The sequence below is a fragment of the Spea bombifrons genome, chromosome 10 (genome assembly GCF_027358695.1).
Source record: "Spea bombifrons isolate aSpeBom1 chromosome 10, aSpeBom1.2.pri, whole genome shotgun sequence".
Lineage (NCBI taxonomy): Eukaryota > Metazoa > Chordata > Amphibia > Anura > Pelobatidae > Spea > Spea bombifrons.
The window spans coordinates 18385421-18457509 of record NC_071096.1 but is presented as its reverse complement, the minus strand read 5'-3'; the positions used below and the strand labels follow the sequence as shown (position 1 = coordinate 18457509).

Here is a 72089-nt window from a genome sequence, read left to right as displayed (position 1 = left end):
GTGGCATCTCTGACATATAGGAGGGTATAAGGCATATATAGGGGCAGAGTAGCATATAGGGGGTATAAGGCATTTCCGGGACAGAGAGGCAAGCTGGGGGTGAGATGTGCATAACTGGGAAAAAATAGTTTACATGAATATTTACTAGTAAAGCTTTTTTTGGTATTTTTGGGGTTCTTTTTAAAATATAGCTTTAATTATTATGTCAGTAAAATAAGAAGGCAAATCGTGAAATGCCATTGTAAATTATAAGTTTTTATTTTAAATCAATGGAAAATTAGCATATTGTTTTTTTTTACCTGATTAATCGATTAATCGAAAAAATAATCGGCCAACTAATCGATTCCCATCTTAGACCCAATTCCCATAGGTAGGGATGTGAGACAGGTATGTCCCTCTACCACCTACTCTTTATTATGGTCCTAGACCCCCTACTACATCTTCTAGCAGCCCTACCAACTACACAGGCCATTGGTTTAAACACACATTCAATTAGTAGTTAGCAGACGATAAACTACTATACACGACACCCCCCTCAATCGGACTGGCCAGCTATAAAAAAAACAAACAAACAAAAAAAACCTTATAGACTTTTACGTGGATTCAAAATCAACTATGACAAGTCCACAGCCCTCTATCTAAACAGATTGAAACCACATGACATGCCTCCCACACAACTACACTGGGCAGCCTCCTATATACAATATTTGGGTATTAGCTTACCCCCCCCCCATCAGTAACAATATATACTAACTGTAACAAAATTCCAACATCTAGTTTTACTCAACACTATCACTATCAGGACCCCAGCTCTACCCCTTATGCTATCCCTGAATGTTTTTGGGCCCCAATTTTCTGTATGAAACCAAGTTGCAGACCTCAAAGTGCCAACAGTACATATTAAACATGGAAAGGAAGTTTTTTGGCACAAAGTTACTATACACAACAATATAAATTAGGTTTGTTTGTTTTTTAAGCATAGAAACATAGAATGTGTCCGCAGATAATAACTACTTGGTCGTCTAGCTGCCCAAGCAGAAAAACACATGAAAAGAGGGTCTATTTGTGAAAAGGATTTTATTAAATATTAGCATTTGCACTGAAATGATATCAGTTTAAAAAAATAAATAAATAAATGGAGCCTAACAAATCACAGTACTTGTCCTGTATAGTCTGACAACTCTTCTACATGAGGATCAAGAACTTTACATTACTGAACGTTTTAGTAACATTACTAAAAGTAAAGAGAGACATATGAAGAAAATCTGAAATCTAAACTTTCCTCAGAAAACAGCTATGATTGACATCACAGCCAGTGATCAGAAGCATAGATGATGATCCCTCGGTCCACTATAAAATCATTTCATGGGATAATACAAGTTAAGGCAATTTCCATAACTATCACATTGTCAGGAGACGGGCAAGCAGGTCGGGTAGGAGCCCAGTTGAAGGGGATACTAGGGGTTCTGTCTGTACCCCTCGATGCAATCTGATGGGTAGGTAGGTACAGACAGGCACACAACAGATAGATAAGCAGGACTGGAAACAAAGAATAAAGGGAGCTGTAGTGAGGACAAGGGAGTTGTAGCAATGACACACGGCTTGGAAGTCCTCAAGCAGGGCAGGTGGCAGGAAGCCCACTGGCAGGGCTGAACTGGTGGGGGCCTGCTCTGTGTAGCTGTGCTTAGAAATGCCAGTAACAGTAGGCAGAAGAGAGGTCCATATATCTAGCAAGGTCAGGAGCCGAAGGTCAGGGACAGGGTACAAGGAACAATCCGGGACCAGGTGCAGAGATTTTTATTAGCTATATGCTATAGTACAATAAATAAATACTTTAAAACAGCGATTCGTGTAGACAACTTCCGCTGCAGCCGGAAAGAGGTGCGGTCAGCAGCAGGGGTTGTCTGCGTCCATCGAGCAGACCTTCCCCGGCTGTCATACAGGAGAGTTCCCCGCACCGTTGAGGGGAATTCTCTCTGACAGCCGGAGGGTTACGCGCGATGGACGCAGACAACCCCCGCTGCTAACGGCACCTCCTTCCAGAAAAACAAACACTCAAAGGTTTCTTTGTGTACAAGTCAGAAGGGGGGGGAATACCACTCCTAAATACATTGGCAAAAGTATTGTCTTGATGATTAAAAGTCTCCCTTCCATTGTTAGCTTTCGCGTTTGCCATAATTCTATTTTGCAGTTTAATTTTTCTAAAACTAGATCCGATGATCTCTCGCCATTATTTGCATTATCAAAAACCACTCCCAGAATTTTAATACTGTCACCTTGGGTCTGGACAGCAGGTGTCTGACTGCCATCCCAATCACCAATAGTAAAACAGTAACATTTGCTAAGATTCAGCTTAAAACCAGAGGCACCTTATAAAATACTCAATCATTCTAATAGCTCTTTTCAAGGACTCTGTAGCCCATAGCCTTCACCTGAAGCCCCCCCCTCGGGATGGAGACACCCCGGATAAATGTATCCTTTCGTAGAAAGGCTAAAAGGGGTTCAATGGCACAGACAAAAAGAAGGGGTAAAAGCGTACATCCCTGCTTCACCCCAGATTTGAGAGACTTTCTGAGTTAAAAAGCTATTGATTAAAATATTGCTAAAAGACAACTTATATAAAAAATTAATGTACTGAATAAAAACATCTGGGAATGCCATTTTCTTTAAAACCATAAAGAGATATTCATGGGATACATGATCAAAAGCTTTTTTTAAATCCAGAGATAAAAATAGCCAGTTCTCTTACCGTTCCAAATACCCATCTAATTCTGTATCTTCTGTGGGCTGGATACTTTATTGCAATAGCGATACAACCAGGCTATTATGGCTTCGTCAGACACGTATGGATTATACATATGAACAGTAATAGGGATTTCCTAACCGCCATACAACGTAAAGTGAAGTCCATCCACTCGAGGGTCATCTTTCTTTCCTCTGAGGCTCGTGTAGACGTTATGACAGGCACCGATGTTCAGTAGTGTTACTACATATGTCTTTAAGGTCCAATCCGAGTGTTTTTATTAGCACCTCCTCTACAACATACTTTGTTCCTTTTTCCTCCTTCTCTCTCTCAGGAACTTTAATCTTGATTGAATGCCTTAGTCTCCCATCCTTAACAGAGGCAAAGTTGATAGTTGCAGGCATTTTCATTTCACTAGAGCAATAAATTACTCCGGCTTAAGGTAGGCGCCCTGCTGCCTTAAATGACTGTAGGCTCTCCCTACAGTTTCCTTGTTTTCAGAGACTGACAGACTATGGGGCGGAAAACCTCCTAAGATGCCTGTTCCAGAGAAGTACGGTGGGCATCCTTGTGAATGTAGGGGATTTCTGAACCAATGCCAACTACAGAACCCCACCAGAGACTTTCTCCTCTCATGTGTGGCTTTCATTATTAACTTACCCCGGGGTGAGGCCCTTGCTTGGGCTTCTCCCCTTATGGAGCATAATTCTCCACTGCTGGACGACGCTGACGCCTTCCTCGCCACTTTTCGTGCCGTATGATGCTCCTGAAAGGGTTGAATCTGCTGAGGCTAGTATTATGGAACTGCAGCAGGGCGAAAGGTCTGTGGCCCGATATGCGATTGAGTTCCATACTCTCACCTATGAGATTGACTGGAACACTCAAGCTCCAAAAGCAGCATTCCGCAGGGGGTTAAACGACTCTATCAAAGACACCTTTTGTGATCTTCACGAGAATCTGGGGGACTTTATTGCCTTATGTCTCAAGACGTCTAGAGAAAGAAAGCGAGAGGAAATATTGCCCGTATCGCCCGATTCCACGACCCCATACCGCACCCATCATGGAAGAATCACCTACTTCGGCTCATGAACCCATGGAAATTGGTCCTCTTCTCCGTTTATAGGATGCTGAAAAACAACAAAGGTGTAATTTGGGACTCTGTTTGTATTGTGGGCAGAATGGTCATATGGCCCTCTATTGTCCTAAGAAGTCAGGAAACACCCAAGATTAGTGGACAACAGAACCATTCCACAATGTTAAAGCCTCGTCTTCACCATCTGACACCCGATTTCTTGTTCCCATCATGCTGCAGTGGAAAGGTCACCAAGTGGCCACACAAGCTTTCATTGACTCTGGTGCCGCAGGGATCTTCTTAGACCAGACCTGGGCTCTTCTCCAGGGTATTCTGCTGGTTTCCAAATCCCACAGCAGTACCGTGGCAGCAGTAGATGGTACGCCTCTCAGGATTACCATGGCTAAGGAAACATAATCCTACGATCAACTGGAGCGAGGGTCGAGTTACAGCTTGGGGCCCTGTTTTTGTTTTTGCTATTTACGTCCCATCAAGGTGACCCCTATCCTTGAAAACCCCTCTCTGGATCCTAGAGAAATTGTTCCTGCACGATATTAGGACTTTCTGGACGTATTTTTGAAGCAGTAGGTGGATATTTGGCCTCCTCATTGCATTCATTATTGTGTCATTGACCTTTATCCGGGGACGTCTCCCCCTTCGGGCCGGACATATCCACTTTCTTGGCCTGAGAATCAGGCCTTATGGATATATATATATAAAAGACTGTCTGAAAAAGGGGTTCATACACCCTTCCTCCTCCCCTGTAGGAGCAGGGTTCTTCTTTGTTAAAAAGAAGGATGGATCACTCAGGCCTTCCATAGACTATAGGGGGCTAAATAAAGTAACCTTGAAGAACAAATACCCATTACCTCTCATGACGGAATTTTATGATCTTCTGAAGGACGCTAAAATCTTCACCAAATTAGATCTTTGTGGTGCATTTAATTTAATCAGGATCAGAGAGGGAGGGAAAACAGCTTTTAACACTCGATTTGGACACTATGAGTATTTAGTGATGCCATTTGGTCTTTGTATTTGGAATTCCAAAATTTCGTCAACGACATCTTTCGTGATATACTTCTGTCTCATGTCATGATTTATTTAGACGACATCCTGGTTTTCTCTGCCAATCTCGAAGACCTTAGGAAATATGTTCGTCAAGTGTTACAACGATTAAGAGAGAATTTCCTGTACGCCAAGGGTGAGAAATGCGAGTTTGTTGTATCAGGTTCCTGGGATATATAATATCTGATTAAGGATGGATCCTGAGAAGGTCACAGCCATCGAGGAATGGAAAAGGCCCACAGATCTCAAAGGCATACAGGTTTTGCTAATTACTATCGTCGCTTTATTCGTAATTTCTCTCACATCGTGTCTCCCATTTCTGCCTTAACACTTAAGGGAGCCTCTCCCACCAATTGGCCTTCCGAGGCTATATCAGCCTTTGAAAAACTTAAGAGGGTCTTCCTATCTGCTCCAGTTCTTCACAGACCGGACCCTTCTTTGCCCTTTATTCTTGAAATGGATGCTTCTGAGACAGGTGCCGGTGCTATCCTGTCTCAAAGAGACTGCAAGATCAACAGGATTATGTGTTCGTTTTTTTCTAAAAGATTTACTTCCGCTGAGATGAATTATGACGTGGGAAATAGAGGATTGATGGCCATCAAGATGGCTCTTGAGGAGTGGAGACATCTCCTGGAGGGGACTGAGACCCTGATCACTATAATCACAGATCATAAAATTTACCATATCTGGAAAAGGCTAAAAGACTCAATCCTCGCCAAGCACACTGGGCCTTATTTTTTACACGCTTCAATTTTTTTTATCAGCTATCGCCCTGGGTCAAAAAATATTAAAGCAGATGCATTATCCAGACAGTTCGAGGGTCCTCATACAGTCGAGAAGAGTGAGACCATCATTCTGTCAGGGGCTGGGTCCAAAGATTGTGTTCAGGAGTTGCGGTGCAGTAGCGGAGTTGGACAGGGCCTGATGCAGGGCGACAGCACTCTCCCGGTGGGCATTTAGGGTTGTGCAGCCACATACCAGCTCCCTGACATAGCAGCGGATGATGACAGAACACAGCAGACACCCTGGAGCAGGCATGAGACATAGCACTGGAATCATGTGCAGGATGCTGCAGACTGGAAGTAGGGAAGCTAAGCAGAGTATACAGCAGAAACAGAACAAGCAAGGGACAGGGAGACCAAGCAAGAAACATACAAGATATACCAGACAACATATACATAATACAGGGCACAACAGGGAACAAGACAAGGAATAGTCAAGATCCAACATGAACAGGACAGGACATCCCTCTACCGGGGGTTCAAGACAGGACACCCCCCTACCGGGGGTTCAAGACAGGACACCCCTCTACCGGGGATACAGGACAGGACAACAAAGCACAGAGCTGACAAGACTGACCAGGCAACACATGACAAGAATACACAGAAACCATAGGACCAAACAGGACTAGCCTAGGACTACAATAACAATTGGAGATTCCGTCACATCATATGGCCATAGTATGCTTAGCCCACCACTACGCCAAAGTACTCCAATATTCGGTGGGTCCTAACGCTAAACCCTGCTTACAAGGGTACTAAACAAACCAAACATGAAATCCAAACACATATCAGAGAGACATACCTGTAGACTGCAGACTGAGACAAACATAACGGCTGGGGCACACCTTATAAAGGAAACAGCGCTAAAGCAAAGAGCAGAACAAGAAGCAAGGAATGGAAGATCAGAACAGAGCATAAGGAAATCCATGAATGGATTGAAGCAAAACAGAGAAACTGAAGCAAGATCATATTGTTGCCACCATGTCGACTGCTGTTCTCCAAAGTATCTTTCGTCTTCAACGCTACCGTCCCAGAGATCTGGCAGTTCCTCCTGGACGACTGTATGTACCACCTCAATATTGCAACAAAGTTCTGTCTTGGGCCCACAATTCCCCTATACATGACATGGTGGAATCCGTAACATACGTTTTCACCTACAACCACATTTTTGGTGGCCCACCATGCTCACTGACATTGCCGAATTTGTACATGCCTGCAATATTTGTGCTAGATTCAAAGTACCCAGAAAGAGGCCTGCTGGTCTTCTCCAACCGCTACCCATTCCAAAGCGGCCTTGGACACAACTAGCCATGGACTTTATTACTGATTTACTATCTTCTGAAGGAAAGACTATGATCCTAGTGGTTTTTGATCTATTCTCTACACGAGCCCATTTTATCGCGTTAGCCAAGTTGCCCTCTGCTGTGGAATTAGCAACGATAACATTAAAGGGGTTTTTCGGCTTCATGGGATTCCTCTCATGTATCAGTCCAATTGGGTATCATTTTTCCACCTGGCAGAACCGTCCTACAATTCCTCATATGATGAAGCTATCAAGACCTCTCCTTTTTGCACAGCCATGAGATTTGAACCTAACTTATGGCCACCCAACTGTTTCTCTTCTGAAGTGCACGCCGCTGACTCCCACGTCGCTCGGTAGGTTGGTTCTCTACACAGCATTTACATCTCAGACAAAGTAGAAGAACCTTAGAGCCCAAATACATTGGTCCATTCAAAATCCTGGTAAAAATTAATGAGGTCTCTTACTCCCTGGAACACATGGACAACGTCTTCCATATATCACTACTGAAACCAGTTGTCTATAACCAGGGTCCTGACGGATATGAGCTTGAGGCTATCATCGACTCCAGAATATTCAGACGCAGATTACAATATCTTGTCCGCTGGTTGGGATACGGACATAGGCGTAGGAACCCCTAAAAATCTGGGGGAGGACAGCATTTTTCCCCATCAGATCCCCACTTTCTCCCCATCTCTCACACTATCTACCCCCTCTCTACCTTCTCACACTATCTACCCCCTCTCCCCCTCTCACACTTTCTTACTATCTACCCCCTCCCTACCCTCCCTTCTCACACTATCTACCCCCTCCCTTCTCACACTATCTACCCTCTCCCTACCCTCCCTTCTCACTAGCTACCCTCTCCCTACCCTCCCTTCTCACTAGCTACCCTCTCCCTATCACCCCCTTCTCACTAGCTACCCTCTCCCTACCGCCCCCTTCACAATAGCTACACTCTCCCTACCCCCCTTCTCACCAGCTACCCTCTCCCTACCCCCCTACTCACTAGCTACCCTTTCCCTACCCCCCTTCTCACTAGCTACCCTCTCCCTGCCCCCCCTTCTCACTGTCTACCCCAGGGGTGTCCAAGTTTTTTCTGCAGTGGGCCACTTCATCAGAATTGTATACGTGCGCGGGCCGCACTCATTTTTCACTGTGAGAAAATATGGCCTTTAATAAAATATGCAGATTAAACTAAAGTAAATGACGCAAAACCTTTACTTTTCCTCTCACTGATTCCTGGGCCTAGAAAGTTTTGTGACTACAAATTCAGGACTCAGGATAATTAAAAATGAAATAGTTCTACCGTATTGGCTCGAATATAGGCCGCACTTCCCCCCCCCACTTTAAGTCTTTAAAGTGGGGTTGCGGCCTATATTCGAGGTAAGGATGCAGGGTTAGGATGCAGATCCCCCGCAGCGGTGCAGGGGACCTGCATCCTACTCTCTGATACGCTCAGACAGCCTCCCCTGCCAGCACTTCCCACGGGGGAAGTACCGGCACGGGAGGTTGTCTAAGCGCATCGCGCAGAGGTTCACCGGCAGCGGCGATGCGTGCGTAAACAGCCTCCGCTGCCGGCACCTCTGCACGATGTGCTTTAACAATCTCCCTTGCCGGGAATTCCCACGGGGGAGTCCTGGCAAGGGAGATTGTTAAAGCACATCATGCAGACGTGCCGGCAGCGGAGGTTGTTAACGCTTGCATCGCCGCAGCCGGTGAAGGTCTGCGCGATGTACGCTAACAATCTTCCTTGCCGGCACTTCCCACGGCGGAAGTGCCAGTACCGGAAGTTAAGTACGCGTACTGCGTAGCTGTCCCCCGCAAGACCCCGGGGAGTCTGCACCGGTAAGTCTAGGGGGGGGACCTCTTGGGGCAGAGTGGCAGCATATCTCAGGGGGGTAGAGTAGCAGCATTTCCCGGGGGGGCACATCTCAGGGGCAGAGTGCATATCTCAGGGGGGGATAGAGAAGCAGCATATCTCGCGGGGGCAGAGTGGCAGCATATGTAAGTGTTTTTTTTTTTTTACTAAGATATTTTTTTCTTTAAAAAAGCACCTAACTTTTAGGGTGCAGCCTATATTCGGATGCGGCCTATATCCGAACCAATACCGTATTTATTCTAGGGATGCACCAAAATAAAAATTCTGGACCAGAACATTCACGGTTCACTTAGCCAAAACCGAAAATGACCCCCCACCTTTAAAAATAATAATAAAAACTCACATTTTTAATAAAAGCAACACACCACAATTGGAAAAAAAAATTGCAATATGACTTGGCATGATAGGAGTGTGATTGCTAACAGCAATCACACTCCTATCATACCCAGGCAGCCAGTACATGCTGGTACAGGGTGGCTGTAAGTGATGTGCAGACCCCATATTGCTGGCAACATCAATACACAAGGGGGGCAGCTAGCTAGGTTTCAGCATGTACTGGCTGACTTGGCATGATAGGAGCGTGATTGATAACAGCAATCACAGTCCCATCATCCCTAGGTTCCAGCACTTACACATCCAACCAGTAAATGCTGGAACCTAGGCATGATGGCAGTACAGAAGACCCTCCCACAGATAAGTAGCAGGGCTCGAATCCCACACATAAGTGGTATTTATGTGCTCAACATAAGTGGGAGAATAATCTTTTGACTTTTCCTTCTTGTTCCAGATAGACCACCATGCAGCATCCATCCCAAAACTTGCCTGACACGTGAAGATGAGAGGCGGAGATTGCTGGTTGTGTTTGCAACTTAGAAAGGCGGAGTATCGAAAAAAAATAAGGGGTGGGGTTTTAGGGTATATAGTCTTTGAGGGTAGCATAGGGAAAAAAAAAACCCTCTGTGACGGAACCCTCCATCACTGGGGCCACTGGAGAGGCCTGAGAGCCAGCCTCCTCCCTACCGACTATGGGCCCTGGCTATGGATAGACTTCTGTATCTACCCCTAGAAGTATACTACAGACATTTACCCCAGCCAAACCTTTTAACTGATTAGGGACAGTCATAGTGGAGGTTGGGACCCTATTGTATTATTAATCCCTTTACTGACCCTGTCAGGGTCCGCGGCAAGAGAATCCTCGCCGCAGCAACTCACCTGAGTACCCGCCGATAGCGGGTACTGTCTCCCACGCCGCAACCTCCATCTTCCACCTTCAAATGCAACTTAACGCTTCTACTCACCAAGCTCCTTCTGTCACGCCTGCTGTCGTCCCACCTGTTATGGAAGGCGCTTCAGCTTTAGAACCTCAAGTTCCTTTACCTGAACGTTTCGCTGGGGATCGGAGCAAGTATCGTACGTTTGTAACCTCCTGCGAGATCCTGTTTCGCCTGAGACCTTGTACCTATGCAACGGACTATATTAAAGTGCACACAGTTATCGCCTTGCTCTCGAGAGAACCCCAACTCTGGGCACACCATCTACTGCATAGCAACAACAGTGTATTAGACTCTTGAAGATCCTTTCGGGAGGCATTAGACTCTCTCTATGAAGATCCCTACAGGGTCTCCTCTGCAGCAACCACCCTTCCTACTCTAAAACAAGGTCGGCGCCCCGTGGAGGAATATGTCACGGAATTCAGACGCCTGGCTCTGGAGTCTAATTGAAATGAGCCAGCCCTTCATGATCAATTTCGCTGGGGTCTGTCTGAGGCCGTCAAAGATGAACTTTCACAAACTTCTATTCCTTCACCTTTAGAGTAATTCATACGTCTAGTAACGCAAATTGATCGGAGACTACGTGAAAGACGGTGTGTACGCCAGACCTCCAGTCCCAGCTGGACTCCAGCAAGTGAACCTCAAAGAACCCCAGCTCCTTCTCCCAATGAAGAACCTATGCAAATAGGTATTGTACGAGGCCCTCTCTCAACTGAAGAGAAACAGCGTCGTAGAACTTTAAATCTATGCATGTACTGTGGCAAGGCATTATTATTAATCCCTTTACTGACCCTGTTGTCTAAGGGTGTCAGGGTCCGCGGCAAGAGAATCCTCGCCGCAGCAACTCACCTGAGTACCCGCCGATAGCGGGTACTGTCTCCCACGCCGCAACCTCCATCTTCCACCTGCAAATGCAACTTAACGCTTCTACTCACCAAGCTCCTGCTGTCACGCCTGCTACCGTCCCACCTGTTATGGAAGGCGCTTCAGCTTTAGAACCTCAAGTTCCTTTACCTGAACGTTTCGCTGGGGATCGGAGCAAGTATCGTACGTTTGTAACCTCCTGCGAGATCCTGTTTCGCCTGAGACCTTGTACCTATGCAACGGACTATATTAAAGTGCACACAGTTATCGCCTTGCTCTCGAGAGAACCCCAACTCTGGGCACACCATCTACTGCATAGCAACAACAGTGTATTAGACTCTTGGAGATCCTTTCGGGAGGCATTAGACTCTCTCTATGAAGATCCCTACAGGGTCTCCTCTGCAGCAACCACCCTTCCTACTCTAAAACAAGGTCGGCGCCCCGTGGAGGAATATGTCACGGAATTCAGACGCCTGGCTCTGGAGTCTAATTGAAATGAGCCAGCCCTTCATGATCAATTTCGCTGGGGTCTGTCTGAGGCCGTCAAAGATGAACTTTCACAAACTTCTATTCCTTCACCTTTAGAGTAATTCATACGTCTAGTAACGCAAATTGATCGGAGACTACGTGAAAGACGGTGTGAACGCCAGCCCTCCAGTCCCAGCTGGACTCCAGCAAGTGAACCTCAAAGAACCCCAGCTCCTTCTCCCAATGAAGAACCTATGCAAATAGGTATTGTACGAGGCCCTCTCTCAACTGAAGAGAAACAGCGTTGTAGAACTTTAAATCTATGCATGTACTGTGGCAAGGCAGGCCACCGCTACCAGGATTGTAGAGCCCGTGGCCGCTATAACCAGGGTAAGGATCCTACTCCTCTACTATATACACATCCTGGAAGACGCCCCTGCTTATCTCCTTATCTATCTGTTTCTGTCTCTTTACAGTGGACTAAAGATTCCGCACACCTTTCAGCCATGGTAGACTCCGGAGCAAGCGTGAATTTCATCAATTTTGACACTCTGCACTCCCTGAGGATCCCCTCATGTCTTAAAAAGAACCCGGTGGCTATTCAACTGGTGGACGGAAGCCCCCTTAAGACTGGTCCTATTTCAAGGGAGACCGTTCCACTAACTCTCAAAATAGGAGATGGCCATATCGAAACCCTTCCCTTTTCCGGTATCACCTCTCATCCTAGGCCTACCATGGCTCAGAAAACATAATCCTCTCATCAACTGGGAGACAGGAGTACTTCAGTTTTCGTCTTCTTTCTGTACTATAAACTGCCTCAAGCTTGAATCCCTCTGTCTCGCTCAGGCCGTCTCGCCACAGGGGATTCCTCCTCCTTACCGTCAATTCAGAGACGTTTTCGAAAAGAAAAGTGCCGACAAATTACCCCCTTCCAGACCTTACGATTGTCCTATTGACCTCCTACCTGGTGCCGCCATTCCCTTTGGTCGCATTTATCCGCTCTCCGAACCTGAACTCACCACCCTCAAAGATTATATTGAAGAGAATCTGACGAAAGGATTCATTTGGCCTTCAACTTCTCTTGCTGGGGTTTCTTCTTTCATAAAAAAGATGGGGGGCTGAGGCCTTGTATTGATTACCATGAATTGAATAATATTACAATAAAGAACCGTTACCCGTTACCACTTATCCCTGAGTTACTTGAACATGTTCAATCCGCCAAGATATTTACCAAACTTGACCTACGTGGCGCTTATAATCTGGCTCGGATCCGTAGTGGCGACGAGTGGAAAACAGCTTTTCGATGTCGGTGTGGACATTTTGAATACCTCGTCATGCCATTTGGCTTATGTAATGCTCCAGCCACTTTCCAGCATTTTGTTAATGAGGTGTTTCATGATATCTTAGACCACTTCATCATCCTATACCTGGATAATATTCTAATTTTTTCCCCAACCTTAGAAGAACATTGCGTGCATGTATGTCAAGTGCTAGAACGTCTAAGAAAAAACAATCTGTACGTCAAGCTTGAAAAATGTTTATTCGAAGTACAAAGAGTAGAATTTCTGGGATATATCCTATCCCCAACCAGCATTGAAATGGATCCTAGGAAAGTGACAGCTATCCTCAACTGGCCCACACCTGTAGATCATAAAGCAGTACAGCGATTCGTCGGTTTAGCAAATTTTTACCGTAAATTCATACGTAATTTCTCCAAAATAATTCAACCCATTACTAATCTCACCTCCAAGAAACAAATCCTTATCCGGGTCAGTACCCTAATCCTCCAGCTCCCGTCGTAGTTAATGATGTCGAAGAATATGAAGTTGAAAACGTACTGGATTCCCGGCGTCACAGGGGCCGTTTACAATACCTCATTCGCTGGAAAGGTTACGGTCCGGTGGAGGATTCATGGGAACCTGCCAGTGGCATATCAGACTTTAACCAACGCCATCCTGGTCACCCCGGTCTCGCTAGAGACGGAAAGGCTCCCCTCGGGGGGGGTACTGTCTGGGTCCGCGGCAAGAGAATCCTCGCCGCAGCAACTCACCTGAGTACCCGCGATAGCGGGTACTGTCTCCCACGCCGCAACCTCCATCTTCCCAGAACCAGCTCCTTCAGACTGTGTTTAGGCGCGCGCACGCGCCCCCTCCTGCCTCTTCTAGTTTCCTGCACGACGTAGCCTGGGGAATGCACGTCAACGGGACCACGCAAGGAGGAGGGGCAACATCTAGTGGAGGATTTATAAACTCGCACCGAGTTTCATTCAGTGCTCAGTTATTTTCCCTGACAGAGCTATTTAGTTTGCACTCCCGATATTGTGATTTCTGGTTTTGACCCTTGGCTTTGTACTTCGTTTATCCTAATCTCTCCAACCCCGAATTTTGGCTCGTCTTACGGACTTCGCTGCTCTCTCCCGCCCTGACCTTCGGACCGTCTCTGATTTGGCCTTATCCACTAAACCTTCCCTCATCTTCTGGAAGGTAGCCTGCATACTGGGTTCCTCTCCTCGCTCCTACCAGCCTGACAAAGGGGCAGATTAAGGGGGCGGTTTGTATCCCAATATCTTAATTTATGTTAATGTGTGCTTTGCTGGCTATATCCAGCCCTGCTTTGTGGTTTCTAAGGGCAATCTGTATATTATACCCCAGTGTATACTGTAACTACTACACTTGGAAAGGGGCAGCTGCTCTGACTCTTCATTGGTTGATGTCAGACAAGCCCCCTGCCTGCGACCAATAGAGTCGCTCTTAAAGACGCTCTCTTGGCGTGAAAGCCTGGTTTTCCGCTTAGTGATTTCCCCACCCTGATGAAGCCGAGGTATATCTCTGCAAAAACAGCACCGGGTTATAGTGTTATTTTTCTTACGCTGTTAGTTTTTTAGGGTTAGAGTCCTAGGGATCTATTTTTCTCACGCTATTAGCTTACGATAGTTTAGAGGCAGTGACTTGTATTCGGGGGAGGGACCAGGAACAATAGCTAGTTGACATTTAGGCATTATGTCTTAACTAATAGGCTAGCATAGTATAGCAATAGCTTTTTTAAGGTCCTCCCTTTGAATTTATAATGCGCATTACTTATAGATACACCACTCTGCCCCCAGATATGCCACTCTGTCCTCCAGATATGCGTTATAACCCCTGATATGCCACTCTGCCCCAGCTATGCTTTATAACCCCTGATATGCCACTCTGCTCCCCAGATATGCCACTCTGCCCCTAATATGCTTTATAACCCCTGATATGCCACTCTGCCCCCCTCCCCCAGACTTACCTATGCATCCCAGACTTCATGGTGTCTAGCGGGGGCAGCCGGTGGATGTCTGCGCAATGCGCTTAGACAACCTCTGCTGCTTCTTGCCATTTCTGCCGGGAGTTTCTATGCCGATGCTCTCTCAAAGAAGCCCCGGCAGAAGTGCCGGCAGCAGCGGAGGTTATCTGCGCTTATCGCACAGGCGTTCACCGGCTGCCAGCGCCAGCTGGTGAACGTCTGCGCAATGGGCTCAGACAGCCTCCGCTGATGCTGGCTGGTACTGCCCCCGGGGCTTCTTTGACGGAGTACCGGGAGGTCATGTCACGCTTGGCTGCAGCAGGGCTAAATGATAAAGAAAAGAGAAAAAAAACACCTGCCCGGCAGCCGAAACTGCGCATCCCTGCGCTAAACCCTGATTAAAGGCCGCACCCCCACTTAAAAGACTTAAGTGCGGCCTATAATCGGGCCAATATCGTACTTTACTCCGTGAAAGACCAATCTACAGTTATTAACTACTATTCCTACTATTGCTGGCTCAGCATCATGCAGTCAGGAAAAGTTCATTTTGTGTGGTGTACTGCAGCATTCTGAGGTATTACAAAAAAGGGGGGTAGTTAAAAGGTAGTAAAAAGGTACATAAAGGATTGGAACCAAAATAGGACACTAGGTAGTTTTCCAGTGGTTCTGGTAACACTCTCTGCTGTTATTACATTTGTCGTGTTGTTCAGCCAACTAAAAGGATGGCTGAGAATCATGAGATGCGCATTACAGAGCAGCTGCAGTGCCAATACATAAAAATATAAAAACTATCCTTTGACACTCCGGTTGTACTCACTTTCCCATGATGCTTAACATACCAAAGGAGCTGAAAGTCATAGGAGCTGGAGTATTAACTATAGCTACAATACCTATTTGAAATAAAACTACCTTGTGTTTGGAGCCAGCAAACTGTGTCTCTGCCCAGGTTGAGACTTTGTGTCTATGAGGAAGCAGCTACCAGAGTGAAGGAGAGGAGACCAGCTAGAGGGAAAATAATAATTTAAAAGGTGCAGTACCGGTTGGGGATATCCCTGATGTCCCCCTTACTGGCCCAACTTTAACCCCTTCATGACAATGACTGATTTAATTTTTTGTACCCTTCGTGACAATGGCTGTTTCAACATTTCTGCGGTGCTCACATTTAGTAATTTTCTTCTTTCCCATTTACTTAACCCACACCAGTTATATATTGTTTTTTTCAGGGCAAGAACTTTCTTTAGATATCATTATTTTGATTGTATCATATAATTTACTTTAAAAAAATGACTTTTCATTTCATGGCTTTGTCATTAAGGGGTTAAATCCGTTATTAACCCCTTCAATCCCAGGGGTTTTTGGTATCTCAAAGCCCAGAGCAATTTTGCCATTTTTGCGCTATGTCGGTTCAGCGATTATTCTCTTTTCCTGTGAATAGTGTACCCATGTAAGAATGGTTAATGGGGTGTTTAGGGTTAATTTAGGGGCAGTTATGGTTGATGGGGTGTTAAGGGTTAATTTAAAGCTGATTACTGAGGGTTAATTTAATTAATTTAATAAAGTTAACTGAAGGTGCAGTTAGAGGTAAAGGGAGAATCTAAATCCTGGGGGCAGTGATGATTAATGTATTTATTTATAAAAGTATGGTGATATTCTCTGAATGATTCAAATCCCTGTAAGATCCGGATCCCTAATAAAGATTCAATAATTCAAATCATTTGAATCTTTGAATCATTCGAATCTTTGGATCATTTGAATCTTTGATTGACTCCCTGACTATATGAGTCATCCTTCCTCTGTGAATTAATGAGCTCTAACCTGATCCCAGAGTCTGTGTCTGAGTGCTCTGCACTCGAGGATCAGGTTACAACTGCACGATTCACAGACTGAACTGCTACAAATGAATCGTTCAGTCTACTGAACCGATTCATCCGGATCACTAAAAAGAATCGGATCAGATGAACGATTCGTTCATGATCCAAACATCCAGGCCCGGACTGGGACAAAAAATAGGCCCGGGCATTTAAGCCTGAGCAGCCCATATTTATTTATTTATTTATTGTTAAAGCCCACCCGTACCATCTTTGCATTTAATCATTCACACAAATCATTAACACATTCATTAATGCAGTCTCACAAATCATTCAAGCAATTCATCCTCACATGAATTCATTGTCATACGCATTCACACAATTCATCCACACATTTATTCATTCATTCTCATACGCATTCACACTACCCCCTCTCTTCATCTTATCTGCCCCTTCTCAGTATGTTCCCCCTTTTCACTATGTAACCCCCTTCCCCACTTCTCAATATGTACCGCCTCTATCTATCCCCTCTCCCCCTTTCTCACTATCTAACCCCCCTCTGCCTCTTCTCACTGCACCCCCCTCCCTCACCCTACTTACCTTGTTGCCGGAGCAAGCAGCAACTGCGACCGCGCCTGTGCCAGGGCAGGATTGACTTAGGGGCTGATGGAGCTGCAGCTCCAGGCCCCCACCTTAAAATAGGTCCAGTCAGGACCGGACTGACTGGTCCTATATGGCAGCATTAACGCAGAGCCCCTTAAGCCTTCCGCAACTACCCCCTCCTAACTATCTACCCTCTCCCTCTTTAAAGTTCACTTACCTTTCAGGAGTCCTGTGGTGGGGGTGCAAGGCCTCTGCCTCCCAGTTCTGCCACTGTATGGAACAGTATAGAGTGATGGGAGTTATGATGTACTTTTAGAGCATAATTAGATCATGAAAAAGACATTGGAAATGGTACAGCATAACACCCATCACTCTCACACACTTACCAATCCACACATATACCAATCCACACATATACCAATCCACACATATACCAATCCACACATATATACCAATCCACACATATATACCAAACCACACATATATACCAAACCACACATATATACCAAACCACACATATATACCAATCCACACATATATACCAATCCACACATATATACCAATCCACACACATATACCAAACCACACATATATACCAATCCACACATATATACCAATCCACACATATATACCAATCCACACATATATACCAATCCACACATATATACACCAATCCACTCTCACTGAATGTTTTCCTACCTTTCCTCTTTTCTCCTTACAGCTCCTTTTCCTCCTCTTCGCTCCTCTTCTTCAGTTCTTCTGTCTTCTCTGTCTTCTTCCGGGTCACCGGGTCGGTGGGCGCGGCTTCAGTGTTGTGCGCCGGGATCTGACAGCAAACCCCGGCGCACAACAGCTGTTGCCGCGCAGATCACAAGGGACCGGTATCGGAGGTCTTTAACAGACCTCCGGCTCCCTTGAGCGATTTTAAGCCGGGTTGAACCCGGCTTAAAATCACTCAAGGGAACCGGAGGTCTGTTAAAGACCTCCGATACCGCTCCCTTGCGAGCCTGCTCCTCCAGCGGCGGACATTACTGTCCGTCTCTGGAGGAGTGCCGGGTGCCGCAAGTTGGCAGCCCCTGATGAGCGGCACCCGGTGCGGACCGCCCCCCGTCGCGCCCCCTGGAGTGTGGCGCCCTGCTCTAAGAGGCCGGGAAGCCCCCACCAGGGCCGGCCTTAGGAGTCTGCGGCCGCACAGGGTTTAAATTAAAACATCGGGGGGTTTTTTTTCAACTTTATTTAACATCCTCCATGTTAAATAAAGTTAAAAAAACTTTATTTAACATGGAGGATGTTAAATAAAGTTAAAAAAAAACCCGATGTTTTAATTTAAACCCTGTGCGGCCGCAGACCCGTAAGGCCGGCCTTGGTGGGGATTTCCCGGCCCCTTAGAGTGGCGGACCCGGTCGCAGTTGCGGCGGGCTTAAGGGGCAGGTGCCCCTTATGCCCTGCGTTACTGCGGCCGTAGGTAGGTTAGGGGCCTGGAGCTGCAGCTCCATCAGCCCCTAAAGTCAATGCGGCCCTGCCGTGGCCCGGCCCACCGGGCAAATGCCCGGTGTGCCCGATGGCCAGTCCGGGCCTGCAAACATCACTATCACAGACCAGGCAAGGAGGGCATTAATCAGAGAGGCAACAAAGAGACCGAAGATAACTTTGAAAGAGTGGAGATCAGAGTATCTGTCAGTACACTCCACAGAGCTGGGCTTTATGTAAGAGTGGCCATAAAAAAAGCCATTGTGTAAAGAAAAAATAAGCAAACACGTATGTTCGCCAAAAGGCATGTGGGAGACTTTCCAAACATATGGAAGAAGGTCCTCTGGTCAGATGAGACTAAAATATTCTGGTGCAAACCCAACTCCTTTCATCACCCAGATAATACCATCCCACACCACAGTGAAGCATGGTGGTGGCAGCATCATGAAGGAATGGTGGTTGGTGCTAAATACAGGGAAATTCGCGAGGGTCTTCCAGAGATTTGAGACTGGGGTGGAGGTTCACCTTCTAGCACGACAATGACCCTAAGCATACTGCTTAAGCAAAACTCAAGCGGTTTAAGGGTAAACATTTAAATGTCTTAAAATGGCCTAGTCAAAGCCCAGACCTCAATCCAATTGAGAATCTGTGGTATTACTTAAAGATTGCTGTACACCAGTGGAACCCATCCGACTTGAAGGAGCTGGAACAGTTTTGCCTTGAAGAATGGTCAAAAATCCCAGAGGCTAGATGTGCCAAACTTATAAAGACGTACCCCAGGAGACTTGCAGCTGCTATAAAAAGTATTGATTATGAGTGGTGAATAATTATGCAAGCTCAAGTTTTCTGTTTTTTTTTTTGTATTTTTCTTTGTTTCACAATAAAAAATATTTAGCATCTTCAAAGTGGCAGACATGTTGTGTAAATCAAAGTTACAAACCCCCAACAAATCCATTTTAATTTCAGGTTGTAATGCAACAAAATAGGAAAATTGCCAAGGAGGTGAAGACTTTTACAAGGCGCTGTACCTGGAGCTTTAATATTCACCTACCCATGATTCTTGCGGCCTTATTTTCAGCAATATGCTGCATCACACAAGAGGCTTTATTGCCTACTAATAGTGTCCAACATCACTTACTAAGCCACATATTATGAAAATGTGGGACAATACACAGCTTCACACAAAGTACATCACCACCCTGATATTGGTCTGTTTGGTGTATGTTTCTGCCTGGAGAAGTGACGTTGGAGCACTATAAAGAAATATGGGAGCCTGAGCACACTGATGGAAAAAAGGGGTACCTTTTTGGCAAAATGGACCCTAGGAACCAAACATGTGGCCGTTCCCCTGTTCCAAAGCCCACAAGAATGGATTAAATCCATTCAATCTTCACTTTATGCTGTGCAGTGGTAACAGTTGCTGAAGCTGCTTGTAGCAGTTCTGTTGTTTCAGAAACTATGTGGAACAAATCAGCTTTGCTTATGCTTCTATTGTGGTAAACCAGGGCACATATTTAAGGGCAAGCTTTCATCTACACGTGGAAGAAACTGAAAGTACTCCAAGTGTGTACCCCTCTGTCACGGTCTCGGCATCAGCAGGCGGACTGCCGCCCGCAGATCTCGGGCATCCGATGTCTCGGCTCCCGGCACCGGCAAGCGGACTGCCGTCCGCTTACACTGGATACTCGAGACTCCGTCCCGGAGCGCCGGGTTTAAGTCCGGTGATTCCCCAGACAGAAGACTTACCTCTTCTCCTGGCTTCAGCTGCAAGAACACTGGGGGCGCGGCTAAGCCGCGCGGCTGGAATCGGGGCGGTGATAGACGGCTGGAGGCTCGGCCGTGACATCATCGTGGAGGCGGGGTTTAGGACTGGCGCCGGTTTTAAAAAGCCGGAAATCCGTTTCTCTTGCACTTCGTTGTGGTCCTTATCGTTGAATTGCTGCTGTGTACCTGTTCTTCGTTGCCATTGACCCTTTGCCTGCCTGACTACTCTCTGGATTGTGATTCTGTACCTCTGCCTGGATTCCTGTGTACCAGTTCGGCTTGTCTGACTTCCCGCTTCGTGTCTCGACCCGTTGGCTTGTACGACTACCTGACCTGTGTACCGATTCGGCTTTCCTGACCATCCATACTTCTGTGTTAACCCCTTCTGTTCTGGCCTGCCCGTGGGGTTTGTCTGGAGATTCCTTCACCTTCATTCACTCAGTACCTATATCTACCTGCCCGCACTTGGCCTCCTTGCTGTTTGGATCCTCTAAATCCTTAAGAGAACTCTCATCTCTTAAGGATTATATAGTTGAAAATCTCCTTAAATGATTTATTTGAACCTCTACATTCCCCGCAGACGCGGGCATTTTCTTTGTCAAGTAGAAGAATTACGTTCATGTGTGGGCTAAACAACATAACTATTAAAGAGTATTTACCAAAATTGACCTGCATGGAGCCTATAATCTCATAAGGATATGTAAGGGGGAGGAATGGAAAATCACCTTCAGATCATGATATGGCCTTTTTGAATATTTGGTCATGCCATTTGGACTCTGTAATGCACCTGCCACATTTCAACATTTTGTAAATGACAGACAACATGTACAGAGAGCATCTCCTTATAGCAGTGAAATGGACCCCAAGAAAGAGACAGCTATTCTTCAATGGCCTCCATCCACTGACCGTAAAGGGGCACAACGCTTCATGGGATTTGCTAATGTAAATTAATTCAAGACTCTTCTAGAATTAAATAGCCCATTACAGCCCTTACTTCTAAAAGTACTACCTTTCTCTGGGCTAGCGCTGCTCAAACAGCATTTGAAACTCAGAAAAAGATTTACCACTGCTCCCATTCTGAAACTTCCTGAACCTACTAAGCCATATACTTTGGAGGCTGGTGCATCTGATTCAGCAGTGGAAGCCAGTGGCATTCTTTTCCCAAACTTTAACCACGTTCGAGGGGGCCAATCACCCCATCACGTCCAAAATTAACAATTGCACACCAATCACCACTTTTTTAGCCCGGTGCCAAGTAGCTGCAACAGCAAATCATATAACATCCAAAAATAGTTACCGGCACTCCAGGGACCTCTAAATAATCACTCGAGAAACTCCAGTTTTCTAATCAACGTTTCAGTCTCTTTATTAGACTTTCATCAGGACATGTATATATACCGTATTTGCTCGATTATAAGACGAGGTTTTTTTCAGAGCAAATGCTCTGAAAAATACCCCTCGTCTTATATTCAGGGTCGTCTTATAATCCGACCTCAAATAGGTCTGACTATGAGACGACTAAGATCCAGATCCCCCGCAGCTGCAGGGGACCTGGATCCTCCTGTTTTAACCCCCTTAATGCCACTCTGCCTCCAGAAATGCCTTTTTAACGCTCTATACGCCACTCTGCCTCCTGAAATGCCTGAAACCTCCCTATATGCCTCTCTGCCCCATAATATGCCTTTTAACCCCCTTAATGCCAGAGTGGCATATATGGGTATAAGGCATTTCTGGGGCAGATGTGCATAACAGGGGGGACAGGTTGGAAAATAGAAGGAAATAAAACCAAAATAGTTTACATGAATTAACATTTACTGGTAAAACTTTTTTTCCTATAGGATCGTCTTATATTCAGGCTTTTTCTTTTTTCCTAAATTAATATTCAGATTTGGGGGCGTTGTCTTATAATCAGGGTCGTCTTATAATCGAGCAAATACGGTGTATATATATATATATATATATATATATATATATATATACACACACACATATACACATTCACATTTATACATAGATTGGAAGTTGCCAATGCAGCAACACCCCCTGGGCACCAGATCTATTCTGAAGCTCTTGCCAGGAGACAGGCAGCACCATATTGAAAGACACATCTTTCAAATATGGTGGCACCCTGCCACTGGAAAGAGTGTTTAGGAAGAGATGAACAGTCGGTGTTGCTGAAATGCCTTGATATTATTAATCGATTTCTAAATGCTCTTTCCAGTGCCAGAGCGCCGGCATATTTAAAAGGCAAGCAGTCTTTCAAGAGGTTGAATGTAATAGTTCCTGAGAGCGATCACACGGGCCCCCTAAAGTCTTTATCTGTGTTGCCAAGTCATTGCAGCAACATCATTTGAGTGAAGAAAGCGATAGTTGATGGTCCTTAACTGTATGTTTTTCTGTGATGTCCCTGGCACATCATAGGTCAGTCAGTTTACAAGTAGAAACATATATGTCACATATACATAGAATTTGGATCACCTGGCCTGCCCATTTTTCTTGGATCTGATGACTCCGACCTTTCATTGCTTGGTTTTGTCTTAGATTAACGGACAGCTTTATGCCCAACTTGTGCATGTTTATCACCCTCACTGTATTAGCCTCTACGGGAAAGCTGCTTCACTTATCTACCACTCTCTCAGTAACATAACATTTCCATACATTATATCTGTGCTCTATTCCCTTAGTCTTTTCTGATATATTTTATCCCTGGTACGGAAACCGTGTGACCCCAGTTGATTTGGCACACAAATGAGTACATCTGTACCCATACCTCACCACTACCAGTACAATTAGCATCCGCACCTCATGACTAACAAACACTCATGCACCTACAACTCTAGAACCACCAGTGACTACCGAACCAATAACTTTGGATAAAACTAGTGTCAATGTCTGACCCATGACCTGTCCATCTGTTTTTATTAACTCTTTGAATGTCAGTAGAAGTGGGGATTCACACTCCAGTGCAAGGAAAGGTTACATTTTGTGTATGTATGTGCAAGTAACGAGTTAAGACTGTGCATGTGTGCTGGTATGTGTACAAATGTGTGTGTATGTATAACATGTGCATATCCTAATAATATCTACAGTTAAAAAAAATATATATGCATGTGTAAGTGTATGGCATTGGAGTGGCTGAGCACGTGTGTATGTGTATTTATTTGTGTGGATGTATTTGTGTTTATGTGTATCATTACCACATATTGCACCAAGTCATCCCCCTCCCTCTCCATTTTCATGGATACCTGATTTGACTTGTCAACTGTCTTCTCCTGTTACCAACCCGGCTTGTTTTTGACCACATCTTATTGTGTAAGGGCTTCCTGCCATGTGCCCTGCCTGAGGGTCTCCAGTCCAGCTACAGATCCGAATCCAAGTTGCCTGTCTGCTTTCAGGTCTGCCACCTGGTCTGAGGTGCGGCCTTGCTCCTACATGTCTGTCAGCGCCACGCCAGACATGATTTCATATCCCGTGTGATGAGGACTGGCAGACGCGCAGTGAATGGGAGATCTGTGCCTCAATCGCTCTCGAGGTCGGCCCCAGGTAAGGGCCTCCAGAGTCTCCCTAGCGACCCCACTGCAATAAGCACAAAAGCAACACTGAGAACACACTAAAACTACCGCACAGTGAGCGAGAGAGGCAGATGACTCCTTGAGCGATCAGAAGCTTGGTTTTAAGATGAAATAGTACAAAAATATGGTTGAGGTAGCCCCCTGAGTCTGAGGACACATGGGGTAGGTTTGGGAGGGGGGCACTGATAGATTCCTGGGCCAGACCTTGCTTATGTCTAAATCACCCTGTGTTCATTGGGGGCACAGGCTAAATGGAAAAGCCTGTCTGCCCTAACCAGACTCCTATAGCTGGCTGTGGGGGCTCTCCATGCACCTGGCACATCATTGGTTATTATGGGGTTAAATTGTGTAAAAACAATAATCCATTCTTCTTAGAAAAGCCAAATAAACAGCCATCAATATGTCTCAATGGCATGTAAAAAAGTCTCAAAAAAGCCCCACTCATAACCAGACCCCTTAAAAAGGTGGCCCTGGTTCTTAAGTCCAGCAGTAACCTGATGATGTAGTTGCAGTTGACAGCTAGATATGCGCAGCACATCACTGGGTTTTTGTGCTTACATAGCGTGCGGCCAGGCATATCTGCTGGAGTGGCAGATCATGTGAATATGTGGTACCAACGGTCATCACCTGGTGTGCCAATCTGGGTCTGAAGGCGTCGTTCTTTGGCCACTTGAAATGTTAGAAGATGTGTTCTACTCATGTAGCCGATAGATTACTAAATTCCTGTCAATTTAGTCACTTTACTACTAAAGTCCTGTGCAATTCTTCTTGACTCCTAAGAAATCTGTGGTTCTTTGTTTAAGTTACAATCTGGTTCAGGCAGGTCTCATATCTATTCTACAGTCATCCCCAATACAACAGAAATTGACTTGAGGCAAAAACCACTAGAAAACGTGTGACAGTATTATTTGTAGTCATAATGCAGCAATGGACTTCTGACCAATAAGCATGTTAGTAAGTTAGCAACCCTGCAGCATTATTTAATTACTGGGCTTCAAGTACTCCAATATTGGTGTCATATCAGACTTCTCCAAGCGGTCTCAGAGCTAAAATGTTCAACATGATTTTCCAGTCCTACAATCAGTGATCATTAGACTGTTAGAGCTACTCTAGTAACGCTTTGTACACATACAACACTGCATTCAAACAAAAGGTACATGCACTAACATACAAACATGTTTTTTTAACTACTTTCAGTGGCAGTATCCATTTAGCTGTTAACAATCTCTTCGTAAATGATACTCCTATAAAGGCAGATCCCTCCAGCAGGAAGTGACAAGAGTTAGCAGCAAGGAGGTGCTCTTCGATAAAGGTCGTTTGAAGGACATGGTACATCTCCGTTCGTTTGTGTCAATCACTCGTGCTAAATATCTGTTATGACAGACATGAAGAATCAGCTGCACAGTCTGACAAAGGTCACTGACAAAGTAAAAATTTGTAGCAAGAAGGTCTACAACTCCAGGTCCCAATTTCACCTTAAATCTCTTCCAAGGGTAAAGACAGGGTCATACAAACGTCATACCTTTTACGTAACCTAACGCCCGCACAACCAATGCAACATAACATAAACGCTTGTGCTCCACACAAAATGTGTGCCCAAACCGACACCTTGAGCATTAGGTATAAAGGGCACCCAACCCCCTTCCAGGTTCACGTAAAATTAAATGCGGCCGACGAGCGTGGGGCCAGCGAAGTCCCGCCCCTTCCCTGTTTCTCAGAGGAGAGGGACGGGTCATTGTAGGAAGTGTGCTTGTATATGTGTGTGCCACTGTGTGAGGGAAATCCGTGTCCTCTGCAGTGCCCTACACCAGGTATATTCACAGCCACGGATTTCACTACACACGGCGAGCGACAGCGCAACAGAAGCAGCAGGCACACACCGGCACGCATTGTGAGCCTACAGAAGCGTGTGCGGATGTAAACACTTTGCGTAATCCTACATAACAATATATACATACATACATAGATACTCACTTTGCCTTGCACCGCATATACATATATGTGTACTTGTAGACGCGTATTGTACATGCCTAGGCACCGTGTAGGACTTCTTTCAGTGTGAGTTTGGGACCTTGAGATACACACACACCGGAATGACAACAAGACCCTGATGTGAGTATTTCCAGGCGCATGAAGGGTGTATATGTTTAATCCTGTGGAAGTAGGAAGTGTGCTTTTTGGTTTGTCAACATCATATATACATGTCAATTATACTTAATGGGTGAAAGGGGGATGATATATATATATATATATATATATATATATATCTGCAGCCAAAGGTAAAAAAGTTGCATGTGCTAATGTGTTACTATTTGTAATGTATATTTCAGTAATATTACAGTAATGTATATTACATTTCTAGTATATACTGGTTTCTGTAAAATATTGTATCGTAGTTATGTCATGCTTATTATCTGTAGATTTTGTCATAGCTGTGTATTTAGTTTCTTGTGCAGTCTGCGAACATATAAACATGCTAGTTAATAGAAAATGAACATTAGCTTTGGTTGGCTCAGTGATCTATACCATACATTTGAATATGTGTGTATATATATTATATAGTACCCTTGATTTCTTATATGTTAATAAGAAAAACATTTGAAACACAGGCTTTTAAAACCATCAAATTGTGAAATAAAAAGCCCCAAAGTCTGGGCTTTCAGATATAGGCCAAATACAAGATGTGTTATATTTATCTTAAAATGTTGACACAAACATAAGTTTATTTTAACTGTCGGCTTAAAACTGAATATTAGATCATTTTTACTTTGTGTCTAAAATATATATATATGTTAAAATCTCAGCTAAGGTGACGTCGCTTATTCAGTAAAAACTTTTCCCCTTCAAGTAAACCTTTTCTTTGCCCTAGCCAGCGGGTCACTTCAGAGTGGTATATGAAAATATAGCAGTTGTTCTACGTATACATGCAACTGTATGTGATGTGCAGAGCTTGCACCGTAACTATTACCGAAACATTTGCAGTGACTTTGAGCCAAGGTCACACAGTGCTTACAGATGAACTCACAGCTAGGGTCAGTAATACACAGCTGCTGCAATATCACATGCGTGTTGTGTGTGTATGTAATATATAAATGTGTGTCTCTGTATATGTATGAATACACACCCTTAAAGGCAAACAGTGTCCTAGGCAGGATCTTCAACCATGTAAGTATTGTAATATGCATTCACTTAACCTGGAAAAAACAAAAAATCTTAATGTGAAGCTGCAGTGCACTGCCTTCTATGTGGTCTGACATTGCACAACTGATTGGCAGTCAATCAGTGTCAGAAAAGTGCTCTCATTGAGATCAATAGGAGCGCTTGAAGGGATCTTGAAAGGCTCACAGAGGCAGCGCTGGCACTGACTGGCAGTGAGTATACCATGCAGCGGGAGATTTGAAGACATCTCCTGAAGCCTAAGCGTGGGGGGTAGCTTAATGGGCAAATGCATATGGAAGGATTTTGCAGAATCTCTCACACTCTTGCAAGGGAGGCACGACTTAAATTATTGGGAACACTTGGCTATCATCTCCATTAAAGTGTCTTATGATGCCTGAAGTGTCACTTTCTTTTCCTGACTTAACTATGCATTGAACCTGGGTGGTGAGCTTTACTCTCAAGAAGAGTTAGCCCTGTTTTGTGGATATCTATTTCAGTATGGTTTCTTGAGTCATCTCTCTCTTTCACTTCTGTCCCCAAACTTATACTTTGGGAGATAATTATTCACAAGGTCAGATAATTTAGAACATACTAAGTCTGACACTTGTGCCTTGGGATATTGCAAAACCTGTCTGACTAATCTTAGTAAGGTTTAACCAGGGCAAAGGTCAGTCTTACTTACCCTCTTTCCCCTATAGTCTGTGAATGCATAGCTGCCGCTTATCATTCTTTCTGTTTAGTATTGTCACATAATGAAAGGCTAGTATTGTTTGGGATTTGCTTGGGCTGATAAATGCTCTGTGATACATTTCTTTAGTATTGTGTAATTTAATGTTTTAACTAATATACCTCTGTTTACTAGGTACTTATATCATATCATATGATCTTGTATTATATGATCAGTTATAAAGGACAGTGAATGATAAATGGTATCTAGTGTGAGACCTTAACATGTACAAAATGGATAGAATGACATATTGCAATTTATGTTTAACTCATACTCTGTATTTATGTTCAATGCAGAACACCTCTACAGAATGTCTTCCCGCGACAGACGTCCAGATCTTTGCATCAAAGCAGAGCCAGGGACCCCAGAGAGTATTGGACGCCGGAGTCCTAGTGGATCCAGTGACAGCAGTGGGCATGGACCTGACCTCCAGGGAACTCGATGCTGCAGAGGGGGTGATGAAGAACACGATGATGCCCCTGGTCGGGCAAAATATGTCCTTAATTCTATTCCCAAGCGTCTGTGCCTGGTGTGTGGCGATGTAGCATCAGGGTATCACTATGGAGTGGCCTCGTGTGAAGCATGTAAGGCCTTTTTCAAGCGCACCATCCAAGGTGAGTGTCTTAAGCTGCACATCTTGAGGTGAACGAGAGGACTAAAGTTAGAGGGAAAAAAAAACAATTGTAAACCCAGAGTTGATGTGAAGTTCAATCTCAAGCTGGTTTTTCAGTGAATTATTTAAAAAAAATAAATAAATAGAAAAGTCAAATTGACATTGACTTCTGCTTTTCTGCTTAAAGGGATAGTTGAATGTCCTTGACAGCCCCAGTTAAGGAAAATGCACTTTAAAGTACTTTAATATGCATTCTTAAAAAATGGAAACAAAAATAAAGCACTAACCTGAGGTAGAAGCTGCAGTTTCACAACTGCCGCTGCTCCTAAAGGTAGCCTCAATAGGTCAATGCTGTGTAAGCCTGGGTGCCTTTTGAGTCCCTCGTTTTATGTAGATAGAAAAGTTGTCTCCTCTTGTCCATGGCATGTGCCTAAAGTCTGCCTTGTATATTACTATATTCAAAGTACACTTTACATGTCAATAAGAATATTATTTAAATATTTATATTAACAAATAGCTACGCTTTATTGCTAATTCTTTAACGACTTTAGTTCTGAGATGCAGCCCAGTAAATCACACACCTGCTGTTTATATATTTTCCTTCTGGGTGTTTACCTAGAGATCAGGCCCCTTACATTGGTACTTAAATGGTCATAGGCTTGAAGAGGTGATGAGATACTAATAAAGGGATGACTTGTTCATGCCATTACACCTATTTAATGGTGATGTGGTATAAAGAGCTAGTCATTCCTAGTGTATGTTGGGTGTGGGTGGGAATAAAAGGCGTAGTCATGGTCCTTGGTATGGAATGTGTGGCAGCAGTCCACCATTTGGTCAGAATGCAGCCTGGCCCTCGCCCATGAAATTGTGGACCACCTGAGGAGAGATCTAGCCAAAGACTGCCTCTTAACAATATTTTGCCCTGCAACATGGACAGTTGTCTTAGCAATGTACCCAGAAAAGCTTTTTGGTTACTATTCAGAAGGTTCAAGGCTAGCAAATGTAAACTGCACATCACAAATATTACCTGTGACAAAAAAACACATTTCACGAGGATCTGGAAAAATTCCAGGCAGAAAACTTCTACTTTTAGGCAATATTCTGCTCTTAACTCCCTAGTGAAGAGAATGAGAGTCTTAAGTCCTAGCATTGAATATCAGGTCCTTATCTCACTTGAACACTAAAGAGAGGACTTGAGGGCGTTATCATATGTTGTGTGGTGAAGGATAGTATTTAATAAGATGTGTAATAAAAAATGTATTGCCTTTTTAAGGTCATCTTCAGATTGTTTGCCCCAGGTGGTTAGTAAAGATGGTGCCAAGTTGTCTGAGAAAGATGTGCAGATGTGATTTTCTAGATTCTGCATTCTGGAGCACGAAGAGCCAGTCCTGTGAACAAGATGTCCACCAATCTGTAGCGGGTTAAAATCTGCTAGAAACTTACTTAAGGCAGATTTCTGCTATGCTAACTGTTATGAGGTTTGCGTTGGGACAGTAGTTTAGGTGCAGGCTCGACTACTGCAGTAGCTCTCCATGGAATTGGGAGTTGAACCAGTTAAGATCTGAATTTCTTTGGCGTTAAATGCCTTTGGAGTTAAGGGAATCTACAGGAAGCCTTTTGTGCTTTCCGGTCTGTTACAGAGGCTATTGTAGAGGAAGATCTGAGAAGAGGAGCAAACGCTTACATGTCCATCTTTATTGATAATTAGACACACCACTCATTTTTGTTGTATGCTCATGTGATCTTAAGCTGCTGCATAACAGGAAGGTATCTCCAGAAAATGATCTGGTAGATTATATTAACGTTTTTATTTTAGCACTTGATAAGAAAGTTTGATCCAATTCAAGCAGCATAATTCCATTACTGTTGATTTAGCCCAATTAAATAAAACAATTTTTTTGTCTTTTGTCTCAGGTAACATTGAATACAGCTGCCCAGCCAGCAACGAGTGTGAAATTACCAAAAGACGTAGAAAGGCGTGTCAAGCATGCCGTTTCACCAAGTGCTTAAGGGTGGGCATGCTAAAGGAAGGTGGGTCTGGACAGTATTCTCATCGCTTTGTTTGGTTTTGCATTTGACCTGCTGATTCAAACTTTCTACTACTTCTTCACTGCATCTGACAGCTTAGATCCAGAAATACCAGCTCCAGTTGAGTGGAGACTGGACTCAAAATAGACAATTTATTCCCCTTGGTATTTATGTAATCTTCTTTGTACATCATTAGTCCTCAAGGAACTAATAACTGTAAGATGTAGTACTTGATAAACATAACAGAACTGCTTTAAATGGTTTTACATTACCTGCTTGCTTATATTTAGAATGCTTTTTTTCTGTGTTATATAGGGGTACGCTTGGACCGGGTCAGAGGTGGACGTCAAAAATACAAAAGGAGGCCCGAAGGAGATGTTCTTCAATATACAGCTGGGGGGCAGGTGCAGCAAGGCCCAGCAAATGTGGTCAAGAAACCAGGTATGATAACCACTGCCCCATCCTCTTTCTGAAAGACTACACTCTAAATATCACCTTTATCCTGCACTAGACCTAATGCTGCCCTTAGCAAAGTTATGTTATACTCTCTCCATTATGCTTTGCAGCACCTTCTGCAATTGCTTAACTGACCCTATCTCGATCTCCTCACCCTCCATGCAATTGCCTACACTATTATTTATTTATTTTACAAAACCTTTCCTTGCAGTCAGTGCTCATCTGCATTTTTTGTTTTCTTTATACTTTTGATCTTTCATTGGACCCCAAGATCTTATTGGCTCTTTCATTCTTAAAATAATTGGGCACATACATTTTCTCTTCACCATCTCAACTTGGTATGTTTTTGTTCCTGGTCCAACTGTTTGATATCTGTTTGTCATACTTATCTCTTTTGATGCACATTGTTTTCTGTCACCTTTGCTCTGCAACCCAATCTACACATGCTACAGTGTACACTGATACACAGTGATGTTCACCTTTTTCACTGGCCGCAGTAGAATAGACTCCTCCTCAGGGACAAACTTATAAATTACTCTCTTCTTCTATAAGCTTTAAACCTTGTGTTGCTATAGCTTCTGTGGTTCGGTCATTTGAAACATGAATGCAGCATTTACAGAAAGATTAGGCTGCAGGGGCTTCAGATCAACATTTGGCTTTTGACCAGCTGTTGATAGAAACAGACATGTCTACTTTAGGAATGTTCCCACTGATGTACATGGCTATTGTAGACTTGTCAGGCCTACTTGCATATTCCCATTCATTTGGAGCATCAGAGCAGCTATTCCTGGGTGTCAGGAGGTGAAACATTTTCAGTTCAGAACTCTGCTATTCAAACTTCCCTAAGCAAACCAAGAAATCATGAAAGTGAATTTGGTGGTCTGTTTGAGATCTTCTGTGTTACAGTGGCCACCTGCCTGGACGATTGTCAGCTGGTTGGCTATTTAGGTGCAGATTTGCTCCAGATTGGTTGAGAGAATGATCTTGGATGTAATGTATTTGCTGAGAGGGTGGTGGATAGGTGGAACAACTACCCATCAAAAGAGGTAACACAGTGGCTTTAACCATGCATGGGATAGGCATAAAGCTACACTGAATGTAAGACAACCAAGGGCCAAGAAGTTTGAGTCTTTACACCTAGAAAAATGAGCAGACTAAATGGGCAGAATAGTACTTATCTGTCATCAAATTCTATGTTTCTTTGATTTGAGCTGGTAAGGAAATCCCACCATCAGGTTGTGTATCTAGAGCCACAGTCTGAAATGGTGTGAATTCTGTAGAGGACCTTCTAGTTTGGCAAGGCTTTTTGGGAATGTTATAGCCTTACTTTAGAGCAAGAAGAGTTACTTCAGACAGATACCCGAAGGTCTGGAAAATGTGTTCTGCTAGCGGGGTTTTTATGTTTGAAGCTTCAGTCCTTCAGCTTCTGGTGTTCCTCAAGGAAGGATATGACAGTGCCAATCCACAGTGAAGGTCCAAGTGTCTGCCTTGTTAATATTCGTAAATAAAAGATTGGCAGTGTATCCTTGGGCTGCCTGCTTTGTTAAAGCAATTTCCAGAATCTGCCCAAGGTTTTGCTGTGGGATTTTAACCTGGTCCTCCATTCGACCCCTGGAATATGGGCCTGCGAGATTTCTGACTATAAAGGCAGCATTATTGAACACCAGGCTTTATGCATTAGAGATCCATTGTTAAAGATTTCAGAAGTCAGTTACCCTATCTCTACTCAGATTTTCACTACTCAGATTTTCTTCCTAAGGTTACATGATGTTTCAACAAGAATCAAGATATACATCTGCCTACATTCTGTCCAAATCTAGTGTCAGATACTAAAAAGACTCTTTGTACACTAAATGATAGGTGTATTCTGCGCTGTATTTGGAGAATAGCACCGTTGGGATTTGATTCTAATCTACTGGTGGGTTTTTCATGGGTATCAAAGGGGAATAATGTATCAAGTCCTATGATTTTCATGTTGTATTATCCAGGCTACTGTGGAGGCCTGCAAGGGAATGTGGAGAGATTTCCCCCCCCCCCCGAAGCTGAGCGCCTGTTCAGCTGCATCTTTTGGGACAGAGAAGGCAGCCATTTCTCTGGGTTCTGATCTGCAAGGTGGCCACGTGGAAGAAACTGTGCTTCGTCATGCATCGGGTGTTAAATTTGAAATATTAGGCTTATGCAGAGTTTGATTAGATGGTCCTTCAAGTAGTCTTCTGTTGTCTCTCCTTTTTGTCTTGGATATATCTCTGTATGACTGCTGTCAGGAAACTACTTTTCCTTGCATATCTCCTGGAAGCATTTAATCTCACCCGATATTTTTTTCTAATTCATATTTTAATTACGCATAGAGGAGGTATAGGGGAAGGGGTTATCTATAGGTTTGTTCCTTCCCTGAGTTGGGAGGTGTTGTCTTTGCCACTGTCTTCCATATTATAGTGCTGTGTGGTGCCCTCTAGCAGGTCTTCCTGTTTGCCCTTTGTTCCCTTTACTTCAAACCTCTGTTTGCTTTTAACAAGTATTCTCTATCTACCCTCTCTGTCCCCAGTTCCAATGAATGCAGTTGTCTCCCACCTATTGGTTGCTGAACCAGACAAGTTGTTTGCAATGCCAGATCCAGCACTTCCTGATGGCTATCTGAAATCTATGAGCACACTATGTGACCTGGCAGACAGGGAGATTGTCATCATTATCAGCTGGGCAAAAAACATCCCAGGTGTGTAAAATTGTTTCCAAATTTAAATGGATACTGTAACAAATGCTGGACCCACATATCATTTTCAAGTCTATTTTTATACACCTAAGATAAGATTTGTGGAAGGCTCATGTATCAGATTTTTTAAACTTTTTTTATTTTTTAGATGTGTGTTTATGTTTTACCAATTATGTTTGATATTGGGGAAAATGTTTTGTCAATATGGCACCCAAGTAGCCTTAGGTTAACAAGAGTAACAAGGACTAAGGACCTTTTAAAAATATAGATCTTTATGTATAAACTTATACATAAGTGTATTGTATATCTAGTTTCCATTTACAAATATGACCGTTGCTGTGCAATTAATTAACATGGCTCTGTAGGTACCGGTTGGGATAAATGATTGTTTTTTGTTTTTTTTTTTGTAAATAACTTTTAACTGACCAGTCATTTACTTTATCTAGTAACTTCTCTGTGGGTAAAAACAATGGTAAAGTTTTTTAATCACTATTTTTGCCAAGCATTGTGTATGCCATTCTCTATTTACATGCCTTCAATCAACCTTTAAACCAATTTCTGTATCATTAGCATACCTTGGGAATGTCCGTCTCTGAATTAAGTTTATTTGCAGATGCCCAGATTTTTTACTAAATACTTCTTTCTCCAGGGTTTTCATCTCTCTCGCTTTCGGACCAGATGAGTCTGTTACAGAGTGTCTGGATGGAGGTCCTTCTACTTGGGGTTGTTTTTCGCTCACTCCCCTATGAAGATGAAGTTGTGTTTGCAGAGGATTTTGTGTTGGATGAGGAGTCCTCTCAATCTGCTCGTCTCTCAGACCTATGTTCCTGCATTCTGCACCTTGTCCGAAAGTACAGGGCTCTCCGTGTGGAAAGGGAAGAGTATGTCATGCTAAAAGCTCTCACCCTCACGAATTCGGGTAAGCTATATGTTACAGAAATGTCACTGGATGGAAAGATGAAAAACCTACTCATTACACATTGTGCATATTTTCTTTACACCTAAATACTACCATTAGTTACAAAACTAACAAAACTAACAAATTAAAATTACCAAAAGGAATACAGTTTAATGTTTGAGGAGGATTCGACACAGCATGTACATTGTCAACACACCTTATTTGTTGTTTTACCCCTTTTAGATTTGTGTCCACGTTTTAACAGAAATTAAATGTTTTTAATGGATCTACTAATATACATAGACATATGTGATTATAACTACGTTATTATGTTCATAAGCCGGAAAAAACATTGGTAAGATTCTGAAGCCCAATTTTCAACTTCATCAAGTTAAATATGTGTTGAGTACATTAAGTTTAACATTTGCAAGACATTCCTATATTCATCCAGATGGACGCAAAACCCTTCATGACTCCTATAGGCAGTCAGATTTCTCACTGGATCCAACCGCTGTTGATTTAAAAACGGTGTTCCGATGAATAACCCCCTTTACTTTACCACCCTCACTGTAAATATGAATATCCTCTGTTTGTGAAGGAACCTATTGTTCTATTTGGTTTTTTTTTATGGCCTTTTCTAGTATACTCAGTCTGTAGGAAAATAATTTTCCTGCAAAGGACTTGCCTTGATGTTTCATATACTTAACTATTTTCCCTTGGCAAATAAACACAATTTTAAATCCTTGTGTTCATTTAAACTGTACTGAATACTCCAAAGTGAAGTCTAACCAGTGGTTCCTATATTGGCAAAATAATATTGTTCTTGCACCAATACCCTTCTTAGTGCACGTCAATATTATGTTTGTTTTTGTAGCTGCTACAATTTAGAGTTTACTTATATCCCCAAATCGTTAGTTTTACCCCCATTTAGTGCATACATGGTGTTTTATGCTTTTCCTTCCAAGTACAGGGGATTGGAAATTAGCGAATGTTGTGCCCATTCACAAAACGGCAGTAGGGAGGAGTCGGGCAACTACAGGCCAGTTAGTCTTACATCTGTAGTGGGGAAAAACAATGGAAACAATGTTAAAGGACAGGATTGTTGAACATCTGAAGTCACATGGGTTTCAAGATCAAAAACATGGGTTTACCACAGAAAGATCATGCCAAACAAATCTTATTGATTTTTTTTTTATTGGGTGACTAAATCAAGGTGGTGCAGTAGACATCGCGTATCTGGATTTCAGTAAGGCCTTTGACAATGTCCCACATAGAAGACTAAATAAACTGCAATCTCTGAGTTTAGATCCCAATGTTGTTGAATGGATTAGGGAGTGGCTGAGTGACAGAAAAGAGAGGGCTGAAGTCAATGGCGTATATTCAGAGCAAGGTCTTGTTACCAGTGGGGTACCTCAGGGATATTGCAGAAGGTCTTGATGGAAAGGTATGTCTTTTTGCTGACAATACAAAAAATTGCAACAGGGTTGATGTTCCTGGAGGAAGAAGCCAAATGGCAAATGATTTAGGTAAACTGGAAAAATGGTCAGAGCTGTGGCAACTGGCATTTAATGTGGATAAATGCAAAGTAATGCATCTGGGGCATAAAAACCCAAGGACAGAGTATAGAATATCTGATGCTGTCCTAACCTCAATGTCTGAGGAAAGGGATTTAGGGGTAATTATTTCTGAGGATTTAAAGGTAGGTAGACAATGTGGCAGAACAGCAGGTAATGCTAGCAGAATGCTTGGTTGTATAGTGAGGGGTATTAGCAGTAGAAAGAGGGAAGTGCTCATGCCGTTTTACAGATCACTGGTGAGACCTCACTTGGAGTATTGTGTACAGTATTGGAGACCGTATCTCCAGAAGGATATATATGTTGGAGAAAGTTCAGAGAAGGGCTACTAAAATGGTTCATGGATTACAGGATAAACTTTACCAGGACAGGTTAAAGGATCTTAACATATATAGCTTGGAAGAAAGACGTGACAAGGGGGATATGATAGAAACATTTAAATACTTAAAGCGAATTCACAAGATAAAGGAAGAGAGACATACATTAAGACCCAGTCAACCATAACTGCCCTTAAATTAACCCTAAACACCCCATTAACCATAACTGCCCCTAAAGTAACCCCCACCTCTCCTAACTTTCAGCAGCCCTAATATATTTTACTTAGTTAGGTGAGTTTCTGAACCATGTGGATGCTATAAGAAAAGAGGCAGGGCCAATCTGCAGTGAGTCAGAAAGGGGTGGGGCATATTGTCAGTGTGACTGCAGGGAGGGACTGGGAAGTAATAACTGCAATCTACATATAGATTGTGTGTGTGATAGCATGGATGTGTAAGGGGGGTCATGGCACAGGGAGGCTGTAAGTGATGTGCAGACCCCATATTGATGGCTGCACATCCGTGATGCGAATCTCCCATTCCACCACATCCCAAAGGTGCTCTATTGGATTGAGATCTGGTGATTGTGGGGGGGCATTGGAGTACACTGAACTCGTTGTCCTGTTCAAGAAACCAGTTTGAGATGATGTGAGCTTTGTGCATTATCCTGCTGGAAGTAGCCATCAGAAGTTGCGTACACTGTGGTCATGAAGGGATGGACATGATCAACACTACTCAGGTAGGCTGTCGCGCTTAAATGATGGTCAATTGGCACTAAGGGGCCCGAAGTGTGCCAAGAAATTGTCCCCCACACCATTACACCACCACCCTGAACCATCCATGAAAGCATGGATCCATCCTGCCTTGTATCAACGATGTAGCCTCAGTTTCCTGTTCTTAGTTGAAAGAAGTGGCACCCGGTGTGGTCTTCTGCTGCCGTAACTCATCTGCTTCAATGTGTTGTGCTTCCAGAGGTGGTATTCTGCATACCTCGGTTGTAACAAGAGGTTATTTGAGTTACTGTTGCCTTTCTGTCATCTCGCAGCAGTCAGCCCATTCTCCTCTGACCTCAACAAGGCATTTTTATCCACACAACTGCCGCTCACTGGATGTTTTCTTATTTTTGGACCATTCCCTGTAAACCCTAGAGATGGTTACGCATGAAAATCCCAGTAGATCAGCAGTTTCTGAAATACTCAGACCAGCCCATCTGGGAACAACAACCATGCCACATTCAAAGTCACTTTAACCCCCTTCTTCCCCATTCTAATGCTCGCTTTGAACTTCAGCGAGTTGTCTTGACCACGTTTACATGCCTTAATGCATTGAATTGCTGCCATCCGATTGGATGATTAGATATTTGTGTTAAGAATCAATTGAACAGTTGTACCTAATAAAGTGGCCGGCGAGTGTATATTACAAGATTTGTTTCTCAAACAAGTTTTTAAGTGGAGCCCATCTCTCGTAAGTCATTTTCATAATAAACACATTATCCTAGTTGGTCTATTGCAGAGACTTCTCAAGTACCTTAAAATAAGTTATTTTAAAGTTAATGATCTTTCTTAGTCCTCAATGAGGCTGTTTTTGTAGTTTGTCAAATGAAATGATTTGTATGGTCACAATTTTTCAAAGAACCTGTTAACCTTCCCAGATTCACATATTTCTAATTAGGAATTTAAATCTGGAAAGTTAAAATGCTTCATAATTGCGATCCACCAACTTGCCCATTTACTATACCTACCGGACTTCCCAAAATTCACTATTAGGTGACTTATTGATTTATAACAAATACCCAGTAACTGTGTTTACTACTTTTACTTCTAGTTTTGCTACTTTGAATCTCTACCCAAACTGAGCAGGGATAGTGGTGGGAAATATAAACCGACTTGGTTCTGTGTTCATGGCTTTGCTATTACACAAGAGGCCAGGCATTGGACTCGATCCCACACTGTCTCACACAGTGTGAAAGATTGGGGCTCTGCTGACAAAGTGGCAGACTAAATAATGGATGGCTATATGACAGAATCACCAATAATTGCTCTAGATAGGTGCTTTTATATTGTATTTGCAAGGTATGTGCCACTCCCTTCTATGTTATTTTTAATTACAACAATTTTACTTTTGATGAGTCATTCATATATGGATCCTTGATTCTTAACACTTTAATGATATTTCTAGGATATTAATTTGTAAAATATGGTATTTTCATCTGTCTGTAGACTCTGTGCACATTGAAGATCCAGAAGCTGTTCTGCGCCTCAGAGACACTCTACAGGAGGCTCTTAGCGAGTACGAGTCAAGTCGTCATCCAGAGGAGCCATGCAGGGATGGGAAGCTACTTCTCACACTCCCATTACTGCGTCAGACTGCTGGCCGTGTTCTCCAACACTTCCATGCTCTCAGAGAGGAGGGTACTGTTCCTATGCACAAGCTTTTCCTTGAGATGTTGGAAGCCATGATGGACTGAAGTGGCCTAAGGCACCAATTTGTCCTGGGGGGTTATCATGAATAAATAAGAAGGAAACATGCAATAAGCTGGAGTCTCTTTGTCCAGCAAGAGAGGGTGTAAAAAGTGGTACAGCTAGGAGTGACATTCAGAAGCCATATTTGGAGGGGTCTCGTAACTTAGAACTAGAATTGGAAGTCTTTTTTGTTCAGTTTTATATAGGTGTACATATACCAAAACCTAAAACTAGCTGCTTCTCAAATGCATTAGAGCCATAGCCCACCCCTCCAAGAGCAACGTGACAAGACTCCTTGTTGAGGTAACATTCATACAATTATTCTGGTGCACATGTTCTTTCCCTTACGGGTTCTTTTATTGTGTGAGACTTAATGCCAGTATTTTTTTCTTTAAATTTGAAATCTGATCCAATATATAGAAGGTAAAAATGTATTTACCATTAGTTTAATATAGTCCAATGACTGCATACCAAACACTAGATCATTCACCTGTCCTATACTTTTGTTAGCGCTACAGTTATGACACAAATCTACCACTGTGTCAAACACTGATGTATGAGATACTTAATAAAAAGTATGTTTTGCTGCTCAGTTCATCAAGTCCAGTGAATATTTTTTTTGCTGGATGGAGTGTGTGTGTAATGTAGGATACATGTAGCGTGATTTACTTGACCACGTCTCTTGGTTCTCACCCAGTGGATAATTAGCTAAGAGCTACGGGGAATGTGGGAGTGTAGTAAACCCACTTCTACCCAGAGATTAGAAGAGCCTCAACTATATCCCTGTTTCTTTAGCAGTGCAGACTGGACCTTGGAAAGTTATGTGGATCTGTTTTGCATTTAATGGCTTTTCATCCTACATACAAAATGTAAAATACATTCTCTTTAATCATGGTTTCTGCACTTCACTCTGATCCAATGTAGCTCTGCTCTCCCTACCTTTTACCATTCTATTCTGGTCCATACAGCACAGCTTTGTTGTTACTTTCACCAGAACTGTGATCTCATTACTAATGGCTTACTGTGACTTCTTGTTTTGATCAATATAGGCTTAATCTCTGGGTTTACTCCCCAATGTATATAGACTATTGTGCATTTGTAATATACCTCGTGCATAAAGATACATATTCAGATTCTGGCACACAAATATGGCTCTATGGAGTCTGAATTGCAATAAACTTCAGGGAAATTTTGTTGTGTGTGGCTCATTACTTTACTAGAGCAGACATTTCACTTAAAAGTCCATTAGCACAAGCTGTGTACAGAACAGAAGGATGGATGGTTACTTTCTATGATGCCTCCTCATTAATTAGCATATTGGGTATTCCTCTGGTGATGGGAAATTCTGTGCCTGATTCTGGGCATTTCAGAGCCCCCTCGATGACCTCAACCTGGTTGAAGTGGAAGATACAAAGCTTTATTAGTTCTATAACTTGCCTTATCTTCCCACATTAAGCACATGCCCCCCCCCCTCTTATTTGTAGCTTACCTCCAGTAGAACATGATGAACTTTTTTTAAGAACTCTTCATCACTTTCATACCCAGGCTGCAGCTCCCGAGGCAGATCTGAGGCATGTCCTAGCTGCAAGGATAGGAAAGTGGTCATGGGGCGGAATTGAATTCAGGATATTTAACCCTGTTCCATGTATGTTTAAATTCCCTTACTATATTAGCCTCTACCACTTCTAATAGGAGGCTCTACCACCCTTAAATGTAATAGATGGAAGTTTTACTTTACTAAGTCTCTGACCCCCTTTACCATTTTAACCTGTTCTTTGTGAATGGGCTTTTATGTTCCTATATCAAGATAACACCAATTCGGTTTGACTAGCATGAGGAAAGGAAGTGCACTCAATCACGATTTGGGTTACTGCATATGTATGGCTAGCTTCAAAATCAGATTGTTGGTGGAAAGAGTTACTTAGGGGCCTTAAGATGGTTATTTTACTGGCTTGGTTGAATTAAACAAACCAAAAAAAAACAAATGTAAAGGTTTGCCTTACTTAATTGAGTTTTGGGGGGAATGCTTAATTGCTGTGTCACCGAAGCAGACACTCATAGGTTGTTGCCATAGAAGTCTTTTATGTGGCCTATGACAAAAGCCTTCAGACAAAATACAATATCAAATCTGCTAAGGTTTGTTTGCTTAACATGGAAGGTCACCAGTAACTGGCAGGAATCTGCTCCCATTGAAAAGTGCATATGATGGCTGGAGTGTACCTTTAAGGAGATACTTACACTGTCCGCTGCCTCTACAAGTGCCTCCCACTCAAGCTTAGGGATCATACGAGCCACAAAATCTCGACTGAAATCCACAGAGCTCAGTTTGACTTCTTCTGCCTAGGAGGAATATTATACAGGCTAAATTATGGTATTTTGAGTTAAACAGTCTGCTTTTAACCCCTTCACTTCAGAGCTTTTTTTGCCATTTCTACCATATGCTGGTTCAACCATGATTGCCCTTTTCCATGTTTGATATATCCACACAAAAAGAAAATTGGGACAAGTAGGGCTTCCCTTTAAAACCATTAAGACACACAAAATATAATAAAAAAATAAAATGTAATAAACACCAAACCATGTTTTTACCCTCTGATCTCCCTACACTGATCACACTTACCAGCAAGCATGGCTCCAGAAGCCCTGCATTGCTGATCACAATTTGTGCGATCAGCTAGTAGGGGAAGTGATCAGAGATTCCTGCAGGTCACAACTGCTCTCTCAGTACATATAAGTAGTTTCCCCACGAAAGTCATAGTACACAGTATTTTTACGTAAACAGCTTTATAAGAAGAGGTTGAATCCCATCCTGTGGGAAAGAAACAAGATATAGGTAGAAAACATACGTGTCGGCAAGTATGTCAACCTTTATATTATGTAAATCAATGTTTGTTTTCTTTGGAGTAAAGACATGAGGGGATGGGGACAAACAAAACAGAGAAGGAAAAAGGAAGAACTGGAAGGGTACCAATCATATTAGACAATCGGTCAATGAATTACAACATTGTTGAGATACATGACTGATCAATCTTAGCCTATTTTACACAAAGATCAGTGACAGCCCTGTGGAGCAGTGCGAGCCATTAAAAATAAGAATTGAAAGGCTGGGGCTAGTCTCAGTCCGGGGGGAGAGTGGGGTGGAAGGGCAACGAACCGTAAGAGGGGAGGTGGAAAAGGGAGAGGCTGGAGGAAGCATGTTGGAGGTGGGGGGGGAAGGCTCTAATAATCCTCGCTTCAGAGTTCTTTGAGCACCACTGATAGAAACGCAATCCAACATGCCCAGACCTTTGTGTATTTATCCATCCTATCAGGGGACATATGAATCAACTCCTTTTTGCCTCTTGCAAGATGGTGGCGTCCATTAACCCCTTGATGACAATTGACGGTTCCGGCACATCACATGAAAACAAACGTTTTACGACAACTGACCTGCCAGGACCGTCATGACTCCAAATGGCGTTGCTGTAATGCCTCGATGTCAAGCCATTCAGCAACAGAGATATCTTCCCCGGGCGTCAGCGTACGCCTGTTTTAAACACCAAACACCCACCCCGGGACAAAATAAACAAGTTGAAAAAGTTTCACAGAGGGTCCCTCCAGACCCTCGTGAGAACTCTGGCTCTGAATGGAGCCCAGCTTTCTAATCACAATGTGATTAGTAAAACAAATTTAAAAAAAAAATGGTAACATGTAAAAACAATTTCCCACTGATGTCAGGGGAACCTTCTAGTTCCAAAAAAACAAAAAAAAAAAATTATATATATATATATATTTGTACGAGCAAGTCCTAAAATTAGCACTCTCACATGGAAAGAGTTAAAATACTGGCATGTTAAATGCCCATGGGATGTCTACTTTTAAAAATTGAATGATTTGATCAGGTAAATTGAATTGGCCGAGTTCAACAATGTACCAATTAATACAGGGGGATGGATGACCACGTCTAATTACTAATTTGAAAAATACACACGTCCCAAATGGCTTTTTAGCCCCCACGCATGTGGGGTATCACTGTACTCACAAGATGTTGACAACAACCAGGACCTGTAAATTCATACCTAGAGTACAATGTGTGTGGGAAAAATTACACAAAAAAATACTACTGCAAACTTTGACAAAGGTTGGTGGTAGAATTAGTGCATGGAAAGAGTTAAAATACCAGCATTTGAAATACCCTGGGGTGTATAGTTTTCAAAAATATATGGTTTGATGGGGTAAATTGCATTGGCCAGCTTCAAAGATACCCGAAATAGCACATGGGGGAAGAATTACCAAATTTGGAAAAATGATTTTGAAATAGCAAAACGCTACTTGTACGTATTGCCCCATAATGTGCAGATAACAAATAAAATAAAATAACATCGGGTATTTCTAAACTCAGGACAAAGAGTAGAATCTAGCAGGTTTTTTCATTCGCTTTTATAGATGAGTAAAAGATTTTTCAAGTAAACATTTTACCATATTTTATACTTTTATAGTAAATTACCGTATTTGCTCGATTATAAGACGACCCTGATTATAAGACGACCCCCCAAAATCAAAATATTAATTTAGGAAAAAAACAAAAAGCCTGAGTATAAGACTACCCTATAGGAAAAAAGTTTTACTAGTAAATATTAATTTATGTAAACTGATTTTCATATTTAATAAAAGCTATGATTGAGAAAAATATATTTTTAATTTCCTTTTATTTACCACTCTGCCCCCCCCAGTTATGCACATCTGCCCCCAGGCTTGCCACTCTGCCCCCAGAAATGCCTTATACCCCCCTATTTGCCACTCTGCCCCATGATGTGCCTTTTAACCCCCTATATGCCCCTCTGCCCCATGATATGCCTTATACCAGAGTGGCATATAGCGGGTTAAAAGGCATATCATGGGGCTGAGTGGCATATAGGGGGTTAAAATGCATTTCTGGAGATATAGATATATATATATATATATATATATATATATATACTGCTAACAGCAATCGCACTCCTATCAAGCCAAGGCAGCCAGTACATGCTGGAACCTGAGGATGTTAGAAGTGTGATTACAGCCTCCCTATGCCATGCCACCACCACCCCCTTACACATCCATGCTATCACACACACACTCATTCACAAACATTTAAATACTCATTCATTCCATTAATCACACATACACACACACGCTCAAACCCCCCACCCCCTTACCTGAACTGCAGATCTCCCACTCGCAGACTTCTGCAGGGGTCCGGCTGTGCAAGCAACTTCTCTGGCCCCGCCCCCAGAGGAAGGAGGGGGGAGGTAGAGTTATGTGAGGACTTTGCTAGCTTCCTGTTTCCTGCTGCTAATAGCAGAGACGCTGCTCGCGATCAAAGCCCTCGATTATAAGACGAGGGGTATTTTTCAGAGCATTTGCTCTGGAAAAAACCTCGTCTTATAATCGAGCAAATACGGTATATGATACAATCAAAAAATTACATCTAAAGAAAGCCCTTCTTGTCCTGAAAAAAAATCGCGTGGGTTCAGTAAACGGGAAAGAATAAAATTACAGCTAAACACGAGCACCGCAGAAATGTTAAAACAGTCATTGTCATAAAGGGTACAAAAAATAAAATAAACAAGTTTCCAAGAAGATCTCTCCAGTTCAAAAATATGCGTGTGTGTGTGTGTGTGTGTGTATAATATTATATATTTATAAAGTTTTTTTAAGCGCAAGTTCTAAAATAAGCGCTATATCTTCAGAAAAACTCTGGCATGAAAAGAATTAAAATTCTAAATGCCCATGTGGTTTCCAGTTTTAAAAACATTTATGATTTGATGGGTTAAATTGAATTGGCCAGGTTCAAAGATGTCTCCAAAATAGGACACGGACATTGACTGACCAGGTCGTTTTTTTTTTGTTTTTTTTTTTTAAATGCACACCTAGGTGGCCTTTTACCTCCCAAATAACCCGGCAAATACGGGGGGGGGGGTAATCAGTGTACTCAGGAGATGTTGAACTCTTATTGGGGAGCTATAAATTCATACCTAAAGAAGGTTGTGTGTAGGAAATAAAAACACTATGGTAAACCTTGACAAAGGCTGGTGGTAAAGTTTTCAAAAATATGATTTTATGGAAAACTGAATTGGCCAGCTTCAAAGATGTCCCAAATAGGACATTGAGGCAGAATAATCTATTTAGCAGGTTTTTTTCCATTACCTTTTGTACATGAGTGGAATATTTTTCAAATAAAAGTGCTTTTTTCTCATATAATGGTATCTAAGTAAAGCCCTACTTATAAATATAACTTGTGTGGGTACAGTAAATGAAAAGAAAATGTACAGCTAAACACGGGTACCGCAGAAATGTTAAAATCAGCCATTGTCACAAAGGGTGGTGTCTGGCAGTATTAGTCATTAGGGGACACAAACGTATTTACAACAAAAGGAAAGCAAACAACTCATCTAAAGGATAACTCCTGCCAAATTATTTCTAATAGACATACATTTTTTTTTTTTTTTTTTTTACACATTTCTAGTTTTTGCATTTTATATTTTTAGGCAACTACATATTAGCCATTTGTATATATTCCACTTCTGTAATCTTAGCCCAACCCTTATCACACTGCCTGTGATAAGGAATACGTTTCCTTATCTCTCACCTAACTTACAACATGATCAATTAAAGTCTATGTAGGAAGGAACGTTATAGAACTGTAATAAGATTACACAGAGAAAGTCATCCAAAATATCACAACTGAAGAGTACCAATCACTAAGTAACAAAGTTTAATATATGTATACAGGTTTTGCGCGGTGGAGATATTAGCTTTGACGTTAGCAAGAGCCAACTGGCAATGACCAGGCAGTCCTGGCACGAAGTCCAGTAGCCATTTGATGACATAAGTGTGGCCAACCGCTTTATATATTCAGCCACGTTATGTTTCTATGCCAACGTGGTGATCGGTGAGTCTGGGGCACTGACAGCCAACTGCCCACCAGGCATTTGCCCAGTGTGCATCAAGTAGCCAGTCATACTTGGTATGTTGATGCAGCAGTGTGTTGGGAAGGCCCTGCGTGTTCCATATCTAAATTAAGCACTTACACCTTACATTACTGGATTTGGTTATGCTTTGGGTTCTATATAAGGCTAAGTTTTCACATAGTATTGTGAGTTTTAGGCGAGTGTATAAAATCCTGATAGTAATCCTGATAAAACAGGGCTCAACAAATCCCAGACGCCATGACGACTCAGAATTTTGTCCCGACGCCTAGGTGTTTGTCAGCCTGTGATCGAGGGGGCGCTGCTGCTGCTGTCTGCCCAGGAGTCTGAGCAAACAGCACAGCCACTCAGAGCCCAAGCCTGAGATCACTCCCACGGAGTGATTCTGTAGGCTGAAAACCTGCAATCGTGTTTTCAGCTGCCACCGGCAGCTTCAGGAAAGGGGGCTGAGTGTTGATTGGGACACAACACAACATCCCCCTGCTGCCTGATCGCTCCATGAGAGCGAAAGTGCAGAGTTAACCCCTTCAATGCCGCGGCATTTTAGGGGTTAATTCCCGTTTTGTACGGGGCTCTGCTGCTGGTGGTCCAGGCAGGCCAGCAACAGCAAAAACGAGCCCCCACAAGCCCTGTGATGATTCCTGTAGGCATGGAAGCCTACAGCAGTCATCAGAGACTCCCCCCTGCAATGGCTGGTCTATAGACCAGCAATTGCATCCCAGCTACCAGAGGAAGCTTCAGGGACAGGGGGAGAGGGTTCTTTGGTCTCCACATAAGTGTGGAGACCAGCCCCAATACCCCCCTGCTGCCTGATCGCTCCCTGAGAGCAAAAGTGCAGCGTTAACCCCTTCAATGCCACGATCACGGCATTTAGGGGTTAATTCCCATTTTGTAAGGGGCTCTGCTGGTGGTCTGCCTGGAAGCCCAGGCAGACCAGCAACAGCAAAAACGAGCCCCCACAAGCCCTTTGATGATTCCTGTAGGCATAGAAGCCTACAGCAGTCATCAGAGACTCCCCCCTGCAATGGCTGGTCTATAGACCAGCAGTTGCGCCCCAGCTGCCAGAGGCAGCTTCAGGGACAGGGGGAGAGGGTTATTTGGTCTCCACATGAGTCCCCACATGCTTGTGGGGACTAAATATCAGTCAATGCTGTGCTCCAATGGAACATCAGCATTGAAAGCGGTAAAAAAAAAATATATATTTTTTTTTTATAAAAGTAGTAAGTAGGCTGATGATGATCAGACCACTCCTAACCAACTGTTAGTTTAAAAAAAAATCCTGGCTTCTAACTTTTTTAGCTGGCGCCTAGATTCACAACAAATTTGTCAAGCCCTGTGATAAAATTCAGTTTCATATCAGTGGTCAAGCCATCAGACACTTTTTGTTTCAGATTAGCATTAAGTGTATAAGAACTGCAAACGTGATAATACAGATGTAACGAAACAATTATGAGTGGATTAGGCAGTGTTTTTACACACACACACACACACACACATATATATATATATATATATCCCTAGGGCTGCAACAACTAATCGATAAAAATCAATAATGAAAATAGTTGCCAACGAATGTTATCGATAATATGAGTTTTTTCAGAAAAATCTCTGAAAAATAGCGCTCCTTTTATAATCTGACCTCAAATAGAGGTCGGATAATAACACTAAGATCCAGATCCCCCCTGGGTGGTGGGTGTCTGTGGGATGAAGTTCGGATCATTCAATGTCTCTCACAGCAGTTACTACTTCCCAGTCCCTCCCTGCAGTCACACTGATGATTGGCCCCGCCCCTTTCCTTATAGCATCCACACTGCTCAGCAACTCATCTAACACTAAGTATAAAATGAATATTTGGGCTGCTGAAATTTAGGGGAGGTGGGGGTTAATGGGGCATTTAGGATTTAAGGCCAGTTATGTTAATGGGGTTAATTTAATGCTGAGGACTGAGAGTTTAATTCATTTAATAAGTTAACTTAAGGTGCAGCTAGAGGTAAACAGGGGCAAACCAAGGGGAATCTAAATCCTGGGGGCAGTGAAGATTAATCCTGTATTTATGTATCTGGCTGGCAGTGTAGCAAGCCTGGGCTCAAATGTGCATAGGGGGGGGGGTTCAGGTTGTGAAATAAAAACAAGAAATGCATTTTTAACCCCTTTAATCCCTTCTAGACGTACCGGGACGTCCAAAAAACGCCTATTAAGAAACCCCTATGGACTTCCCGGTACATCACGGGAGATCAGGCTGTCGATGTGTCCCTGACGCTGCAAGAAGGGCTGGACCTGCAGGGGACATCCTGTCCTCCAATGAGGTGCAGACACTGCGATCTCTGTGTAGGTCTTTGAGGACCTGCATAGAGATCACAGTGTGATCAGTGCAGGGGGACCGCAGGGAGGGGAGTGAGAAACCATGTCTTTCACTCCCCCTCCCGTCCTGAAACAATGAAGAGAAAAAAAGCCGTTAATTAATTTAAAAAACATCACTGGCATGTTCAGGAGGTCCATAAGAGGACCTCTAACCATTATTGTGTAAAAAAAAAAAAAAAAATTTAAAAAAAGATATAAAAAATACAAAAAATAAATAAAAATTATAAAACCTTACATCCCATTGCCCTAGCATAACATCTAGCCAGTATAACCCTCCTGCCCCCATCACAACCCCCAAACCCGTTAAGCCATAGGCGTAAAAATTATACAAAAAATGTACACCTTATAGTATGCTCCCTGGTGCTGGGAAAGTATGGAAAATCTATATAAATTAGGTATTTCTGAAATCAGGACACCTGAATTGATAAACTTGGAGGGGATTTTCCATCACTTTACCTAATTTTGTGAGGATTCAGAGGGAAAATGTAAAAAAAAAAAAAGTTTTTTTTTCTAATTTTCTCTAGTTTTTACTGAATTTCTCATTCTAAATTTGTGGGGACTAAATATCAGTCAATGCTGTGCTTCAATTGAGCATCAGCATTGAAAGAGTTGAAAAATAACAGCACTGACCTGAGTCAAGGGTGCTTCAAGGTCAACTGCTGGGCCAATGACTATCAGATCACTCCTGGCCAATAGGAGTGATCTGATCATTATGGCAGCCCCTGGATGACCCTGCCCTACAAAGAGAGAGGGGTCATCTAGGGTAATTATAAAAAAATAAACAAAAACATAATTATTACCTGATCACTGGAAAAAAAAAGTACCGAAATACTGTGTTCGGATTAAACGGGTTTGTTAAAAATGAAAAAAATGAAATGTTACTGCAATGTTTAGGACAGACTGGCACTAAAATGGTTAAATCAAAAGTGTTAAAATGCCCCGAGTAAAATATTTTGGGATGTCATCTTTCAAAAAATATATACTTTTGTTGAGCAGTTTTTCTTTTTCTGGCCGCTATTGGGGTGCAACTCCCAGGATACCACATTTTAAAAAAAATCTTGTTTAGAAACAGCGATGCGTGTCATTCATATTTAACCCTGTAAGTGCCAAAATAAATGAAATACCAGGCATATGAGGTGTTTCCAGAAACAGGACAAATACACTTTTGGAGTTTTTTTTTTCATTTGCACTGCACTGGCTATATTAAGTTTTTATAGGTGAAACTGAAAATGTCCTTTTTTCCTAATTTCCCCCACATTTTTAGATATTTTTCATACTTAATGATGGTTTATATATATATACAATTATTATTTCAAAAGAAAGCCCTATTTGTGCTGAAAAAAACAATATATGATTTGTGTGGGTGCACTAATTGAGAAGAGAAAATTTACAGTTGAAGAAAGACATAGCAAAAACACAAAAACGGCTCTGGTCTTTTAGCGCAACCTTAGGGGTTGCACCCCCCTCTATTATATCTTACCATATGGTGTAATTTTACTGTGGAAATTTAAAGATACATCACCCCAAATATCAGCACAGTAGATGGAAAAAAAAAATCCCCCATTGGACCGATAAAGATTTTACTGTGGAAGTTTAAAGTTATAACGCCCCACATATCAGCCCATTGGTTAAAAATTTACTTTTTTTTTTTGTTTGTGTTTTAAAGTTATACATTTACTATATTGCAGTGTCTGTTTAAGACAAAGAATGACTGTTAATAGTAATCTTAATGTTTTCTTTTTTTAAAAAAAAAATATAAAATATTTTTCTATTCTTTTATGCAAAACTAGTAACATTTTTTTAAAACACAAGTGAATAGAGAAATCTATGGCACATATCTGTAAAAAAAAAAAAAAAATATGGCATTCCCCCTTCCACAGGTATACAGGACACATTTACAGTTAAGCAAATAATTTCTTAAAAAGAAAAAAAAAATTCAACAAATAGTGCGCGACATATATGGCTTATGTGCACAGTTAACATTTCCATACATAGTTTATTTGCAATTGCAAGTATATTTTGGCATCCTTTATACCATTTGGAGCATGATGAGCACTGAACCATTAATTATCCACAATAAACAAGTCTACAAATGCAATATACTGGGAGCACAGCATTGTCTAGGTTGAATGTTGAATCTTGAAAAATGCCAGTTGCTAACTACTGGGCTGATATTTGGGGCACTATATCTTTGAATTTCCACAGTAAAAATTGCACCATATTCACAGATATAGAGGGGGTGTATGTGAGATACGTGCAGTGTAACTGTATTGGTCCAATGGGGAAATTTTGTTTAACCCCATGTAGAATGTTGAAAAATGGCAGTTGCTAACTACTGGTCCAATATTTGGGGCGATATATCTTTACATTTCCACAGTAAAAATGCACCATATTCTCAGATATACCACATTTGCTCGATTATAAGACGACCCCCCAAATCTGAATATTAATTTAGGAAAAAAAGAAAAAGCCTGAATATAAGACAACCCTATAGGAAAAAAGTTTTACCAGTAAATGTTAATTCATGTAAACTATTTTTTTAAATAAAAGCTATGATTGAGAAAAATATTTTGATTTTATTTCCTTCTATTTTCCAACCTGCCCCCCCAGTTATGCACATCTGCCCCATGAAATTCCTTTTAACCCTCTAAATGCCACTGTGCCATGATATGCCTTTTAACCCTATATGCTACTGTGCCCCATGATATGCCTTTTGACCCCCTATGTGCCACTCTGCCTCCAGAAATGTCTCATATCCCTATATGCCACTCTGGCATTAAGGGGGTTAAAAGGCATATTATGGGACAGAGTGGCATATAGGGAGGTTTAAGGCATTTCAGGAGGAAGAGTGGCGTATAGAGTTAAAAAGGCATTTCTGGAGGCAAAGTGGCATTAAGGGGGTTAAAAGGCATTTCATAGAGCACTCTGCCTCCAGAAATGCCTTATGCCCCATTTAACACCCCCCCCCCTAAACTTACCGGTGCTTCAGAGTCCCCTGTCATGTAGCCGGGGCAGCTTACGCTGCAGCCGGGAGGAGGTGTGGCTAGCAGTGGGGGTTGTCTGCGTCCATCGCGCAGACCTTCCCCAACTGTCAGAGATCAGAGTTCAGACGCAGACAACCCCCGCTGCTAGCCACACCTCCTTCCCGCTGCTAGCCACACCTCCTTCCCGCTGCAGCGGAAGTTGCGTACGCGAATCGCGTAGACATCTACACACTCAGAAGCACCGGTAAGTGGGGCAGGAGAAAGGAGGATCCAGGTCCCCTGCAGCTGTGGGGGATCTGGATCTTAGTCGTCTCATAGTCAGACCTGTTTGAGGTCGGATTATAAGACGACCGCGATTATAAGATGAGGGGTATTTTTCTGCTCTGGAAAAAAAAACCCTCGTCTCATAATCGAGCAAATACGTTAATGGAGGAGGAGGAGGAGGTGAGATGTGCAGTGTAAGTGTGTTGGTCCAATGTTTTTTTTTAACTCTATGTAGAATGTTGAAAAGTGACATTTGCCATCTACTGGGCTGATATTTGTGGCACTATATCTTTAAATTTCCACAGTAAAAATGCACCTTATTCTAAGATATACCGTATTGGCTCGAATATAGGCCGCACTTTTTTCCCCCCACTTTAAGTCTTTAAAGTGGGGGTGCGGCCTATATTCGGGGTCTAGCGCCGGGCAGGCAGCGGGGTTAGGATACAGATCCCCCGCAGCGGTGCAGGGGACCTGCATCCTACTCCCCGATACACTCAGACAGCCTCCCCTGCCAGCACTTCCCCTGCCGGCACGGGAGGCTGTCTAAGCGCATCTTGCGGACCGTCTGCACGATGCGTTTTACCTCTGCCCATCCCCGACTTACCGGAGCAGAATCCCGGGTGTCTTGAGGGGCCGGCGGGGGACATCTACGCAATACGCGTATACAACTTCCGGTGTAGATGTCCCCCGCAAGACACCTGGGAGTCTGCTCCGGTAAGTCGGGGGGGGGCAGAGGAGGACAGTGGCAGCATATCCCGGGGGGGGGACAGTGGCAGCATATCTCGGGGGGGGGGACAGTGGCAGCATATCTCGGGGGGGGGACAGTGGCAGCATATCTCGGGGGGGGACAGAGTGGCAGCATGTTTTTTTTGGTGAAAACTTTTTCTTTAAAAAAAGCACCAAACTTTTAGGGGGCGGCCTATATCCGAGCCAATACGGTAATAGAGGGGGGTGAGATATGTGCAGTGTAACTATATTGGTCCAATGGAGGAATTTTGTTTAACCCCATGTAGAATGCAGACTATATATAATATAAAGAGGGGTATATGTGACATTACTATAATACATTGGTTCAAGCGTGGGATTTTTGTAGCAAATACAGAAGTGTTAGAAAACGTCATTTGCTGGCATTTACGTCATTTACCTTTAATTTGTTTAATAAAATTATATAATTTTTTAGGGAGAAGTGTGTGTGTGTAAAAACTCCGCCTAATGCAGTCATAATTACGTCTTTATCACGTTTGCAGTTATTATATACCTAATGCTAATCTGAAACACAAAGTCTCTGATGGCTTGACCACTATTATAAAACCGATAGCATGACTTCAGCAAAAAAAAAAAAGAGCCAGGTACACAAATTTGGTAAGTTGCAAATAATTATCCTAGAACTGAGGCAAGATAGTCAAGGTAACTAAACAGTTAAACGAAGTACAGCCATGCAGCGAAACAGACAGAAAGGGTTTCATGTAAAGAGAAATCAAGCAGAGGGTGTAGAAAACAGCCTAACGGAGACGTTAAACTTGTCTTCTACTTTTTCTTTTATCGAGTCCTACGAACAGCCAAAGGTGTGTGGGGGGAAACAACAATCCCGTGTTAGTATTGATATAAAGATAGATATATACCCGTATAGCGAGCGGGAAACCGCGTGTAACGCCGGTAACGTGACTCCGCAGCATATTATGGGTCAAGAGCTTCATCCTCCGGAACTGATACACACGTGTGAGTCGCGCGCGCACACTGCCGCTTTCCGAGCACCCCAGACTTACACCGCTGCTTGTAAATCACGGCCTGTTAAAGCTGTTACCCTGAGTAGCCGTAGAAGTGGGCGGTGATATAGCGTGCACAATAAAGGGAAATAAAAAGAAATGGGCAGCTACGCAATCCCGATTACTGTAAAGCAAGATGTGCACTGCACTCCATGAGCCCAAATAGAGTATGCGCATTGGGGAGGAGCAGGTTCCCTCTGTGGCCTTGCCCTTCAGCTACAATGACTACGCCCACGGATATAACTTGTCGTATACGTCGTAGGTGTACGATTCCCCGTTCCAATCTTCCTTCTGTCGTATTTGAACGTAATTGTTAGAAGCGGAGTCCGATTAGTAGCGATGTCTATTAAGGTATCTGTATGTTAACATTTTTTCATTATATTAACAATCGTTCTCTAAAGGCAAGTAAGTGCTGGTATGTGATAAACGTATGCGCGTCAGTTTCAGATTGTATGGGGTAATTATGCACTTTAGTGGAATTTTACCACATATCTATCTATCTATCTATCTAAATAAGTACTGCTAAGAAAGAAGTAAATATCGATAATGGGATAAATGTCCAAAATCTGACGTATGAGAGATTTTTTTATCCTTTTTTTTTATACTCATACTATGTCCTTAATGTTGCAAGCAGCTGCCATCCCGCTGTTTAGTCCATATGTACCCATTTTTCTCTGTAGGTTGGAGACCATCTTCCGGATGTGCAGGTGTTTGAAGGGGACCCTGGAAACAAGATTAGTGTGAGGGATGTATTCGGTGGGAAAAAGGGAATTTTGTTTGGTGTCCCTGGGGCTTTCACTCCTGGCTGCTCCAAGGTGAGGATGTTAAATTTATACCTGCCTCAAGTGATTTTATACAGCTTGAACAGGACACGCTGTCTCTATTTAATACAGCTTCCAGGGACACTATCATACTATTATTGCAGTAAAAAAATGTGTGCGTATGTACATTTAGTATGTAAGTTCTGCATTAGGATTTCTATGTTCTAAACTAGAAAACATATAGTCAGTGGAAGATAATAACTCCCAAGATTATATGTCCTGTTTGCTACATAGACTTCCTAATGCTGATACTAAGTGCTGTTCTAGGGTACAACATACAGAGGTACTGTACTCTACTCACCAGCCACCGTATTACGAAACTGCAAAAATGTGTGTTTAGTGTAGCCGGTTGAGCAATTTATGCCCTTTATTTCCAGTGATTTCATAAGGAAAAGCGATGTCTCAAGTGTATGGTGGCCACTCCCTTGTTTTAAAGAAGTAGTATAGTGTCCCATACAGCCTTACGGAGAAAAAATGCCTTAAAACCTTTAATGGTACTTAAAAGTACCTTTTTAAGTACTGTAGGAATAAAAAAACACCTTTAAGAGAACTGCTAAAAATCAGTGGGGGCACTTTCAGCATGTGCAAGGGGTGTCTCAATGATCCAGGGCTAGAGCGCACAGGCTGAGCACGTCTCATGCAAGACGAGTAGCTTGAGGTGGGGGGGGGCAGGTGCAAGGGGGATCCACATGGAAAATGTAAAGGGACTACTCAACTATTCTTTGTATTAAAGTGCATACAATGGCTGAGGTGTTCTTTTAACTGGGATGTCTAAAATTGTGCCTTTGCAACAATTTAATCAACCTTCTACCAGACAATTTAATAATAACTACCAGATAAGTTATATGACCAATAATGATCCAACATGAATCTGACCACGTACTTCCAGAAAAATACATATTTTTGCAAAGAAAACATATCGAGGTATTTTATGATAATATCATATAACCATACAGTTAATTGTGCACTTTCTTCCAGACAAGATTTCAAACGTGTTGCCTAAATGACAGGTACTTACTGTCTCCTACAGACACATCTTCCTGGGTACGTGGATCAGGCTGCAGAACTGAAGTCCTGCGGAGTGGAAGTTGTAGCTTGTATTGCAGTCAATGATGTCTTTGTGATGTCTGAGTGGGGAAAAGCCCATGGGACAGAGGGCAAGGTGAGAGTAATTCATACCTGCATAATAATCTCCTCCATTGTTTGCTAGGAACAGTGATTGCTAGAAAGGGTCAATTACAGTATGCTCTGAAGGTGGGATTCTATAATAAACCTAATGTCAGTAAATTAAATGGCCCACTGTGGACAACCACGTGAACGATTTTAAACTATTATATCTCAACCATTTCCCAGCCAATTACCTCTTTTGCCTCTGACTTCAGCCAATTTCACTTAATGGGCGTTTTTTCTTTAGTAATAAATCCAACATTAAACTATTTCATATCCAGTACTATTAATGTTTGGAATTAAGCAGGTTTAAATGTAATCACTGGCTCAAAAACATTCAGTTAGATATGAAAGTAAAATTTGATGGCAGACCAGAGCCATTTGGCCCATCTTGTCTGCTCATTTTTCCTGATGAAAAAATTTAGACCATAATCAGTCTTTGGTCTTGTCTTAGAATCAGTATAGTGTTATGCCTATTCCACACGTTTCAATTTCCTAGTTTAGCCTCTACTACTTTTGCTGGGATGCCCTTCCACTTATCTACCACCTTCTGAGTAAAGCAAAACTTACTTACATTACATCTAAACCTCTGACTCTCTAGTTTGAGATTATGACCTCTTGTCGTAGAAGGCCTTTCGCAGAGCAGTTTGACACTCTACAGAGCTCTTTGCTGAAACAGCAGAAATAGTTAATGTTTTAGATGGCTCTGACACTAGTAATTCTGACAGAAGAGAGAATACATGACTAAGAACAAAGGGCTGTTTCATAAGACTTTAGATTGGCTCATTTCCAAATTTGTGTAATACATGTTTCCAGTGGGACAGAAAATGAAGTACTGGAACTGGTTTTTCATGGGAAATCCCAATGTGGTGCAAGAATGTGTTGATAAAACATATATATTGCCAAGTTGTGTAGTGTTGACGAGGAAGCGCTTTTATGAATTAGTGTAAGTGGGTCATTTGGTTTTCTGATACCCAGAAGATCAAGTTGTCTGACAGTCTAAACTCTCCCATATAAGTAGAAACCAGCATCCCTGGCTCTGATTTAAACCTAAACTCCTGCGTGTCATTCTCTTTTCAAAGGTGTTGTCAATGATTAGCACTAATCCCTAACAGTTTTCTTTTTTTTTTTTTTTTTTTTTTTTTTTTTTGAGCCCGAGGTGCGTGCTCCTTGGTGCAGCATTCCGTGCACATGGCAGCAGAAGCCCTATACGAATTCTGAGACCTCCGAAAAGGTACCCAGACTGATTCCTCCCCCCCCCCATGGGAGGGTCGGATCTATGGGACTCACCCCGAAGGGTGAGAACCCTTTCCTTTGGGGTACTCCCGTAAGGGAGAAACCCCCTTAGGCTTCACCGCCATAAGGCAGTGGTCAAAAACGAAAGTGCCAAATCGAAAAACAAAAGGGTGAACGTGGCCTCGCAAGAAGGTTTGGTGACCGTGGAAATCAAATCAAATTAATAGGCACACGTGTTCTCACACATAGTGATTAAATAAATAGAGTAAATAAATAAATAAGGGCAGGCCATAAAATGACCCAGCCAGGTACAAAAATAAATTCACTCCATGCCCGAATGGTGCTATGGAGGAATGTGCATAGATGGCCGCCTGTGCAGAGACGTGCGCTCACCATGGCAGCGGCGTGCAATACTGCACATGGTGACTCCGACATTTAAGTCAGGGCAATCAAAGCACCTCGGGCTCCATGCATTCCCAGCCCTAAGGCCAGAGGATCAGTGTCATCTCTCCTCCCAGTAAGAGAGACTACACTTGATCTTAGCCAAAAGGCCGAGAAGCGAAACTAAGGGAAACTAATCCCTAACAGTTTTCATGATGGATAATCTCTCCCCGCCCTGAGAACTGTTTTAAATAAAGACACAGAACACTTGTGTGTAGTGGCAATAGAAGTAATGTATTTATTAGGGAGAAAAGGAGTCCCCTAACTTAACGCACTCAGTGCTGATGGCTGCAGGCCCTGTATACATGGCCGTGCTTCCCATGCTGGATATACATGGAGCTCAAGTGCCCCCATTCCTGCACCCCAGCGCTCATGGCTGTTGGCTCAGTATGCATGGCTGAGTGTACCTAAAGCTAAAGTAGTAATAGCTGTTTGCTGTTCCCCATAGTGATGTCCGGATCATGAACGAATCGTTCATTTGATCCGAATCTTTTTAGTGATCCGGATGAATCGGTTCAGTAGACTGAACGATTCATTTGTAGCAGTTAAGTCTGTGAATCATGCAGTTGTAACCTGATCCTAGAGCAAGTCATCTGCAGAGCACTCAGACACAGACTCTGGGATCAGGTTACAGCTCATTAATTCACAGAGGAACGATGACTCAGAGTCAGAGAGTCGTTCAATGATTCAAATCTTACAGGGATTTGAATCATTCAGAGAATATCACTATACTTTTTAAATAAATACATTAATAATCACTGCCCCCAGGATTTACATTCCCCTTTACCTCTAACTGCACCTTAAGTTAACTTTATTAAATTAAATGAACCCATAAAACCCCATCAACCATGACTGCCCCTAAATTAAACCTAAACACCCCATTAAGCATAACTGCCCCTATGTTAACCTCTAGACACACGCTCGCCCCTCCCCTAGAGATACGCTACAGTTTTAGGGGCTTTGTGGGGAATCGTGATTCTGTAGTCCGGCTCGGTAAGTTTGAGCACACGGCGTATAAGACGACCCCCGACTTTTGAGAAGATTTCCATGGGTTAAAAAGTCGTTTTATATGCCGGAAAATACGGTACTTCACCTCCCTTATCTCCTCCTTGTCTCGTAACCATAAACGTCTCTTCACTACCTTCAATTCCCTTCTTCGTCCTATAACAACTACCCCTTCCACTAACCTTACTCCCTCTGTCTTTACCACATACTTCCGTAATAAAATTGTATTAAAATTGTAATGAAATATCAGCACCGTCTCCCACCTGCCCTTCCCCACTCTTCTATTTACTGAACTCATTTTCCTTCTCTGCATTTGACCAATTCTCTCCAGTCACAAAAGATGAGGTTGATGCTCTTCTTCATTTCTCTTGTCCACCACATGTCCCCTTGATCCAATCCCTTCTTACCTTACCCAGTCTCTCTCGCCTACCTTGGTCCCTACATCAGCTCATATGTTCAACCTCTCCCTCTTTACTGGATCTGTCTCATCCTCATTCAACCATGCTACTACTACAATCCCATTTCTCTACTGCCTCTTCCCTCAAAGCTTCATGAAATTATTGTCTATGCACAACTAACCAAATTTCTTGACTTCAACCCCTTATTTGACCCTCTTCAATCTTGATTCCGTTCTCAACATTCTAGACCAATCTTACTAAATCCAAGGGCCACTATTCTACACTAATCCTACTGGACGTTTCTGCTGCTTTTGACACCATGGACCACCCTCTTCTCCTTCAAATCATCCTACCTTTTTGATCTTACCTTCAGCATCTCCATCTCCAGTAACATTTCCCCTCTCGGTTGGGATTCCACAAGGCTCAGTTCTAGGAACCCTTCTGTTCTCTCTTTACACTACCTCATTTTGCAAACTAATCTCATCCTTTGGAGCCGTTTTTGTGTCTTTGCTATGTCTTTCTTCAACTGTAATTTCTCTCTTATCAATTAGTGCACCCACACAAATCATATATTGTTTTTTTTCAGCACAAGTAGGGCTTTCATTTGAAAGCTGGGTAGTACATTGTTTTGTTTGAAATAAACTGGAGAAAGTGGTGAAAAAATGAAAAAAGGCATTTTTTACAGTTTTGTATACATACAAATTGTACACACATTGAACCAATGGGAAAAAAAATATCCAAAATATATTTATTAACTTGTCCTGATTTGGAAACCACCCAATATGGCCAGGATTTTCATCTATTTTGACCAGTACAGGGCAAATATTGCAAGGCATGCATCACAATTTTAAAGGTGTTCAACTAGGGTAATTTTGACAGTTTTCTGGAATGCCCTCCCCTGGCCTTTCCCCTCTGCTTTTGGCCTTTACACCCACTCCTCCTATGTTTCTTTAAGCTCACCTTTCCTAGTCCCTTTCCTGCAATACTTATACTAGTGTGGCTGGTCCCAAACAACAGCACCTTTACCGCTTGTATAATAAACCCTAACTCCTAGGTTGTAAGCTCATTTGAGCAGGGCCCTCCTCCCCTGTTTCAGTATGTAATCTGGTTATGTTATATACTATGTGACAAACCCTGTAGCATGAGGACCAGAAATGTCACAGTTAGGGTTCTCAAGCACAGACTTCTTAGGCAATCAGAGTCAGGAACACCAGCTTGTAGCAAAACAGTGCTTTAATTTTAACTGTTCAAACAAAACACCCCCCAAAAAAAATCATGAAAAGAAACAACCTAGCTCCCAATTGGAGCCCTCTCTAACTAAACTATGCTGCCCAGACTGACCAGCCTAATCACCCACCAATTTAACATCCCAGCCAGACCCAGATAAGCCAGGCTCTGGAAAACCTCCCCCAGACAGCACACAAAGGTCCAGGCAGGTATTGCCTTACTTGGCTCAGGGATGGTCTTCTTCAGGGCCTCTTCTTGCCCTGGGAAACTTCCTCTTGCCCCAACAGTCTCTCTGATTATCAGGCTCCAGGGGTTTTTAATGCCCAGCACCTGTACCTAATGCAGGCCCCATAGGAATCTTGGAACGGATCCTGCAGACTTCTACCCTCTTGGAAAAGAATGGATTTTCCAAAAAATGGGGGGGGGGGCGTTTTCCCACTCTGCTCTCCAATTGCTCCACCCCAGGGACCCATATCTATGATCTGCATAGCACCTGTACCCAAATGCCAAACTAGTCATCTCCCCGCTACCCGTACTGCACTGCGGAATCTAATTGCTCTATATAGAACAATAAATAATAATACAAAGTATATGAGCGGTGTGCAAAGCATTCAGAATACAAGGTCCTGTTCTAAAGTATGTGGGTATGAAATAGTTCTATTTTTTTGTCCTGTTATCTGTGTCTGTCCTAAGATGTTACCTTGGTGGTTTAGACAGAGAGAAAAAGAGTATTGCTAGATAAGAACAACTCAGCTCATGCGGTCTACTCATTTTTCTGGATCTATAGATTCCAACCTTAATCAGTCTTTTGTCTTTGATTCAGGATAGCTTTATGCCTATTCCATACATGTTTAAATGCTCTTGTTGTATTATACATAAATTACATATAACTCATTACCTTCCCTCCTTCCAACTCCACTCCACTACCCGAATTCTCTATTACCATTAACACGACTATCTCTCCTACTAACCAGGCCCGATGCCTTGGGGTCATCATTGGCTCTAACCTCTCCTTTATTCCCCACATTCAGTCCCTCGCCAGATCCTGCCACTTGCATCCTCCCATTCCCAAGAATCCACAAAAACTCTGATTCATTCACTTATCATTTCCCGGCTTGACTACTGCAACACTCTTCTGGTTGGCATTCCACTGTCTCGACTCTCTCCTCTACAGTATGTCCTAAATGCTGCTGCTAGGCTTCTCTTCCTTGCGCGCCGGTTCTCTTCTGCTTCCCCACTCTGTGAAACTCTCCACTGGCTCCCTTTAGAATTAAATTTAAAATCCTGGTACTAACATACAGGGCCCTCCATAACACTGCTCATCCATACATTTCTGCCTCATAAGCAAATACTCTTCTTCTCAATCCTTACGTTCCTCCCATGGGCTAAGGCTCTCCTCCTCACTTATCACCTCTTCTTTTTCCTGTCTAGAAGATTTCACTCGGGCTGCCCCATATCTCTGGAATCTACTTCCAACAAACTTTCAGCATTCACCCTCCCAACATTCAAGAAACATCTCAAAACTCACTTATTCAGAGAAGCAATACCATCTTAGCTGCTAGATCCTCCTTGTCATTGATACAACCACCACACTACCTCTCACTTTTTCTCTGTGCCTTATGTTTGTCAACCTATTCCCTCAAGATTGTAAGCTTGCGAGCAGGTCTCTCTCCACCTAATGTATCGGTTTGTCTTAGTGACTTAGTCTGTCAATTCTCGTCTTGTCATACCCCTTGAATATATGTCCTGTGGTAAAGTGTATGGGAGAGTGGTTGATGGGATAGATATCTCACCTGGTTTCCTCAGCCAGGCACGGTAGCAAACCCAGGAACCCTCAGGTGAGGCTTCCTAAGCTCATTACTGGGGAGGAAGCCTTAAAAGAGAGGGCTGTTAGGTTTGCAGGGGGGAGGAGAAACTGAGTGAAGGAGCAGCTACAGCCAGCGCTGCAGCCCACCAGGTATGAAGCTTTACATAGGGAAAACCTGTTACTTTGCTTTGTGCCAGACCTTAGGTTTGTAGAGAGGTATCCGGATGTTTAGTTAGAGCTGGACAGGCTTAGAGTTTGTTTTGTTTACAAGGTGCTCTGTGCCTACAGCATCTAAATAAACACGCTTTACGTTTGAACCCTGTGTGAATACTGTAATTGCCGCCCCATGCGTGAGCTGTTCCCTACAGTACTGTATTAAGCGCTGCGTAAATTGTTGGCGCTATATAAATAAAAGATAATAATAATAATTATTAAGACAAAACATGGAAAAGAGGTGTCATGATTGAACAAACATATTGCAAATATCTTTTTAATACAGGCTTTACTGAGTTTTTGTTCCAGGGACAGAACATGTATATCATACGCGAGACAGACTGAAACTAAGTGCAGAATACATACATCTGTAGTCTGGAACAGAATTAGTACACATGAGGCAAGCATTCACCATGTATTGACATGAAACATAATACCAAGAAGCAACTGTAATCATAACACAACTGCAAAAAAAGCATATGACAAATGAAAGTGCTGAGGGGCAGGAGGGTGAGTACTGAGGTTAATTCAACTCTTTAAGCAAGCTGAAGATCTGATCATTATTAAGGATCAGGTGGTTCCTGCAAACCCAAAGCACCACAACACATTAGGTACTAGGCTCCTTCAGTGGCACCCTCCATGAAAATTCTTAGATAAAGTCCATAGGGTGGTAGAAGAGGAATCATTTTCCAGGGGTCTCATCAAAACCACTGTAAAAGTACACTACCAGTACAAATAAAGTTGTCACCCCCACCATGATGCACTGTGGGTAATGTCTGTAACTGCACAACCCCCTAGCATGTAGAAATGTATTTCAGGGAAGCCCTTTCTTAACCCCTTGCAGACCGGGACGTACCAGGTACGCCATCAATGATGCGCGATCCAGCATCGCTATGAACGCTGGGATCGCGAAGGACGGCTGCTACTGAGTGTCTCCACCGATCCGTAGCAGCCACTCCCCCTCAATTCCGTGCATGCGATCGCTTTGAAGCAAACCACGAGCACGGAATTTAAATACTTCGAGGGAAGACGCAGTTTGCAAACGTCGGTCCTGAAGGGGTTAATGGACATCCATGCCATGTTTTTGTTGTGTCAACCTGCTTGATGCCACACAGGGCCGGCCTCAGGGGTGTGCGACCTGTGCAGCCGCACAGGGCGCCATGGCATCATATTCCGGCGCTCAACATGACATGCCGGCAGAGCGGGAAGACCGATGCCTCCCGCTCCCACCGCAGGACTCCGGCAACAAAGTAAGTGAGGATAATGAGAAGTAGGGAGAGGGAGTCGATAGTTAGAAGCAGCAGGTGGGTAGTGAAGGGGGGATAGTGAGAAGGGGCAGAGGGAGGAGGTAGTGAGAAGGGGGTGCCAGAGGAGTAGTCCGCGCAGGGCACCAGAACACTTAAGGCCAGCTCTGCCACACTAATGCCACTAAACTGTCTGCTGTGGCATTAAGGAGCACTGGGATCTACTCCATGATCTTATATATCACTCTAGGGGACCATAAGTCCATTTTCACTCCCTCCAGTTGTGTTCCCTCACAAACTTTAACATCCAGGTAAAACCAGGCCATATTCCTGGTGTTAAGGATAGAGTTCTCATATGTGTCACTTTACATACATTTATAGTGGGCATTTTTCTTTATGCACATTGGAACATGTTATTCGGAGTTAGGAAATTAGACTTCTATTTCATTCAATGTAATGTGTAGGTTGAAACACAATAATCAACTGAAACAGAAACAGTTGTGTGGGAGGAATAAAACTGGATGAGGAGCAGCCAAACTCCCTAACAAGGTTAGGTTGATGTAAACAGTTTAATGTCAAAAGTTATACACCATGGCAAGACTGAGTACAGCAACAAGACATAAGGTAGTTATACTGTATCAGTTTAGATTCTCCCAGGCAGAAATCTCAAGGCAGACGGGATTCCAGATGTTCTGTCCGAGCACTTTTGAAGAAGCAAAAACAGACAATGTCCAGGAGTGCCATCAGCTCAGCATTGGGACCTTGGTACATCCATCTACTATCTTGAAATGTCTGGTCGGAAGTGGTCTTCATGGAAGCCAGGCCTCCAAGTGACTCAACTATTCACAAAAACACAGAAAGTGGAATGCAGGAAAATGGCAGCAGGTGCTCTGGATGGATGCATCCAAAATCTTAAATATTTGGCTATAGTAGAAGGCAGCTTGTTTGCTGGAGAGCAATGCAAGACTGAGCATTTGCAGACAACAGTAAAGCATGGTGAAGGTTCCTTGATAGTTTGGGGCTGCATTTCTGCAAATGGAGTTGGGGATTTTGTCAGAATTAATGATCTCCTTTATGCTGAGAATTACAGGTAACAACTATCCTGTGAACTCTCCATTTAGTGAATAGTCCAGTTTGTGACATCACAGATTCCTCCTCCTGGTTTATGAAATTTAACCCATTTTATGTGTGCCCATCCTGCTTTATTTTGTGTACATGTACCACTACATTCATGTGATTTTTTTTTTATTTTTTATTTTTTTTTTGTTACTGTGTAAACTGTCTATAAGGTTGTGTCCCCTTACTAAAACTGGAGAAACGCCATAAAAATCACTGTACACTGACATTTGAAGTATGTATCTTGACCCTGACTTTTTTGCATTAAGCAGTCCTTGTTGTTACCAACTTATTTTTCATTTTCTCTCTCTCTCTCTCTCTCTCTCTGTGCTTTTAAGTAGCACACTTTCCTTTTAATTTTGGAGAATCTTGTATTTAGCTATGGTTTCCATGCAGGGCTTTATCCTAACCCTTCAAATGCGAGTCCTCCTATTTATAGAGTCAGGCATGGATACACACACCAAAGCTAACAATCTCTGTCCTGTAGGTTCGGATGCTGGCTGATCCCACTGGAACATTTGCCAAGGTAAGGTGTGCTGTCGAGTTTCATGCTATAAATAAGCACTGCAACCTAGAGTGTTGCTGTCATCTCCTGTACTGCTAGTATAATTTGCAAACTGAACAAAACCAACGTGAGCTTCTATAACAATATGTATTGTAGACTTGCCTGATGAAGATGCACATGAGGGGTTTCATATAAAGTGGATTTAGAGTCTTATGGCTGCCAGTTGCTCATTATTGAATATAGGGGTTATGCTTTAAAACATGATTATGATGCAAACATAAGTTTCATAAATGGTCTTATTTTTGGATCACAAATAAGGGGGTGTTCCAGTGAGCCAGCTGCATGACCACCATTTAAACTTTACATCAAAACACTTTTATACATAAGCCCAGCTGTGCTTTTTAAACAGCACTTTTGTATATTTTGGTGAGATTCCTAAATATTTTAGGTGCATGTAGAAGATGTAGAAAAAGTGTAGTACCGCTGTTCATTGGCACATACAGTTGTCAGGATATGCTTCTCCAAAACATTAGCCAGATATGACAGCAGCAGCTTTTAAAGCATTTAATGCGTCTGCCACCACTCAAACCACAATTTCTGCAGTTGTAACCAATATATGTATATCAACACTTGTGCGCTGATGATGTGCACACCTACTAGTTTAGCTGGCCATAAATGAAAATCCTTATGAGTACGTACCACACGCTTGATAAAAGATTCCTACTGCTTTGGTTCACGGTGGCAAATAAACAGTGAATATATGCTTATGAATTCTGGCTTAATATCATGTATTAAAATGGATTTGTCACTTACGCTTCTTTTGATATAACTGATTTGATGTATTTATCCATCAATCTGTGTAATTATGTTGGAGGTATAAGAATGAATAGTAATTTACTATTAAACCAAATTAAAATTCACTTCTACTTCCCATGTCCTTCTCTCTTACACAACCCCTACCCTGAGAGGCGTACAAAAGGATACTAGTAACTTATAGGTGAAGTCCTATGGAAAACCAAGTATTTAATACAATGCATACAAATATTAAATAATAATTTATTATAAGCAAAAAAATGAAACAAAGTACTTTGTATTTTATCTATTTGTTTCATTATTTTTTTTGCTTATAATAAATGTTTTTATGTCTTCTTTTTAGTTTAATCCTTGTCATTATAGTTTTCCCCCCAATAGGTGCAACTGTTTTTCACTCTTCAAGACTAGCTGCTCTAATACTTTCTAATATTGGTAACAGGACACTACCTCCCCATATCAGCCCTTTACCATCCTAACATATCAAGCTGGTAATTACCACTTTCCCCATCTATTTTGATCCTATAACCAGAATTGTCACTTTATTTTTGGATTTAATTGTGTTTATAATCCAACACTGGGTTAATCCACATTAAATACAATGCAGTATTATGAATTTTCATGCTCAAACACCACACTGAGGCGATTCTTTATCGTATCTCTTTTTTTTCTTTTCATTTCTATATTTTCCGCTCAGTCATTGTGTATACTTTGCTGGCTGAACCACAATGTAATCTGGCATGAGAAGGGGTGAGCCTAGAGTTAGTGTCGCTTAAACACTATGCTGACACATGCACTCATGCCAGCACCTTACATTAGCCCTCACATGCCAAGACTGTACAGTAACACACACGCTAACACTGCATGCTTACACAATATGCTAATATCATGCAATAATACACACACTTTAACACTATACATATACACACACTATCAAACACCATATACTTTCACACACTCCTTTACTGTCAACACTTCTTTCCCTGTATTCCCCTCTCTTCAGGTGCAGCTGGCTACTGTCGCCGTGCAGAAGCTGCTATCCTATTTCCAGTGGCATCACAGGGGGTTCACTGATCTATGAAATGTTGGGATTAATATTTAATAAGATTAATATTAACAGATACCTCTTTAATAGGTTGTGCATATGTGTGTGTCGATTTGGTATAAAGCTATGATGTTATGTTTTTTAAATCCTTTTTGAATTTCTCTACTGTCTCAGGCTGCTGGGCTTCTCCTAGACAAGAAGGAACTGCTTGATTTATTTGGAAACCAGCGCTGCAAGAGGTCAGTTTATAACACTTCCCCTCCTGTAGTAGCTTATTTTACCAGTCTTGTGCCCTGCAAAGATGCATATTTAACCTTCTGTGAGCAGTTTAGACAAGCCATTGTTTGTGCCCCAATGTTTTTATAAAGGAAATTAATATAGAAGTACTGGTTTGAGAGAAGATTGTGTCAAAGGTGATTCCTTTTTATTGAGCAATTATAAAAGAAGATGAAGCTTTTGGGATCTCAGAGGTCCCTTCCATAGATGAAAAATTGCAAAGTAAGGAGTAGGGAATTTTAAATACTTACATACTATTTAAGTTAATTTTATTTAAACACCACATATTTCTGTAGTTGAGGAAAAGGGTATAATGTTTTAAAGTATTGGTGTCATTATCTGAAACACCCTTCTTCATTCTCAGGTTTTCTTTAGTGGTTGAAAATGGGAAGGTGAAATCTATTAACATAGAAGATGATGGCACAGGACTTGCATGCAGTTTGGCAGGGAACATCCTGTCGCAACTCTAAGCATCACACATTCTAAACAATAAACCTGGTAGTATGGCAAATGTATTAGGACTTAATTTCATCACAATAAATAAACCATAAACCAACTCATTTTGTGTAATGTATGGATTGTAAACTGCAACAGATAGAACTGACAGCTGCAGACAAGCAACAATGGTATTTTGCGTTATTAAATGAATATAACCCTGCATGATGTAAAAGCTAATAAAATATATCAGGTGGAAATAAAATTGTAAGAAAATACATAAGTTGCGTAACTTGCCTGCTACATCTGTAAAACTCCGTGGCTTGCATGCAACCTTTCAGCCTACTGATTAGCTTCCCAACACACTCTTGTGATCTTTGGCCTGGAAAGACCTAATTTTGTTCCATGCATGTGTTGTCCAAGGTAAGTGAGGGGATGGTCTGGCACAAAGTGGCTTCAAGACCAAGATCCACTCTATCAAGGGTGGTGTTCCAACGGGTGACTACATTAGAGCTGAAACAACGAATCGATAAAATCGATAATAATCGATAACGGAAATCATCGATAACGATTTCCGTTATCGATTAATCGAGTGATCAATTCGTTGTTGGAGCACTCGGCTCCTTTTACTTACCTCCGCGAGCGTTCCCCGCTTCTGCTACACGCTCTGCAGTCTCCGCCTTCTTTCAGCTACGTGACGGATGTGACGCGTTCCGGAGGTAAGTATTCTTCATGTCTATGTGCACGGATCGCACAGAGCGAATCGCTCTGTGCGAATGGAGCCACTCGCACAGAGCGGTTCGCTCTGTGCGAATGGAGCCACTCGCACAGAGCGGTTCGCTCTGTGCGAGTGGCTCCACTCGCACAGAGCGGTTCGCTCTGTGCGAGTGGCTCCATTCGCACAGAGCGGTTCGCTCTGTGCGAGTGGCTCCATTCGCACAGAGCGGTTCGTGAGTGTGGGTGCAGGGCAGAGTGGGGGTGGGGGTGCAGGGCAGAGTGGGGGTGGGGGTGCAGGGCAGAGTGGGGGTGGGGGGTGCAGGGCAGGAGACTGGGTGCAGGGCAGAGTGGGGGTGGGGATGCAGGGTGTGAGTGTGGGTGCAGAGCAGAGTGGGAGACTGGGTGCAGGGCAGAGTGGGGGTGGGGATGCAGGGCAGGGTGTGAGTGTGGGTGCAGGGCAGAGTGGGTGCAGGGCAGAGTGTGAGTGTGGGGGCAGGGCAGAATGTGGGGGCAGGGCTGGGTGCAGGGCAGAGTTGGAGACTGGGTGCAGGGGCACAGTGCAAAGTGCTGGGTGCAAAGTGCCAGTGCTGGGTGCAAAGTGCCAGGGCTGGGTGCAAAGTGCTGGGTGTAAAGTGCCAGGGCTGGGTGCAAAGTGCTGGGTGCAAAGTGCCAGGGCTGGGGCAAAGTGCTGGGCGCAAAGTGCTGAGTGCTGGGTACAAAGTGCTGGGTGCAAAGTGCAAAGTGCTGGTGCAAAGTGCTGGGTGCAAAGTGCTGAATGCTGAGTGCAAAGTGCTGGATGCAAAGTGCCAGGGCTGGGGCAAAGTGCTGGGTGCAAAGTGCTGGGTGCAAAGTGCCAGGGCTGGGTGCAAAGTGCTGGGTGCAAAGTTCTGGGGCAAAGTGCCAGGGCTGGGGCAAAGTTTCTTGAACAGTAATAGTCCACCTCTTTTCAGAATGTTTGGGGTTATTTTGTTTCATAAATATTGTGTTTGGGTTCTTGTACTTTGAAAATATTGTTTTTTATTACATCATAACAAAATAAGAATGTTAATGTAAATTTTAAGTTGTTTTTTAACATCCAGTTCATTAAATTCTTTTAAATAAACGAAAAATTTGCATATTGTTTTTTTTTATCCGATTAATCGATTAATCGAAAAAATAATCGGCCGATTAATCGATTATTAAAATAATCGTTAGTTGCAGCCCTAGACTACATCCTGATGTAAACTGTGGTGGGGTGGGCCTGAGCCTCCTGCTTCTCCCTTAACTGCTTGCTTGTCTTCATGCTGCAGTGAAAGTGACTGGCAATCTCACCGCACGTTTCAGTCAGTTTCCAAAGTCCACTGCCCGTCAGTTGGAATAGCGATCTTATGGCACATTTCAATCGGCTTCCAAAGCCTGCACTGCCCGTCAGTTGGAATAGCTGCCCTTACCACCTGGTGTAGTATATGTGCTGTGCAACCCAAACCGACAAAGTCCCCATCTCTAACAGCTTTCTTCGTGTTTCACCATTCCCATTTCTACTCCAACAGAAATAAGCTGACCAAGCAGTTGTCACCTTATTTGACAGCAGTTGTGGTTGCATTGGTAGTGGTGGTTTTATTTGGTGCTTTTTAATATTTATCTCGTCCTTATGGTAATTTTAAGGCAAGACAGGAGGCTTCGTATTTTGCATATCTTCCTTTACTCTCACCAACAGCAGCAAAGAAAGAGTTAATAACACAAGTGAAAACAACCAATAGAAACAGTACATAGGTGGTATATAAACTCCTTAACTATCTTCCTCTTCCTCTTTCTTTGCTGCTCACCAAAGCTGCAGGTCAGTCCTCTTCCTACCTACATTTATTGCTGATTTATTGAATAATATCTGTTTATTATTCATTACATATTGCTTTTTTCACCTAATTCTAGATAATTAGGTGGGTATGCACATTTATATACAGTATAGGTTTCTGATATAAATATATGTTTGTATGTATATTTTTTACTTGTCTTTCATTATTTATATTCATTGTTTCTTTGCATCTGTGCATCTTGAGAGGGATTTTTCCCTTCTCTTTTCCCTATCTGGGACCCCTTTTTGTGAGTTCTGGTCGCTAGTTTCTTCAGTTATTTTCTGGATCATTACACTTATGATGTGTGTGGAAGTGATTTTGAACCACATATAGCTGGCATTACTCTAAATGGCTCCTTCTTATCTGTACCTCACTGGAGTGGTTACAGGGTGAGCCCTGCATTACTTTCAATATTCGTTGGGAATTTTCTGGAATTGCATCTCCCAGGCTGAGTCCATGTGGTTTTGCACATTATATACAGGCTGAGTCCATGTGGTTTTGCACATTATATACAGGCTGAGTCCATGTGGTTTTGCACATTATATACAGGCTGAGTCCATGTGGTTTTGCACATTATATACAGGCTGAGTCCATGTGGTTTTGCACATTATATACAGGCTGAGTCCATGTGGTTTTGCACATTATATACAGGCTGAGTCCATGTGGTTTTGCACATTATATACAGGCTGAGTCCATGTGGTTTTGCACATTATATACAGGCTGAGTCCATGTGGTTTTGCACATTATATATACAGGCTGAGTCCATGTGGTTCTGCACATTTATATAGAGGCTGAGTCCATGTGGTTCTGCACATTTATATAGAGGCTGAGTCCATGTGGTTCTGCACATTTATATAGAGGCTGAGTCCATGTGGTTCGGCACATTATATACAGGCTGAGTCCATGTGGTTCTGCACATTATATACAGGCTGAGTCCATGTGGTTTTGCACATTATATATACAGGCTGAGTTCATGTGGTTCTGCACATTATATAGAGGCTGAGTCCATGTGGTTCTGCACATTTATATACAGGCTGTGTCCCTGTGGCCTTGCACATTATATACAGGCTGAGTCCCTGTGGCCTTGCACAATATACGGGCTGAGTCCCTGTGGCCTTGCACAATATACGGGCTGAGTCCCTGTGGCCTTGCACAATATACGGGCTGAGTCCCAGTGGCCTTGCACAATATACGGGCTGAGTCCCAGTGGCCTTGCACAATATACGGGCTGAGTCCCAGTGGCCGTGCACAATATACGGGCTGAGTCCCAGTGGCCGTGCACAATATACGGGCTGAGTCCCAGTGGCCGTGCACAATATACGGGCTGAGTCCCAGTGGCCGTGCACAATATACGGGCTGAGTCCCAGTGGCCGTGCACAATATACGGGCTGAGTCCCAGTGGCCGTGCACAATATACGGGCTGAGTCCCAGTGGCCGTGCACAATATACGGGCTGAGTCCCAGTGGCCTTGCACAATATACGGGCTGAGTCCCTGTGGCCTTGCACAATATACAGGCTGAGCCTCTGTTCTCATCACCTACCTTATACAGACATAATGTCTCAGGATACTGTGCCATCCCAGGATGCCTTTATGGCCTGGTTAGGGGCAAAGTCTTCTAACTCAGTTGAATCCTTTTTCTCTAAAATGTCTGCCAATTTTCCCCAAGGGCAGCCTCCTGCTCCCTCCAGACCAGAGGCAATACCATCGGAGTCAGAATCCGAGAACTTTGAAGGAGAGGCGTCCAGCTCCAAACGGCCTTGGACGGGCAGTAGTGTTTCAGTCGGCAAGGGTAAGGTACCTGCCAAATGCCCAAAACCCCTTGACACTCCTTTGCATGACCCATTATCTATAGTGGACGTATGGCACGCGGATTCATCTAGTGTATCAGAGGCTTCAGCAAATCTGGTCTTGCCCAGAGATTTTGACTCATGCTTCGTCCGTGAGTATTTGGTGGATGAGCCCCACCTAGATGATCCCAGGGTCCCAGGTTGGCGGAATTGGGCCCTAAAGACCTAGGTGCAGCCACTTACTGTTTGGAGACACATTTGTCAAGGAATTAAACCGCCACGTATCCGTGATGACATCATGGAATAAGGCCAAACTGTCAATGAGGAAGGTCTTTCAGACTGACCTTTGTTTTTCTGGGAGGGCTGGTCGACCACCGGGCCGCCAGCTGTTCATCACAAGGCTCCTGGTACTTCCCTCAGAACCAGAGGTCCTACAGGACTCCGTTCCAACAGAGGGCCTTCAACCCACGCGGAGACGGTAGAGGCGCTTCTGGTTTTCCCAGGGGACGCTCCGTTTTCGGTAAGTCCGAATGCTTCTTGTCCTTCGTTCCCTTCCTCGGGGTTGCGGGCCATATATCATCTTTTTCCACGACTGGGTGTGGATTTCGTCAGACCCTTGGATCCCCCTAACGGTACAGGTTTTCAAGATAGTTTTTCAGCTCTTCCCCCCTTTCAAGTACGCTGACCGCCCACATCTCAGAGGGCATTACCGATCAGGCCTTAATGGTAGCAGAACTCCGCACCTTCCGCGACAAGGGGGCTATCCAGCGGGCAAAAGGATCAATCGGTTTCCTCAGCTCCTTTTT

At 42.9% G+C, this 72089-nt stretch overlaps 3 protein-coding genes across 3 annotated transcripts; 2 read left to right on the top strand and 1 right to left on the bottom strand.

Annotated features, from left to right (window-relative positions):
- The first annotated feature begins 25655 nt into the window (after window positions 1-25655).
- On the top strand, window positions 25656-40068 carry ESRRA (estrogen related receptor alpha). Its single transcript, XM_053449033.1, has 7 exons — window positions 25656-26046; window positions 28117-28434; window positions 30348-30464; window positions 30777-30902; window positions 33463-33630; window positions 34277-34546; window positions 38633-40068. The coding sequence occupies exons 2-7, from the start codon at window positions 28131-28133 to the stop codon at window positions 38878-38880; spliced, it is 1233 nt and encodes a 410-aa protein (XP_053305008.1). The 5' UTR covers window positions 25656-26046; window positions 28117-28130; the 3' UTR covers window positions 38881-40068.
- Window positions 40065-53233, bottom strand: TRMT112 (tRNA methyltransferase activator subunit 11-2). The gene is made up of 4 exons (XM_053449052.1): window positions 53057-53233; window positions 41114-41215; window positions 40365-40457; window positions 40065-40266 (listed from the first exon to the last, which is right to left on the bottom strand). The coding sequence occupies exons 1-4, from the start codon at window positions 53129-53131 to the stop codon at window positions 40165-40167; spliced, it is 372 nt and encodes a 123-aa protein (XP_053305027.1). The 5' UTR covers window positions 53132-53233; the 3' UTR covers window positions 40065-40164.
- An 82-nt stretch (window positions 53234-53315) lies between these two features.
- PRDX5 (peroxiredoxin 5) lies at window positions 53316-67067 on the top strand. Its single transcript, XM_053449047.1, has 6 exons — window positions 53316-53551; window positions 53881-54015; window positions 55052-55183; window positions 64363-64401; window positions 66410-66474; window positions 66876-67067. The coding sequence occupies exons 1-6, from the start codon at window positions 53540-53542 to the stop codon at window positions 66979-66981; spliced, it is 489 nt and encodes a 162-aa protein (XP_053305022.1). The 5' UTR covers window positions 53316-53539; the 3' UTR covers window positions 66982-67067.
- Window positions 67068-72089: the final 5022 nt, after the last annotated feature.

What these genes read in the sequence shown, in the direction of transcription:
- TRMT112 (XM_053449052.1), bottom strand. Translation starts at nt 53,131, where the DNA reads ATGAAGCTCTTGACCCATAATATGCTGCGGAGTCACGTTACCGGCGTT. An exon ending in TTGTAGAGGCAGCGGACAGT is followed by an intron (nt 40,458 to 41,113) that starts GTAAGTATCTCC and finishes CTATCCTTGCAG; the next exon opens with CTAGGACATGCCTCAGATCT. An exon ending in TTCATCATGTTCTACTGGAG is followed by an intron (nt 40,267 to 40,364) that starts GTAAGCTACAAA and finishes CACTTCAACCAG; the next exon opens with GTTGAGGTCATCGAGGGGGC.
- ESRRA (XM_053449033.1), top strand. Translation starts at nt 28,131, where the DNA reads ATGTCTTCCCGCGACAGACGTCCAGATCTTTGCATCAAAGCAGAGCCA. An exon ending in AAATGTGGTCAAGAAACCAG is followed by an intron (nt 30,903 to 33,462) that starts GTATGATAACCA and finishes CTCTGTCCCCAG; the next exon opens with TTCCAATGAATGCAGTTGTC. An exon ending in TCTCACCCTCACGAATTCGG is followed by an intron (nt 34,547 to 38,632) that starts GTAAGCTATATG and finishes ATCTGTCTGTAG; the next exon opens with ACTCTGTGCACATTGAAGAT.
- PRDX5 (XM_053449047.1), top strand. An exon ending in CCACTGGAACATTTGCCAAG is followed by an intron (nt 64,402 to 66,409) that starts GTAAGGTGTGCT and finishes CTACTGTCTCAG; the next exon opens with GCTGCTGGGCTTCTCCTAGA. An exon ending in GGAAACCAGCGCTGCAAGAG is followed by an intron (nt 66,475 to 66,875) that starts GTCAGTTTATAA and finishes CTTCATTCTCAG; the next exon opens with GTTTTCTTTAGTGGTTGAAA.